General features: G+C 47.4%; 1 protein-coding gene, 1 non-coding gene and 1 pseudogene across 8 annotated transcripts; 2 read left to right on the forward strand and 1 right to left on the reverse strand.

The window, feature by feature from the left end:
* The first annotated feature begins 17,932 nt into the window (after positions 1 to 17,932).
* On the forward strand, positions 17,933 to 52,552 carry ZNF496 (zinc finger protein 496). Of its 7 annotated transcripts, none has more exons than XM_045585953.1 (10): positions 17,933 to 18,076; positions 18,290 to 18,480; positions 19,870 to 19,971; positions 20,301 to 20,727; positions 21,311 to 21,494; positions 24,682 to 24,758; positions 44,848 to 44,980; positions 45,411 to 45,518; positions 46,560 to 46,673; positions 50,991 to 52,552. In XM_045585953.1, the coding sequence occupies exons 4-10, from the start codon at positions 20,338 to 20,340 to the stop codon at positions 51,746 to 51,748; spliced, it is 1,764 nt and encodes a 587-aa protein (XP_045441909.1). In that variant the 5' UTR covers positions 17,933 to 18,076; positions 18,290 to 18,480; positions 19,870 to 19,971; positions 20,301 to 20,337; the 3' UTR covers positions 51,749 to 52,552. The 7 variants fall into 7 exon arrangements, with proteins under 7 accessions (XP_045441909.1, XP_045441912.1, XP_045441911.1 ...); XM_045585956.1 differs by having other exon boundaries at positions 20,348 to 20,727; XM_045585955.1 differs by having other exon boundaries at positions 18,290 to 18,453.
* LOC118726208 lies at positions 29,862 to 29,991 on the reverse strand. Its single transcript, XR_004990238.1, has one exon. It is a non-coding gene; the product is annotated as a small nucleolar RNA SNORA33 (small nucleolar RNA).
* LOC118726117 lies at positions 43,060 to 44,157 on the forward strand (annotated as a pseudogene).
* Positions 52,553 to 54,805: the final 2,253 nt, after the last annotated feature.

Here is a 54,805-nt window from a genome sequence, read left to right on the forward strand (position 1 = left end):
ACCTGGTTCCTAAGTCCATTTTTTATAGAAATTATTTCTTCTATCTCTATGATTTCAAAAATAAATGTTCTCTTACAAAAAAAAAAAAAGAAAAAGAAAAAAAAAAAGATACTCAGTTGGGGAGTTTAGGAAAAAGGAAGGCTTCTTTGACTTCACCCAATAATTTTAGGACCCAGGAGCCTTGGCCTTAAAGATACTTAGATGGTGGTGATAGGTGATACAGTCTGTCCCCCTGCATGTTGAGAAATACTAACTGGTAGAAAGGTGGGTTCTGAAGGCTCCTGCAGAAGGTTTGCAGAGGCTGTTGGCCATCAGCATTCTCATTACAACACACACACTTCACTCACTCACTGACTGACTGCTCTTTAAGAACTCATAGTGCAGCATGGTTACTACCTTTCACATGTTTTATAATTAAAAACCAAAGAAAGAAATGCATCTACCGTCGTATCTAGTACTTATGTATTTATGTGTATGTAAATACGCAGGCATGTATTGTGAGGACTAGGGCAGTAATGGCCATTTGCAAGCTTCCTGCCTAGATCTGATCAAATAATTGAATCGATACTTCCTCCCCTGGGAACTGACCTTTAAGCCACTTCATAATGGACATTCCACTTGCTTAGACCACATTCCACTTGCTAAGACCATTTACCTCTTCCCTCCGGACTTTCACAGAATCCAGATCTGCCCAGAAAAAGCCCTCCTAGAGTCTTTTAAAAACCTCTGACTCCCAGTCTTTGAGGGCTGGCACCATTTGGGGGCCCAGCCCCATTTAGTATCCAGGTGACCTAATAAATTTATAATCCTTTACCACTTTGGCCTTGTGTGCCCCTCTTTTGGCAACCCTAATATTTGGTGCCAAAACCCGGGAGGGTTCCACAGGGATGGGGAGCCATTGTCCCAGCTACTTAGAGAGCAGTAGGCTGCAGCAGCTCGACCTGGGCTTGCCTCCAAATCCTACTCAGGTGACTCGATTGCTGACCTCGATTAGGCCTCCTTTTGGACCCTCCCTTTTGGACCCTCCCAAACCAGCCAAGGAGGGTGTCAGATACAGAAGCTCTCCTCCTCCATTGCTGACCCTCCATCCCACACTGGCCAATCTTCACTATGTGAGTGATTTTCCACAATTTCTCTTGTCTCAAGACTTATGTCCACTCTCTCTCTCACTGGCTTGTCGAAAGTCTCTCATCTCAAAAGTCCTATCGCTAGGCCAGCAGACTCCTCAGCCGTTTGGCTGTGGGTCCTTCTGGATTGGGTTGCCCAGTCCAGAGAGTTACGCCTCATTTCTCATGGTGATTTGTTTAGCAGCAGGGATACCTTCCCTAAACAGTCACTCACCCTTCCTCTCTCGTGGGCCACGCTACACTCGCTCTGCACACTCACGGGGGGTGATCATGCACAACCACCTCATTTTCTTTCGTGACGCTGTTTGGCCACAATATAAACTAAATAATATATGTCAATGGCCTGAAAATGACACTTTCAGTTTTAACACACTGTCTGGTTTAGATAATTGCTGTCACCGCAATGGAAAATGGTCAGCGATTCCCTACAGCCAGGCCTTTTGCAACCTCCGGTTCCATCCCTCTCTCTGTCGGCCCTGCTCTATCCATTAGAATCTTCTCCTTCACACAAACATTATACTCCTAACACTTCTGATTCTGAACCTACTTTTGACGCAGCAGACCACCGACTTCCATCCCCTTATGTGCCCCTTCCCTTACCTGTAGTAGATTCCCAAAACCCAGACCCTCCTAACCAGCAACCACCTTCTTCCCCAACCCCTGGAAGCCTAAATCCCGAGAACTCCAGATCCAAAACAGCCTTCTCCCATCTGACACTCGCTCTCAGGCCACCCAAAGCCTGCCTTCCTTAACAGCGTCTTCTATTCCCACGCCCATTCCACCCCTGAGGGAGGTAACAGGAACTGAAGGCCTAGTGTGAGTCCATGTCCCATTCTCTATGTCTGAACTCTCACAGATTTAGAGACATCTCAGGACTTTTTCCACCGACTGACCACATTTACTAAGGAATTTGAGTACCTGACTCAGTCCTATGACCTGACCTGATGCATCTAAGCATCCTGTCCTACTCTCTCACTTCAGAGGAGAAGGCATGCATCTGGCTAGCAGCTCAGGACCATGCCAACCTGGATGGCACTGCTGCAGTCCCCTGAACTGACCCTGGATGGGACTATCAGGTCAGTTCTCCAGGACCCCAGCTTTGTAGCCATATGATCATCTGTCTTAATTGCCAGACTCAAAAAGGCTATCTATAAGGTGGTCAATTATGGTAAACTTAATTAAATCACTCAGGGCCCTGACACCTCTCTTTCTCTTTCATCTCACAAAGGCCTTACAGAAAGTTACAACCTTAGATTTCACCTCCCCAAAGAGAGCTCTTCCTCTGAACATCCATTTTTTATATCCCAACTAGAGGCCCAGTGACGAATTTGGGCACCAATAGGGTCCCTCAGCCTGGCTTGCAGGATCGAGCCAAAACTGGCTCTCCAACATTCCCTGAGGGGTTCTGAATTGTGAGAGAGCGCAGACCAGGCCTAGGGACCCCACTGGTGCACGATCAGGGCTGGGAAAGGATATGGGAGGTTGACCAGCCAGGAAGAGATTGTGGGATTGTTCCAGGATGTGTCAGGACTGTCTTGATCAGCCAGACCCCAGGAGAAAGCTAACTTACCAGTCGGAGGTCTGCCTCCTGATGGTCAGTGCATGCCATAGTGAGTGGTTGAGTGGCCTTAGCATATTATTAGCATATTATGCTTTGATTGGTTGAACGGACAACTGGATAACTAGACACTTAGCATATTGGGCTTTTATTGTATAGAATCAGGCCCTGACATATACCACAAACTTTGAAAAATAGGCAAAGGTCCACAAATCCCTCAAAAAGACCTCATTAACCTGGCCTTTAAGGTCTTTAATAATAGAGATGAGGTTACCCAAATCCCAAAACAAAGGTGAGATCAGGCCAAGGCTGAGCCTCGAGGAGGTCTTCCAGCTCATAGCCACCACCCTCAAGAACCCCAAACAAAGTGCCAGTCCTCCAACCAAGGGTAAGTCAGGGGGGTTACCCTCAACCATGCCCATGCTTCAAATGCAATAAGAAAGGACACTGAATCAAGTACTGCTCAAAACTGAGATCCTCACTGGGCCCTGCCCAAGGTATGGAAGGGAAAGCCACTGGAAATCAGAGTGTAGTCTGGCCCCTCCAGGTTGGACCGTGGCCAGTCTAGCAAGACCACTCTCTGGATCCATTTTCAAGCTCCCAGACCTCCTGGGACTGGCCACCAAAGACAGAAGCTGTGCAGGCCCTGACAAGGCCCCACAGACTTACATCACCAGGACAGAGTCTTGGGTAATGATTGGGGTGGCAGGTAAGCTGATCTCCTTTTTAATTGACACTGAGACTACTTATTCTGCCCTCTCCAAATTTGCTGGGACCCTTTTCCCCTCCTCAGTCTCTATTGTGGAGGATGACAAATTAGTCTCACAGCCATTAGCCACCTCACCTCTACACTGCATCTTACTAAATACCCTCATTCATTCTTTTCTAGTTCTACCTCAATGCCCAACCAGAGCTACCACACATCTCCTCATAAAACCCAATTGTCCCAAACAGCCATCCATCATCTACTTCAGTTTGAATCTCCCCACAAAGCTGTACCATTCCTTACACTGTAAATGCCTTACCTCCTCTATGACTGTCCCTTTCTCTAAACAAGAAATATGCTACTCTCCTTTCTTGGGCTTACTGGGTATTATTGCCTCTGAGTTCCTAACTTCAATCTTCTTGCAAAGCTCCTCTATGACATGACATGGTAAAGTGTCCAGTCCAGCGAAGGGGAAGCTCTGAAATTATGAGGCCACACAGTGGCCCCTGCAAAACAGCCTGGAAATCAGGGTCAGGTGCACCTGTTATGTCCCCCAGAAATACCTCCAATGCCCTGTGTGTGGATTCTTCACTTTTCTGGACCTTGGTTGCAATTCAGTTAAGAAGTTCGATACTGGATCATTTCTCACAGTGTTAACTCTGTATCAATAGAAGTAGCAAATTAAAATAAAACAAAACAAAAAACCTTTAAGAGGAATGATACCAAATAGTTGTGGGATGAATAATAACTGATCCTAAGACGTGCAGGTTTCTTTTTAAGTGACAATAAGGTCAGGGTTTCATACATGCAACTCCCTCACTGCAATCTATTGTCAGTCAGCCCTTCACACAAGTGTTTGTTTTTATAAATTAAAAATAAATAAAAAAAGAAAAAAAATTAAAATAAAGTGACACTAAGGGTACAAATAAATTGTAACCTTCCACATGAGAATAAGTAATGTCCAAAAAGAAATGGGCCCTGGCCGAGTAGCTCACTCAGTTAGAGTTATCTCGATCCCCAGACAGGGCACATACAAGATTTAACTAGTGAATTCATAAAGAAGTGGAACAACAAATCTCTCTCTCTTATCAATAAATAAACCTTGCTGGTATAACTTCGTTGGTTGGAGTATTGTCCCATACACCAAAGGTTCAATTCCCAGTTAGGACACATACCGAGGTTAGGAGTTTAATCCCCAATTGGGGTACGTGCAGTAGGAACCAACTGATGTTTCACATCAATCTCTCTCTCTCTCTCTCTCTCTCTCTCTCTCTCTCTCTCTCTCTCTCTCTCTCTCTCTCTCTCCATATATAAGTATATATTAGAAGCCTGGTGCACAGGATTCATGCACTGATGGGAGCATGGTCTGCAAGGATTGGCCTGCTGTGGGAGCGCCACTCATCACGGTCAGCTGAGTAGCTGTGGACCCACCCTCTGAACAGCTGCTCCCTGGTCCAGCATCTTCCATGGAGCAGGGCTGGCAGGGGAGGGCAGTTGGGAATAACTGGGCCTGCAGGTGAGAGCAGTTGGAGGTGATCGAGCTAGCAGGGGAACAGTTAGGCACATCAATTGGGCCAGCAGAGGAGCAGTTAGGGGCAATCAGGCTGGCAGATAGAACCAGTTAGGGGTAATCAGGCAGGCAAGCAAGTAAGTGGTTAGGAGCCAGCAGTCCCAGCTTGTGGGAGAGATGTTCGACTGCTGGTTTAGGCCCGATCCCACAGGGAACTAAACCAGAAGTCAGACATCCCCTGAGGGGTCCCAGATTGGAAAGGGTGAAGGTTGGGCTGAGGGATACCATCCCTCCTCCTCTACCCCCACTGCATGAATTTTGTGCACTGGGCCTCTAGTATATGTATAAAGAAACAAAAGGAAAGGGGAGGTTTATTCTGCCTCTCAGGAGCAGGACCATGCCTTTCCCTTCAACCTCTTCTTCTCCCCAGGCATGCTACCTTTGCCTTTCTCTCTCCTAACCTCCAAGGGCCCTACTTTTTTTCTGTAATTGTTTCCTATGCCTCTGTAACTAAGAAAACTTTCTCAGCTGGCACCATTTTGGGGCTCAGTCCATCTGGGTTTCCAGATGACATAATAAATTTATAATCGCTTACCACATTAAATAAATAAACAAACAAACAAACTTTCTCTTATAAAAAAAATAGAAATGGGAGTACAAAATAACATTTAAACCTTCTCTTCCTATAGTGTGGAATCTGTGTGGGCAAAAAAGGCATTCTTTTTGTTGGGGTCACTGAGGGAGGAACGCATGAGACCAACATGGTGAGGGATTCCAAATGTATTAGGTCATCTGGATACCAGATGGGCTGAGCTCCAAAATGGTGCCGGCACCCAGGGACAGGGAGTCAGAGATTTTAAGGGGGCTTTTTCTGGGCTAATTCTCTGGGCAGGTCTGGATCCTGGGAAGGTCCAGAGGAGAGAGATAATGGTATACCAAGTGGAATATGGCCTTAGCAATTGGAATATGGTCTAAGCAAAAGGGAATGTCCATTGTGGAGTGGCCTAAAGGTCAGTTCCCAGGGGAAGGAGTATCAATTCAGTTATTTGGTCACCTAACCCTTTTCAGGGAGCAGTGGGCATTTGCAGCCTGTCCCAGGCCAGCCTCCTGATCCTGTCTCCCAGGCCCCTAGTTGATTTTCCAGTGAACTAATAGCAGCCCCATCTTGGCTCACTTCTGTCACTGTGACTCTTATTTCTTCGGTTCATTTGCTTTTGTTTTCTTTTCTTTTATTTTTCTTTTTTGTGTTTTTTTGTTTATTTGTTTGTTTGTAACTTTTATTTCTTAGTGAGCCAAAGCAGCCCCATCTAGGCTCTATCCTGTTGCTTCTTCTATCCTAAGCCCTTCCTTGTTTCACTGTCCCCAGTTTTAATAAATGTACTCTCAAAATAAAATAAAATTTTTTTTAGCCAAAGCTGGTTTGGCTCAGTGGATAGAGTGTCAGCCTGTAGACTGAAGGGTCCCAGGTTTGATTCCGGTCAAGGGCATGTACATTGGTTGCGGGCACATCCCCAGTAGGGGATGTGCAGGAGGCAGCTGGCGGTGTTTCTCTCTCATCGATGTTTCTAGCTCTCTGTCCCTCTCCCTTCCTCTCTGTTAAATAAATAAATAAATAAATAAATAAATAAATAAATAAATAAAATATATATTTTTAAAAAAATTTTAAAGGGGGTTCTTTGGAAAGTAACCTCATACAGTGATAAGATCATAAATTCCTAACTGGACAGGTCTTAATGGGTAATCATGCCCCAGGCATATAACATTTTAGTAAAAGGCTTATCTCTACCTTAAGGCTGTGCATTCTAGGATAACACATTTTTGAAATGCCCCTTTCTACAATGGACCCACCCTCAAGAGAGCTCTTAATCTTATATTACCCTGTAACCCAGTCTCACCTAGCTTTCTCCTACCTCCATGGAATCTTCCTTACATTTTCTTGTGGATTTCAAATAAGTTAGGGTCGCCAAAGGAAGAACATTCAATGCCAAAATGGTAAGGGATTATAAATTTATTAGGTCATCTGGATGTAAGATAGGCTGAGCCCCAAAATGGATCCAGCGCCTTAGCCAGTTTTGCTCAGTGGATAGAGTGTGGACTGAAGGGTCCCTGGCTCAATTCAGGTCAAGGACACAAGCCTGGGTTGTAGGATTGATCCCCAGTAGGAGGCAGTCAATCAATGATTCTCTCTCATCATTGATGTTTCTCTCTCACTCTCTCTCTCCCTTTCTTTCCAAAATCAATAAAAAAAATTTTAAACAAACAAACAAACAAACAAAAACAAAATGGCCCTAGCACCCAAACACAGGGAATCAGAGGTTTTTAAAAGACTCCAGGTGGGCTTTTTCTGGGCGAAGAATTCTCTATGGAATGTGGTCTAAGCGACTGGAATGTCCTTGCCTAAAGGTCAGTTCCCAGGGGAAAGTGTATCGATTCAATTATTTGATCAGACCTAACTTTCCAGCCTTTTTGTTTTATGGAATAGAAAGGAAGGTCGTATTTACTTACTGCTGAGGTGGGATGTTGAGATCACAGGGGAATGGATTTGATAAGTAGTGTGCTGGACTAGGGGTCACAGCAGCATGATTTCCCCAAGAGACTGGTTGGTGCAGGCTCAAAAATGGTCCTGTTGAGTGACTTAGGAGGTAAAAGATATTCCTGAGGCTACAGCATCACTCATCTGGTTTTGCTACTTTTCTGGGCCTGGGGCTGAAATACAACTAAAGCCTAGATGTAATCTTTAGGGAGGAAAAGATTAGGGTTCTCAGTTGCTTGACCAGTTATTAGCTATGGGAAGATAAGTTACCCTGAGGGCGAGGTTCTTGTTTTCTTAGTTTTTCCCCTTGCTAGCCTCCAGAGCTTTCTGGCGAGTTTCTAAACCTGTACTTGGCCCATCATCCTTGCTCTGTGGTCAAAGAGACAATGAGGCCTGGGCCCAAAAGGAAATTATAATGGTCTGTAAGGGGTGGAATTTCCTGAGTTCAGCTTCTGATAGAAGCCACCCTGTTAAGTAATCATTTTCCATTTTAGTAAAGAAACTGTCCTTTGGGAGGCGAGAGCATGAAAAGGTGCTGAGGTAAGAGCAGTTTTTAGAGCATCAAGAGAGTTAGAATGCTGGCCGTGGGATCTAAAGGCTCAGTGAGTGGTCCCCTCATTGCATCATAGAGGGGTTTTGCAAGAAGTCTAAAGTTGGGAACCCAGAGGCGGAAGTATCCAGTGAGCCCAAAAGAGGAGCCTATTTCTTACCTAGAGGAGAGGACAGTGGTGGAGGAGATAAGGCATTTAGGCCCAAGATAATGGCTCAGTTCTTCAGGGTGAGGCAATTGGGCTTTATGAGGGAATGTGCCATAGCCCTAATCGCACACTGAGGTAGAAGGAGAAAAGAATGAATGGGAGTGTTTAATAAGATGCAGTGTAGATATGAGGTGGCTTATGGCTGTGAGATGAGTCCATCAACTCCCATAATAGAGACTGAGGAGGGGACAAGGGTCCCAGCAAGTTTGGGGAGGGCAGAATATGTGATCCCCAAGTTAATTAAAGAGTGATCAGCTTACCTGCCACCACAATCGTTACCCAAGGCTCTGTCCTGGTGATGTAAATCTGTGGGGCCTTATCGGGGCCTGGGCAACTTCTGTCTTTGATGGCCAGTCCGAGGAGGTCTGGGAGCTCCAAAGTGGATCCAGAGCGTGGTCGTGCTGGACTGGCTGAGGTTTGACTTGGAGGGGCCAGACTATAGTCCGATTTCCAGTTGCCTTCCCTTCCACACCTTGGGTAGGGCCCAGTGGGGGTCTCAGGTTTGAGCAGGACTTTTTCCAGTGTCCTTCTTTGTTTTTTGATTTGGAACTCCTCACCTCTATTATTAAAGACCTTAGCCTTGACCATTTTGGCTCAGTGGATAGAGGGTCAGCCTGCCAACAGAAGGATCCAGGGTTCGATTCCAGTCAAGGGCATGTACTTTGGTTGTGGGCACATCCCCAGTAGTGGGTGTGCAGGAGGCAGCTGATTGATGTTTCTAGCTCTCTATCCCTCTCCCTTCCTCTCTGTAAAAAAAAAAAAAAAAAAAAAAAAAAAAAAAAAAAATCAATAAAATATATTTTTAAAAAATAAAATAAAATAAAAATCGTAAAGGCCAGATTAACAGGGTCTTTTTGAGGGGTTTGTGGACCTGTCTATTTTTTTTGTAATTTGCAACATATGTCAGGAGCTGAATGGGATATAAAATGGATGTTCAGAGGAAGGGTTTCCTCTAAGGAGGTGGAGTCTAAGTTGGTAAATTTCTCCATGAGTCGGGAAAGGAAGAGAGCTGGGTTTTCATCAGGGCCAAGTGACTTAGTTAAATTTGTCATAGTTAGCCACCTATAGGCAGCCTTTTTGAGTCTGGCAATGATACAGATGACCATATGGCTACGGAGCTGACACCCTGGAGAACTAACCTGATAGTCCCATCTCGGTTCAGTTTTGGGGACTGCATCAGCACCAATCAGGCTGGTCATTGAGTCCTGTCTATGGAGGGCCTTTGCATGGTCCTGAGCTGATAGCCAGATGGACGCCTTCCCCTCTGGGTGAGAGGATGACAGGATGACTTAGATGTAGCAGGTGAGGTCACAGGACTGGGTCAGGTACTCAGATTCCCTGATAAAGGTGGTCAGATCAGTGGGAAAAGACCTGAGATGCCTCTCAATCTGTGTGAGGTTGGACATGGTAAATGAGATGTGTACCCAGACAATACCCTTAGTTTCTGCTGCCTCCCTTAGGGGAAGGATGGGAGTGGGAATAGAAGAGGCTGTTGAAGAGGGTGGTCTTTGGGTGGCCCATGAGCAATTAATAAGTGGGAAAAGGCTGTTTTGGAGCTGGAATTCTCAGGATTTGGTCTCAGGGGCTGGGGGAGAAAGCGGTTGCTGGTTACGAGGGGCTGGGTTTTGGGAATCTCCTGCAGGTGAGGGAGGGGATGCATAAGGGGGTGGAGGTCAGTGGTCTACTAGTCAAAAGTAGATTCAGAATCAGAAGTGTTACAGGTATGAGGTTTTAAGTGAAAGAGAAGGTTCTGATGTGTAGAGAAGGACGGACAGAGGGAGGGTGGAGACTGGAGGTTGCAAAAGGCCTGAATGTAGGGAATCTCTGACCATTTTTCTCTGCAGTTACAGAAATTATCTAAGTTGTTCAGTGTGTTAAAATTGAAAGTGTTGTTTCCCGGCCAGTGAGACTTATTACCTAGTTTATGTTGTGGTCAAACAGTGTTACAAAGTAAAATGAGGTGCTTGGGCTTATCTCCTGTGCGTGTGCAAAGGAAGATGGAAAGATAGAAACATCATTAATGAGAGAGAATCATTGATCACCTTCCTCCAGCATGCCCCCCACTGGGGATGGATCCCACAATCTGGGCATGTGCCCTGACTGGGAATTGAACCTTGACCCTTGGTTCATAGGTCGATGCTCAAACATTGAATTACATCTGGCTGGGCCAATCTGAGAGTTGTTTTTTTTGTTGTTGTTTTGTTTTGTTTTTACTTATATCAATAACTTTATTTATTTATTTTTTTAATCAATCTTTATTGTTCATATTATTACAAAGGTTCCTCATTTCTTCCCCCCTCCACCAGGTTCCCACCCCACCCTCCGCCCCCTTCCCCTCCCCCATTGTCCTCATCCATAGGTGCACAGTTTATGTTCAGTCTCTTTCTCCCTCCCTTTCCCCGATAGTAAATCCCTTTTCAGATAGTAAGTCAGTTACTTAGCATTTTCTCATATCAATTATACCTCCACATGCCCAAAGATACACTTCGCACAAAAGACATTTCCAAATAGGTCAACCAATCTCATCCAGGCTCCGCACAAGGCACTCACAGATCAACACCCCAGCACTATACTAACTCAACATATCCAGATCTAAGCCTTCATCACTTGATTCAGCAGACCCTCAAGTTCCCGCAAAAGTTTCCAGCCATGTCTGAGAGGTGGCCGTGGGGCAGGGGCAGGCGAGGAGAGAGCTGTTCCGGGCCTGGCTGCTCCAGGCCTGGCCTCTGTTGCTCTGGTCCATTCCACAACCAGCTGCTCCGGGTCTGGCCACTGCTGCTCCCGACCTGGTTGCTCCGGGCCTGGCCGCTCCGGGCCTGGCCACTCCCAGCCTGGCAGCTGCTGCTCCAGGCCTGGCCGCTCCCAGCTGAGAGTTTTTGATTCACAGACTTTCTGTGCATTTTGGGGAGAATTTTTACCTGACAAAGTCTTTCCACAACCTGACAGTGGCTGAGGCCTACCACAAAGCCACCTTCAGTGATTGCTGTAGTCATTAACAGTTAGAGGGTAGCCTTGTTACTCCAGGGAGCCAGCAACCTACTGTTCTCCTCCCTGGATTTTCCAAAAATGCTAACTGGACTTTGGTACCTGACTAGAGTGCTGGTACCCCTTGGCCTGATGAAAACCTTTCATCAACACTCCGTTATATTACGGGACCCATTACAGTGTTGGGGACAAGAAACGCCTTTACCTTCAAGATTATTTCAGCTGCTCTAATAATAGAAATAGACATGGGACAAATTAGCAAGAGGATTAAATCTAATATATACATGTGCATGGAGACTCCGAATGCATGAGGGATTCAGAGACAGAAAGGGAAAATGTGTGGTACATGAGACGCCGTGAGCTAGGGATGAGGGAAGATCCCTTGGGAGCTTCAGAGGGCCAGTGCAGGATGATAAGAAGAGCGGATGTTTGGTAATTAGCTGTGTTGTAGGCAGCGGGAATGGCACCAGGTGTTAAGACCATTGGGGTCAGACTGACCTGGGTTCAGCTACCTTGGTACCTGAGTTCTGACTAGGAAAGAATTCAGAGGCAAGACTCAAACTATAAGAGAACATTTATTTATAAAATCACAGAGGTAGAAAACATAATTCCTAGGGAAAAAAAATGGGCTTAGGAGACAAGTTACAGAGGTAAAGGGAGGGCCTTTGGAGCATGGCAGTGAGGAAAGTGCAAGCATGCTCCGGGAGGGAGAGTCCTCCCTCTTACGGGTTTTAAGGGTAGAGATTTTAGGGAAGGTTCCAGGGGAAGATCTCAATAGACTATTCAGAGCTTTCCAGGTGTCGCCTTTCAGGGTCTAGGTCTCCACTGATTGATTGGTTGGTGCCTTGATTGGTCAGTGCCAGGGCAGAGGGTCATTCATTATCCAATGCAGCTGGTCCTGAGGTCAGCAGTGGTGTAGCTTGTCTGGTTTTGCTGCTTTACTGGGCCTGGAGCAAAAATACAACTGATGCCTAGAGGATATCTCTAGAGAAGAAAGGTCAGGGGGTCCAAACCACATGACCGGTGATACGCTAGGAAAGGAAAGGCCACCCTGAGGGCAAGGTCCAACCTTACAATCGTCCTTTGAGAGGCACCCAGGGCTTTCCACCCTGGTGACCATCTGTACCTGGTCCATCCTTCTTACTCTGCTCATGTCTGTCTAACTGCTCACCACAGATAGTTCAAAGGAGGTTATCTCGCCTTGTCAGTGTGGCTCCGTGGTCGAGTGTCAATCTGTGAACCGGGAGGTTATGGTTCGATTCCCAATCAGGGCACATACCTGGGTTTGGGGCTTGATCCCCTGTGGGAGGTGTGGGGAAGGCATCCAATCAATGATTCTTTCTCATTATTGATGTTTCTATCTCTCCCTTCTTCTTTGACATAAATAAAAACATATTTTAAAAAAATATATATTTTTTTTAAATAGGAGGTTATCTCTGATAACTCTCATTATGGGCAAGGCCCCTAATTCAAATTCTTCTAGATAGTTACGTGGGGCAGACATTTTTCTCTTGAGCCCACAGGGATTTGGTTGCCTGTAGTTCAAAACAATCCACATACCACATAGACACATCTTGAGGTGACTGGTTCTGAATCCCCACAACAGCTTGTAACAGCATTAAAATTATTTTAATTACCCATGACACTTGATGTAAGACAGTCTTTATTCTGGGGACTATTGGGATAGGTGTAAGGACCACTGCAGTAATGCCCTGTAGTGGGGGGACTCAGATTCTTAAAAAAGTAGAAATTTGTGGCCAAGAAGCAGGGTCGGAGTAAGAGGATAGAATAGTACTCAGAAGAAACATGAAAGGCATTCTGTCTAAACTGAGCTGACCTCTGGGGATTCCTGCTGAAGGCATTACCCGAGAGAGGGTGGGGATGAGGAATCTGACCAGATATCTAGGGTGATCAGAGAGTGGGAGTTCTGGGTAAACGGACAAGATTCTTGCTAAAACTGGACAATGCAGAGATGAACAGGGATGCCCAAAACTTAAAAAAAAAAAAAAAAAAAATGCCTAGAGAAGCCTGAGTAGAGTTCGATTCAGGAGACACTTGTCAATGTAAGAACATTTAAACGTGCAGAGAACTTTTTTCTTTTCAAAGGAAACATCAAAAGTGCTTTATTCAAAGTACTGTCCATTGTAGCTACACATTCCACCCATATTACAGGTAATTTGTGAATATCGTCCCAGTAGAACTTTTCTTGTTTTGAGGCAAACCATTCAGAGGCCCGATTTTTGACTTCATATGGTTTGAAGTGGTTTGAAGTGCTGATCAGAGCATGCGTGTGCCATCCATCAGTACCTGTTATGGCGGCTGTAACTATGCCCTCGGTTCCTGTCAGGTAAAGGCCCAGCCTAAGAGGCCAACTATGATTGGGCAGGTGGGCATCCCAGGGAGGACCGAGGAGACGGGCCTGTTGGCTGTGGCCTTGGACGGGACTGTGGCTGTGGCAGTGGCAGTGGCCGTGGCTGATGCAGCTGTAATGGAAGCAGGAGAGTGAGAGCCATGCAGAACTCAGTTCCATGGAGAGGCCCTCAGCCCCGCTGTCCCAGGGACCCACGTGCAGAGAATTTTTATAAGAATTTCTTTGAGTCAAGCTTGCAACTGCCAGGAAGCAAAATAACTCCAACATTTTCAGAAAATGACAATTTTACTGTTTCTTTTTTCTTTAATTTCTTAGTTACTGATGAGAGAGAGAGAGAGAGAGAGAGAGAGAGAGAGAGAGAGAGAGAGAGAGAGAGAGGTTTGATGTTCCACTTATTTATGCATTTATTGGTTGGTTCCTGCATGTGCCCTGAAAAGGGATCGAACCCGAAACCTTGGCATATGGAGATGACATTAACCAACTGAGTTCCCACGCCAGGACTGAGAGTGGTCACTCTTCAGAAGGAGGGTGCATTGCAAAGGTGTCTTAACCCAGATAGATGCATAGAAACAATCAACAGGGCTCAAGACAAGGATGAAACTTTTACTAAAAATGGTATACAGCCCAGCCGGTGGGCAGGGTACATGCCCGGGTTGCAAGCTTGACCCCTAGGGCAGGGTGTGATTCTTTCTCATCATTGATGCTTCTATCTCTCTCTCCCTCTCCCTATCTCTCTGAAATCAATAAAAAAAAATATTTAAAAAAATGTTATATGCCTGAGGCATGACTACCCACCATGATCTGCCCAGTTAGAAATTTATGATCAAACCACCTGTGAGGTTACTTCCCATAGATCCCACCCCTGCCATCCCCCTTTTTTTTTTCTTTGTCACAATAGCAGCCCAGCCTTCTCCTAGCAGAATAGAATAGAGCATATTATCAGAGTGAATCTTGATGTGTGTGCCTTTCTCTGGGCTGCAGGCAAAAAAGCGTGAGAAATCCTTGTAGAATAAAATTTAAACCATTTAGCCTGGTGTATGAGGACCTCTGGTTTCATCTCCAACTTTGCCACACAGTTCCTCCCCCAAATAGCAAATGTTTTTAAGAGGACTCATCTTACCCTGGCTGGGTAGCTAAGTTGGTTAGAGCGTGGCCCCAATACCCCAAGGTTGTGGGTTTGATTCCCAATCAGGGCACTGTCCTTCCTCTTCAGTTTTTTTTTTGGAATAGTTTGTTAAGGGTAAATATTAATTCTTCTTAATACTTGGTATAATTTATTTGTGAAGCTATCTAGTCCAGGAGTTTTGTTAGTTGCAAAAAAATTTTTAATAACTGATTCAATGTTATTACTAGTGATTGTTTTGTTCAGATTTTCAGTTTCTTCCTAATTTAGTATTGATCTACACCATTTTATATAAAGGACTTGAGCATCCATTGGCTTTGACATCTGTAACAGGCTCTGGAACTAATTAAGTCCCCTAGGATACCAAGAATAGTTAAGTTTTTGGTGAGTCTAAGGTTACATGTAATTTTGGCTGTCAAAGTCCCTACCTTTTTTTTTTTTTTTTTTTTTTAATAAGAAAATTCATTTAGAAAGTCAAATAGCTAGAAGTGAACCATAGAAAAAAATGGGCTCAGGAAACACGGTACAAAGGCAAAAGAAGGGCCCTTGCAATTTAGGAGAAAGAGGAAGGTGAAGGTAATGTGCCTGGGGGGACAGGAAAGGCACCAGTGTGCTCCCGATAGAGCTGTGCTGCCCTGATTTCTTTAATAGAGTGAGCCAGCACCCCAGCACCATTACTGACACTGCCCCACTTTCCTCTTCCTTTGCAACACGGATCAAACTTCTGTTCACAGACGGACTCTGAGCACCTGGAAAGGCACCTAGCACTGAGAGCCTAGTAGGTGCTAAGTATGTTTGTTGAGGTGGACAGCATCATCTCTGTTTTTTGGATGAGGAAGCTAAAGCACAGAAAGGCTAAGTTGGCCTGCGATCATCCAGTGGAGTCAGGAAGGCAAGATTGAACTCTGGTGCTCTGACTCTTAGACCCTGTGCTTAGCAAAACACAAGAGAAATGCAAGTTCTGAGCTGAGATGGGTCAACAATTTGCAGGGTGGTATCTGTTCAGGGTAAGGAGCCGGGCTGGGCAGTGGGGATGGACCTGCCGCTGTGTGCTAGCCACTTTTGGGCTCTGCATTTTATGTGCTTTAGGGCTGCACTAGGCAGAAAGAGGAGCACAAATTCCCAACACTCAACAGCTGGTTCCTCAGCCAGTCACAGAACTGGGAGCTCCAGCAGAGGGTCCTGACCTCCAGAGCAGCGCCGCAGGCTGGGCTGTTTGCTACAGCACCTACATGCAGCCTTCCTCCCTGGTCCCTGGTCCCTCCCAAGGGGAACCTCTCCTCCAGGCCATGGCCGCAGTGCTGCTGCTGGTGCTCCTGAGGAGTCTTCCCACTGAGTTCGGGGAGGCTAAACTAGGGTGGCTCCCATTGGTATCTGTAGGCTCCAGGTGAGATCTCTGGGTGACCCTGCCAGTATCTGGCATTTGGGGAATACAATCACTGTTCACCAAAAAGAGCTTCAATCCTTTGCTTTGTTCATTTCCTGCTGATGTCAGAAGCCAGGCATTTGACAAATGTGGCTACCAGTAACTTCCACCAGTCAGGGCGGTAACTTGTAATTTAAAGGAAGAAACAGGAGGCTCCAGGCCATGGAATGACATGCTGGGCAAAGGTCTGGTGTCCTGGCCCACTCATCTCCTCCCCACCCATTAGCCGGCCATTTTCTTTGAGGGAACTGGTTTGTTCTGCTTGCCCTCGAAACAGGGTCTGACAGATGCCCTAGCCCCGTGGTCCGCAAACTGTGGCTCTCGAGCCACATGTGGCTCTTTGGCCCCTTGAGTGTGGCTCTTCCACAAAATACCATGGCCTGGGCAAGTCAATATTTTGAAACAGTGGCATTAGGAGAAGTTTAAGTTTAAACAATTTGGCTCTCAAAAGAAATTTCAATCATTGTACTGTTGATTTTTGGCTCTGTTGACTAATGACTTTGCCGAGCACTGCTCTAGCTAGTTTGCTCAGTGTATAGAGCATGGGCCTGCTGATTTAAGGGTCCTGGGTTCCATTCCAGGTCAAGGGTACATTCCCAGGTTGCTGGCTCCATACCCAGAGAGAACGTGCAGGAGGCAGCGGATCACTGATTCTTTCTCATCATTGATGTTTCTCTCTCTCTCTCTCTCCCTTCCTCTCTGAAATCAATAAAAATATAGGAAAGAAAAAAGGAAGGAAGGAAGGAAGGAAGGAAGGAAGGAAGGAAGGAAGGAAGGAAGGAAGGAAGGAAGGAAGGAGGGAGGGAGGGAGGGAGGGAGGGAGGAGGAAGGAAGGAAGGAAGGAAGGAAGGAAGGAAGGAAGGAAGGAAGGAAGGAAGGATAGAAGGAAGGAAGTTAAGAGTGTCTGACAGAAAGCAGAGGTGTCTGCATTCCAGTGACTCTGGTACATGGAGACTTTTCTCTGCCTTCTGTTCCGTGGGAGAGTTTAACTTTGGTGCGAGGTTCATGGGGAAGAGGTTTGAGACCCGAGGAGCTCTTTCTCTCAAACAGGGGAATCTGAAGCTTAAGGATGACTCGGGAAGGCCCCTCCTGACCCTTGCTATGCTCAGCACAGGGTAGTGTTTGGGGGATCCGAAGGCCCCGATTCCTGCTTGCCCTTCACTGCCACTTTCAAAGTCTTCTAACCTCTCTCCGCGCCTCTGGCTCCGTGTGAACCAAGAGCCCCAAGCTTCCCCACCCGCTGTGGGTGGGAGATTCCCGGGGCCTCCGCGCACCCCCAGCCCTGTCCTCCAGTGGGCAGCCTTCCTTACACTGAAACTCCGCAAATCTGTTTCACCCCCAGAAAGCGCAAACTGACGCCTGGACCTCCCCAGGCGGAGGAGGCCAAGGGGGTGGGGGAGGGGTCTGTGTCTCCCTCGACCTTCTGGCCTCGGCAGCGGCTGGCTGCAGCTGGCTGAGAACGGGCTCTGGACATCCGGGGGCGGTCACAAGGGATTCCTAAATGGAGCGGCTTCCTCTCCCCATTCCAGCCGGCAGTTTGGCCCCCATCTGCCCTTCCGGGCATCCTCTGGTCCGGGGCCCGGGAGTGGGGAGAGCAGAGAGGATAGCCCGGGAGCCTTCCCGCCCTGCGCGCCCTCGTGCCGGCCGTGTCCTGGGCCCCCGCGTGCGGCGCCGGGGCCGCGGGGAGGCCGGCCGGGCGGCGGGGCCCACGAGGCCCGGACGCGCGAGGAGAGGGGCGGGGCGGCGCGCGGGCCGGGCTGGGGGTGTCGGGTGTCACCCCTGCGCACACCTCGGCCTGGGGGGGAGAGGGGGGGCGGGGAGCGAACCACTGAGACGCCGAGACCTCCGCGGTCCTAGAGTGGAGCAGGAAGTGTCCCAGGGGAGGGAGCCGAAGGGTCCGGCCTTTCCTCTCCTCCGCGTCCGGCGGCTCCAGCGGCGGCCCAGCCTGCGCGGCCGGCTGGCGGGGACGCGGCGCGGCGGTGAGTGCGGCCGGGCCCCTCCGGCCCGCGCGGCGCCCTCCCGCCGCCTCTCCGGCCCCGGGCTCCTCGGACTCGCGGCCCCGGACCATCCCCGCGCCCCCATCCCGGCCCCGCGCCCCCGTCCCGGAGCCATCGCCGGGGCTCCGCGGGCGGGGAGACGGGGCGGTATCGCCTTTCAGGCGCCTGCATGCCTCTCTCCCGCTTCCCTCCCAGGTGGGGCCGTGCGTTCCTGGATGAGCGGGAGCCGGGCTTGGCCGCCCAGGGACGGAGTCGGGCCCAGCGGAGCGCCCGCCGCGGGGAGGACGCCGGGAGGATGAGCAGCGGCTGTGGAGCCGGGCGCCGCGGCCGGAGCGATCGGAGTTAGAGCCGGGGAGGAGGTGCGGACCCAGTGAGCGAGCGAGCGAGTGAGGAGCCGGGCTCTGCCCTGGAGGCGCGGGGGTGCGTGCGCGCCGGGAGGGAAGCGGGAGCGGGAGCAGGAGCGGGAGCGGGGAAAAGCGCTTCCCCGGCCTAGAACGCCCTCCCTCTTCTCGCCGCCGGCCCGCGCGGTCCCGCCTCCATCAGCTGCTGTAAGCCCCGCCCCGCCCGCTGCCCGGGAATCCCAGGTCGGTTCATTCAGCAGGCAGCACTCCGAGCCTCCTGCCCCAGGTGCCGGCCTGGGTGACAAAGAGGACCGCCCCGGCCTGGTTAGGGCCGGTCCCAGCGCACGCTGAGGGCTGAGGGCTGAGGGCAAGGGGGTGGGGAGGGCCTGGGTACCCCAGGTTGGGGCCGACCTGGGAAGCCAGAGGCCCTGTCGTGGCTGAGCTCAGGGACTTCGGCGTGGTGGGGCTGGTTCCAGATGCAGGAAGGGCACTGCAGGAAGGTGGCCATGGGGCAGGCTCTAAGGGGCCCAGCCGGACTTCTTGAGTCCTTGTCTGCCAGCCTGTTTTCCATTGGTTTTTCTGACTGCCATTCCGTGGCTTTGCGGTCCGTCTGGTCTTCCTGTGAAATTGGAGCGGGGCCTGCGTGCCACATGGGGCCCGTAGGACCCTCAGCTGTTGGGGGGTAAGGTTGAGCTGGGGCGCTTCATACAATCTGGGTATGGAAGTCCTCTGACTAACCAGTGGTCTCACGGCCTGAGAGAAGGGGAGGGACTTTCTCTGGGTCCCATAGTATCAGAGTAGTGGAGTTTACTCTTTTTTTTTTTTTTTTTTTTTTTTTTTTTTTAATTAGAGGAAGGGAGAGCTAGAGAGAAATATTGATGAGAGAGAAACATCTATCTGATGCCTCCTGCGCGCCCCCTGCTGGGGATCCAGCCTGAAACCAGGCTTGTTCCCTGACCCGGGAATGAGCCACCTGGTTCATTGGTAGATGCTCAACCATTGAGCCACACCTGCCAGGCGGTACTGGTATTTATAAACACACAGCATTACTTTTCTCCTGGAATCTGGGGTGTGATTATCACTTTTGTCCCATTTTTTGTTGCTTTTTAAATGCTCATCTGAGAATATGTTCTTATTGATGCATTTGAGAAAGAGAGGAAAAAAGAAAGATTGATGTGAGAAACGGATCAGTTGCCTCACCTACACACCCCGTCTGGGGATTGAACCTGCCACCCTTTGGTGTATGGGACTACGCTCCAACCTACTTCTCGACCATGTGCTTTACCCTTGTCCCCAGTAGACTCTGCGGGTCAGGGCTGGGCTGGCTGTGTGGACCCAGCAGGCCACCAGCAGGGTGGGCTTCCCCTCCTCAACATGCCTTCACGGTTCTTAACTGGAACATCTGTCTTTGTCTTTCCAACTTGTGTTGTAAAGGTCTCAAGGCAGGAACGGTGACTTTGGCTCAGAAACCCCAAGATAGCAGCCTGCCTGGCTCGGCCCTCTTGGGTTTTCTCCGGGAGGATCTGGCCACCGAAGGTACCACGGGGTCTTACTTCCTTCTCTCTCCTGAGCGTAGCCCTGCCATTGCCCTGGGATGCTCGGAATGTCTTTGTCACGGTGAAAGCCACCGCTTTTCTCCCGGACTCCCTGCCTTGTCTGTCAGGGGACCCTGCAATGATGCTGTGGGGGGTGGCCGTGCCCTCTCTCCATTTGTATAAGGACCAGTCACACTGACCCTCCTCACTTGTCCTAGGGCTTCTCCCAAGGGCTGGTCTCCGGGCCTTGTCCCTTTCCCCATCACCACCCTCCACACCTACTTACAAGAGACCAGAGTATTGAATCCAGTGATTTCTGTTTGGAAATAGGGTCGTCTTCTGCTGCTGACCCCCATCAAATCCCATCATGCCCACAGCCCTGTGTCCCCGAGTCTTGGCTCCGAAGGAAAGTGAGGAGCCCAGGAAAATGAGGAGCCCACCGGGGGAGAGCCCTGGGCCCCAGGGCGAGCCTCCCAGCCCCGAGTCGTCCCGACGCCTCTTCCGCCGGTTCCGCTACCAGGAGGCGGCGGGCCCCCGGGAGGCCCTCCAGCGCCTTTGGGACCTGTGCCGGGGTTGGCTGTGCCCCGAGCGGCACAGCAAGGAGCAGATCCTGGAGTTGCTGGTGCTGGAGCAATTCCTGGCCATTCTGCCTCGCGAGATCCAGGGCTGGGTGCGCGCCCAGGAGCCGGAGAGCGGGGAGCAGGCTGTGGCGGCTGTGGAGGCGCTGGAAAGGGAGCCGGGGAGACCCTGGCAGTGGGTGAGTGGAGCAGCTGCTCTGGGCTGGCCGGAGGTTGCGGGGAGGAGAGGGTAAGAGCCAGCAGGATAGAGAGGGGCCACTCCCTTCTGCGCACACACACCTCTTCCGTCCCCTAGCAGGGATGAGGAATTCTTTCTAGAACTCCTGCTTTGGTGAAGTATATGTGAGTGTTGGTTTCTCAGTAGAGTAGATTATGTTCCCTTAAAGTAGGGGTGTCGAACTCAATCAGAGAAGGGGCCAAAATCTAAAATCCAGCCTAAATCGCGGGCCGAATGGTTTACTGAACAGTCATAAACTGTCATTGTGATGGAAACGCAGCGGAGTGTGCGGGCCACATTGCAAGGCCTGGCGGGACGGATTTGGCCCGAGGGCCTTGTGTTTGACACATGTGCCTTAAAGGCTCTAACTAGGAAGATAAGTCCTTCCCCTTTACCGCCCTGTCCAAGGCCTGGGCTGAGCTCACTCCGGCGATCTGCTGTGGAGGTGATGGTCAGGAGGCCAAGGGAGGGAGTTTGTACAGCCTCTGGCCCTTGCTGGCTGGAGACCCTCCATGAGTTCTGAAAAGCTCTCTCTGGGATTGCAGCTCAAGCACTGTGAGGACCCCGTGGTGATTGACGATGGGGATGGCCCTCTGGACCAGGAGCAGGAGCGGCTGCCAGCAGAGGCCCAGAGCCACCTTGCAAAGAGCCAGGAAGCCCAGCCAGTGGCCCTGCCCCAGGGCCCTGGGCTCCCAAGCCGACTGCCAGGCCAGCTCAGCGGGGATCCAGGTAGGGAGTCTGGGGGTGGGGGGTGGGAGTTGGCTGGCCTTTGTACCCCACCTTGTGCCTTAGAGGTGGCTCTTGACCTCAGTAGTTCTATCTCCTGAGGAGCCATAAACAACTTTCAAGGTCAGTTCCTCCCTATAGTGATTGAATCAGGATTTCCTGAGGGTGTCTGTTCTTTTCACGGTGCCCCGTTCACTCAGAGGGGCCTCTGCCTCCCAGTGCAGACCCTGTTGGAAGGGGCTCTCTTTGAAGCTGCACCATCTTCTCTCTGTGAGGGTGCATTTCTGGGCTTTGTCTTTTGGGGGGACAGCCGGGCACTATTGGCTGTCCCAGTAGGGCTGTGTGAGGAGCCGAGTGTGACCATATCCCCTTGTCTCCCTGAACCTCTCTTTCCCAGCTAAACAGCCCCTGATCTCAGGCTTCTTATGATGCTGCAAGGAAATACAGAAATACTCTCAGAGGGAACGGGTTTGGGGCTTGAGTATCACCTAGTCATGTCTTAATATCTGTACAAAGTGTGCTGGTGGCTTCAGGCAGGTGGTTTTGGCACCAGGTACACTTGACATTGAATTCTCTCACTATAATCCAGGCCATGCTTTTAAACTCTGCAAGCCTCAGTTTCCTGGTCCATCCAAAGGAGGTGATCATTACCCTTATTGGGTTTTGTGGGATTAAAGGATTATACACCCCTTAACATTCTAAACAGGGGGCCTGAGGCAGTCATGATTTTCAGTTGAAGTACTCCTATGGGAAGTTGTGCTGTCCTGGGCTTAAGGACCTCTATGGTGTGAGGGTTATTTCAGGCAGGCTTGCTGCTGCATTGTGCTACAAATAACAGATGAAAGCAGGGAGGTTGCCAGGAGAGAGAGTGTTCTTAGAGAATATTCTGGAGATTCACGGTAGTCCTTAACATTGTAAGTTTTTCAGTTTAAAAAAAAAAGCGCATATTAAATTTCTTTAATGGTTAAGCTATATTGACTTCTTTATAAATGAAACTCTTCAGTCTCCCCTCGGTGAAAAGTCAAGATAGTTATGTTAGTTTTTTTAGGAATGTTTGAACAAGGTCCCACAGACGGGGCAGCTTAAACAACAGACATTTACTTCCAGTTCTGAGGCTGGAAGATCAAAACCAGGTGTCAGGAGGGCTGGTTCACTGGGGCCTCTCTCCTTGGTGTGTGAATGGCCATCATCTCCCTATGACCTCGTGTGTTTGTCCTTTTGTGTGTGTCTTAATCGCTCTCTTTTTTATATAAAATTTATAATTTTAACTAAAAAAATTTTTTTTTAATTGATCTTAGGGATGGGGAGAGAGAAACATTGATTGATTGCTTCCTGCATGCCCTCTACTTGGGATTGAGCCTGCAACCTGGCTCAGTGTGCCCAGTCTAGGAATCAAACCCGCCACTTTTTTTTTTTCTTCTTTCAGTATGTTTTTTATTGATTTCAGAGAGAGGGGGGGAGAGAGAAGAGTTAGAAACATCAATGAAGAGAATCATTGATTGGCCCCTGCCATGCCCCCTACTGGGGATCAAGCCCCAACCCTAGCATGTGCCCTGACGGGGAATCAAACTGTGATCTCCTGGTTCATGGATTGATGCTCAACCACTGAGCCACACCAGCCATCAAACCTGCCACTTTTTGGTGTACCAGCCAGGGTTTAATCTCTTTTTATAAGGACATCAGTCATATTGGATTAGGGCCCATCCTAAAAGTTTTATGTTAACTTAATTACCTCTTGAAAGACCCCCATCTCCAAATACAGTCCCATTTTGAGGTCATAGGGGTTGGGACTTCAACATGTGAATTTGGTGGGGACAAAATTTAGCCTACCGACAAGCTTAAGGGAAGCAACCCTTAGTCCAAATAAACAGTGCATGTGCAGGCCGCTTGGGGTATGCAGGTTGTGGGTGGCAGGAATGCCCTCAGAAGTCGCTGCCCCAGCCAAAGCTGGTGCTTCTTGGGGAAGTTCAGAGGCAAGCCAGTTACCACTGATGGGATTCTGGTCCAAAGGCTCAGCTCCTCCCTTTTCCCTGAGCAATAATAAGTGGACAAAGGAGCCATAATGAAGATCTTAAAGACCTAAAGTGATTTGTCATTGGGATGGGCCGCCAGTAAAAACCTTGTAGTTCCTGATCTTGAAAAATCTTCCCACAACGCTAGATCTTATTTAAAGGATAAAGCTTTCCACGGTGGTTTGTAAAAATGTCCGGGTACTCATGTCCCGTGGGAAAGGGAGGGGGGGGGAGCTGTCATTCATCCCCCAGAAGCTGGCAGGTGTGAGAGAGCAGCATGAACCCCGTCACAGCCACACCACCTGCTGGCGCTTTCCCCAGCACAGCGAGGAGACTGCCTCCCTCGGGGACCCCCGTGTCCCTGCTGGCCATGCTGTCCCCTGCTCTGCCTCCTGATTGGGCCCTTGTTCTAAATAGTTACACCGTTCCCTGCTGCATCCTGGTGAGAGATGCTGGCTTCTGTGCTAGCTCTGAGGCTGATTTAACATGTGACCAGGATCAGCCTTCAGAAGACCAAGAGACGATAGTGCATCTTTCCACGTCTTACTCTGTGGAAGGAGCACCTTTTGAAACATAACTTATTTTCACGTGGCTGCACCCTGGGCCTGGGGCCAGGTATGTGGGGCGCTGCTCACAAAGCCTGAGCAAGGTGTCATTGCCAGTCAGGGGGAGAAGTCTGTTGGAACACCAACCCCTGCCCCCCAGGCCTCAAAATCAGGCTAAGGGAGGTGGTCCCAGTGCTGCACTTTGCACTTTCTAGTGGGCCTAACAAGTGCTTCCTCCCCTGGGAAGGGGGAGGTGTTGTGTGTGTGGGGGGGGGGGTAACAAAACCTAACGGGGACAGTCTTCTGGAGTTTACAGTTTATAAACTTCAGGTGCAGACATTTCTGTGATCCTGGAGCCCCACAGTTATCTTCATTGCCGGCAGCTCTTACTGATGCCTTGACTCAGCGCTCTAACCTCTGTTTTCCCCATATTTCGGATCATGAAGTCGAAGCCCCTGCATCTGTGGGGAGTTACATTGCGACTCGGTGGCCCAGGCATTCCTTGTCAAAGTCCCCCTTGTTGTGTTTGAAAGCAAAGTCACAAATCTTGTAGTTTGCCCGAAGTTTTTTCTCTGCATTGTTTTGTAATCCTCCCAGGTAAGAAAAGAGGCACCCTTTTCTCATCTCTTTCAGTTCCTCAGGACCCATCCCTCCTTCAGGAAGTGAGCTCGAGGGATGGACAGCAGATGACCTCTCTCCAGCTGCCCCTGGTGAGTGACTTCTGCAGAACCTTTAAAAAACCCCACTTTGCCTCTCTGTCAGCTGCAGGGAAGCTTTGCCAGGACCCCGGCCAGCTTTCTGTCTGCCACACAGGCTGTTCAGCCCAGCCTAGAAAAAGTAAGAGGACCGATGTGCGTTTATGTGACTCCCATCCGTCCTCCTGCCCCATAGTCCGGGCTGCTCACTCTGCTGGAAGTGCCGTCACCTTTGGGAGCCTGTGTGGACAACAGACGTCCTGGAGTCCCCGTCTCTCTTCCTCTTGGCATCTTGGTGTCCCCTCCATTGAAAAGGGGGAGGGAAGATATAGATATCTTTGGTACCGTCGCGTAGTCATGTGGAGGACTGTTAGGGGGTTTCCACGGAAAGCTTCTGTCTGGGGTGTCCTCCCGGGGGGGGGGGGGGGGGGCTGTTTTTGGTCTGGCAGGTGTCTTCACTCACCCCTTTCCATCCCAGGTTCTGCCTGGGGCTGTGGTTTCTGACCACACCCCCTTAGTTTCCCTAATGAACCCTTTCCTTTGGCTGACCTGAAATTCAGTTATTACAAGAACAATGTTGATGCTGAAAGGGGTTGAACGCTGCTGTTACTGGTTCTCAGCAGATGGAAGGAAGACTCTCTGGAGGACAGTAGACAGTTTGTTCTCTGCACATCCATGTAGCAGGACTTTAAACGTGGGAGGGGGTTCGGATCAGGACGAGAGGGAATTGGCTGGGCATGTGGAGTGAGGGGGTTGTCTGTTCCCAGAACGCAGCATGTGCTGATAGCTGTGACCAGTACAACTTGCAAAGTGATGCTGTGAATATAGTATGTGTTGAGTGTCGGTTGTTCACCTTTGGATTTAACCAGGTCCCTGTAGATGCCACAGTGAGCAGAAGAGACAGATTCTGATCAATCAGTGCTCTTGATCACTCCGTGGGAGATTGTTTCTGCCCAATGCACTAAGTCACCATCCTGAAGGGCTTATTCTTTAGGGCTTTTTTTTTTTAATTGTAAAATACATACAACAAAATTTACAATTCTAACCATTTTTAATGTACAGTGGTGTTTTTAAATGTTCAGTAATCTTAAGTATATCCCAACCAATCTCCAGAATTTTTTCATCTTTCCAAACTGAAACTCCTTACCCATTCAGTAATGATTCCCCATTCCCGCATACTTCTGGCCCTGGCACCCACCATCCCACTCACTCTAGAGAGCACACATATGTGGAGCCTTTTGAGTCTGGTTTACTTCACTCGATGTAATGTCCTAAGGCTCATCCATGATGTAGCATGTGTCAGAATTTTCTCCTTCGTGAAGGCTAAATGATATTTTGTGGCGTGTACTGTATATGATCCATTGTGCTTATCCATTCATTCTTTTTAAAATAAAATATTTTTACTGATTTTTAGAGAGAAAGGAAGGGAGAGAGAGAAACATTGTTAGAGGGTGACACATTGTTAGAGGGTGACGTTGATTCACTGCCCCTTGCAGGCCCCCTACTGGGACTTGGCCTCATAACCCTGACATTTCTGACCAGGAATCTAACCAGCAAGCTTTTTGGTGTACAGGACGCTGCCCAGCCAACTGAGCCACACCGGCCAGGGCATTTCATTCTTTGATGGACACTTAGGTTGCTTCCACCTTCTGGCCACTGAATAATGTTGCTATGAATATGGGTGCATTTTTTTATTTTTAGGTGCATTTATTTATTTATTTGTCTTAGGTAATCATAGATTCACCTCAGATGTAAGAAATAACAGATACAATGCAATACAGTGTTACAAGCTGGTAGATGCAATGTCATAAGGTGCATAGTGACATCAATACACACAGAATACAGAACGTTCGCTTTCAGAAGCATCCTTCCTATTGCCTTTTCGGCCACACCCAGTGCTCTCACTCCAGCCTCTCCTTGGTCTCTGATAACCATCGGATAGTGTTGTTTAAGAACATTACTAGTAAGTAAGTGGGTTCATACAGTATGTTACATGTGGGTGTGGACTTTTTAAAAAATTTATTGGGGTAACGCTGGTTAACAAAATTATGCAGGGTTTCAGGTGCACAATTCTACAACACATCATCTGTACACTATTGTGTGTTCACCACCCAAGACAAGGCTCCATCACCATTTATCCCTCCTCAGTCACCACACTATTGTCCCTGTCCATAAGTTTTTTAGTTTTTCTCTCTTTTTTTTTTTGCCCAATCCCTCCACCTAATATTCAAACAAACACCCTCCAGAACTCCCCCTCCCCTGCTGTCAGCTGGCTCTCTGTCTGTAAGTTCTCTATTATGCTTGTTAGTTCATTTTGTTCATTAGATTCCACGTGTGAGTGAAATCATATGGTATTTGTCTTTCTCTCATTGGCATATTTAACTTACTACATAATGTTCTTCAGGTACATCTATGCTGTCGCAAAGGGTAAGATTTCCTTTTTTTTTTTACAGCCAAGAGCCAAGTAGTATTCCATTATGTAAATGTACCACAGCTCTTTTTATCCACCCATCTATTGATGAACAGTTGCAAATCTTGGCTATTGTAAATAACATTGCAATGAACATAGGGGTACAAATATTCTGTTGAATTAATGTGTTGTGTTTCTTCTTTTAAATTCCTCAAAGTAGTGGAATCACTGGGTCATAAGGCAGTTCCATTTTTAATGTTTTCCATAGGGCTGCACCAATCTGCATTCCTACCAACAGTGCTCAACCACTGAGCCACGCCAGCCAGGCTCCTTTGTCAAATATTGACCCAAAGGTGTGTTAATTTGGGGATCTCTATTATGTTCCCTTGATCTATATGTCTATTTTTGTGCCAGTACCATGCTGTTTTGATTACTATGGCCTTGTAATAGAGCTTGATATCAAGTAGTGTGATTTCTCCAGCTTCTTTTTTCCTCAAGATTGCTATTGCTATTTGGGATCTTTTGTGGTTCCCTATACATTTTTGGAATATTTGTTCTAGTACTATGAAACATACTATTGATATATTGGTAAGAATTGCATTGAATCTATACATTGCTTTTGGTAGTATGGACATTTTAATTATATGTTAATTCTTTCTATTCATGAACATGGTATGGTATATGCTTCTACTTATTTGTATCTTCAGTTTTTCTTCAGTGTCTTATAATTTTCTGAGTACAGGTCTTTTACTTCTTTGGTTAAAATTATTCCTTGGTATTTTATTTTATTTTATTTTTAAGCAGTTGTGAATGATATTGTTTTCTTAGTTTCCCTCTCTGATAATTTATTATTGCAACTGAGGAATTTGTACATGGCTCAGCAATTCTGCAATGATTTCTTACAGAGAGGAAGGGAGAGGGATAGAGAGCTAGAAACATCAATGAGAGAGAAACAATGGTCAGCTGCCCCTGCACACTCCCTATACTGGGGATGTGCCCGAAACCAAGGTACATGCCCTTGACCAGAATCGAACTTATGACGCTTCAGTCTGCAGGCTGATGCTTTACCCACTGAGCCAAACTGGTCAGGGCATGAATACATACTTTTTGGTGATGAAAAAAAAAGCAACTGATTTCTGGATATTAATTTTGTATCCTATTACTTTACTGAATTCATTGGTCAGTTCTGATAGTTTTTTGGTGGAATAGTTAGGATTCTCTTTATTCAGTATCATATCATCTGCAAATAATGTGTTTTTCTTCTTTCTTTTTTAAAAAAAAAATATATTTTATTGATTTTTCACAGAGAGGAAAAGAGAGGGAGAGAGAGCTAGAAATATCGATGAGAGAGAATCATCGATCAGCTGCCTCTTGCACACCCCCTACTGGGATGTGTCCGCAACCAAGGTACACGCCCTTGCCCGGAATCGAACCTGGGACCTTTCAGTCCGCAGGCCAACGCTCTATCCACTGAGCCAAACCCGTCCCGGCTCTTCTCTCTTTCTAATTTGGATGTCTTTTATTTCTTCTTGTCTGATTGATATGGTTAGGATTTCCAGTACCATGTTGAATAAGAGTGGTAAAAGTGGACATCCAGCCGAAACCGGTTTGGCTTAATGGATAGAGCGTCGGTCTGCAGACTGAAAGGTCCCAGGTTCGATTCCGGTGAAGGGCATGACCTTGGTTGTGGGCACATCCCCAGTGGGAGGTGTGCAAGAGGCAGCTGATCGATGTTTCTCTCTCATCGATGTTTCTAACTCTATTCCTCTCTCTTCCTCTCTGTAAAAAATCAATAAAATATATTTTTTTAAAAGGGGACATTCATATTAAGGGAAACACTTATAGTTTTTGCCATTGAGTATGATTTTGGCTGTGGGTCTGTCATATATGGCCTTTATTACATTGAGGTATATTCCCTGTATTTCCACTTTGTAGGGAGTTTTTACATAAATGGGTGCTCTATTTTATCAAATGCTTTTTCTGCATCTATTTTCTTTTCTGCATCTATTTTTAAAAAATATATTTTTATTAATTTTAGAGAGGGAGAAATAGAAATAGAAACATCAATGATGAGAGACAGACAATCATTGATCTGCTGCCTCCTGCATGCCCCCTACACTGGGGATCAAGCCAGCAACCCAGACATATGCTCCGACTGGAAATTTAACCTTGACCTCCTGGTTCATAAGTTGACACTCAATCAACTAAGCCATGCTGTCCAGGCCTTTTTCTGTGTCTATTGATATAAACATGTGGCTTTTATCCTTCATTTTGTTTATTTGGTGTATAATGTTTATTAATTTCCAGATATTATACCAATCTTGCAGGGGATGGTTTTCAATCAGCATAATTCTGTGGAGCTTCAACAAGTGTTTTGCATGTGTCAGTCATCCGTTCTGTTCTTGTGGCTGAGGAAAGACCCCACTGTATGGATGTACCACAGTTTGTTGAACCATCCACCTGCTGAAGGAGATCTGGGTGGTTTCTGGTTTAGGGCATTTTGCATAACGCTGCTGTAAACATTTGTGTACAGGTTTTGTGTGAACATCAGTCTTCATTTCTCTGGGAACACCTGCCCTGGTATGCAATTGTTGGGCTGTCTGGTACCTTTTTCCAGCGCGACTGTACCATTTTACATTTCCACTATATTCCCCACATCCTTGCCAACATTAGATGATGTCACTGTTTTTTAATTAATTAATAGATTTTTTTATTGCCATTTTCAAGGACCTTAATGACTTCAATGTCTTTAAGGCTCGTAACATGGCTTTACTATTGCCAGCTTTATCTAAATTTCTGTAGAAACACATTCAGGTAAGCAGACTCATTGGCTGGCTTTCACCATTTTTTATTTTAGCCATTCTGATAGATGCATACTGATTGCTCCTATGGACTTAAATTTGAATTCTCTAATGGCTGATGAAGTTGGACATCTTTTCATGTGCTCATCTGTAATCGATATCCTCGCCATGAAAGGTCTCTATGACTTTTGTCCTTTTTTTTTTTTTTTTTTTTTAATCTCTGTTGTTGAGTGTATTACAGATGTCTTCCCCTTTTTTCCCCATTAACTCTCTCCACCCCACACCCACCCCTCCCGGGCCTTCACCATACTGCTGTCCATGTTCTAATTGTCCATTTTGCTTTTTTTACTGTTGAGTTTTGAAAACACTTTATATAGTCTGCATACTTATCCTTTGTTGGATGTATGTTTTGTAAATATTTCTTCTCATCCCATCCATTTCACAGAGTCTTTAGCAGAGCAAAAGTTTTAAATTTGGGTTAAGTTAATCAGTTTTTTCTTTTAAGGATCATGCTTTTGGTATAAAGTCTAAGGACTCTTTGCCTAGTTTTAGATCCCAAAGATTTTCTATGTTTTTTCCGTTAGTTATCCACTTCACATTTTGGTCCAAAATACATTAACCCAATAATTACGTACCTGGGTGATCATAGATTCAATCTGTGATTACAATCTGTGGTCCATTTGCATGTAAGTGTGTAGCTCCGATTTTTGTATAAGGTGGAGAATTAGGTCACAGTTTGTTTTTGTTTTGTTGTTTCATTTTGTTTTTGCTAGTGGGTGTCCAATTGCTTCGGCCCTCTTGGCAGAAAAGTTTGTTTCCACTGAGTTGCTTTTATTCTTTTGTCAAAAATCAGTTGAGCATATTTGTGTGGGTTATTCTTGGATTCTCTGTTTTGTTGCATTGATGTATTTGTCTTTCTTTGCATTAATAGTGCACAGTTTATATGTAGACTGGCTCCTCTTATTTTATTCTTCCTTTTCAAAATTATGTATTTTCGTTTCTTTGCTTTTTTCTATGCATTTTAGAATAATCAATCTTGCCCATATCTGCAAAAAGTCCCACTGAGATTTTGATAAGAATTTTGTTAAATATGTGTGTCAATTTAGGGAGCATTGACATGTTTACTATCTGGGTCTCGTGATCTCTGAATATTATATGCCTTTCCATTCTCTTTGATTTCTTTCATCACTGGTTGGGATTCTCAGTGCACAAGTTGTATACATGTTTTGTTATACATAAGCACCTCACTTTTTAAGCAATTGCAAATGGTATTATATTTTTAATTTTGATGAAAATAGAATCATGTTTATTTTATATTCTGTGACCTTGCTGGATTCATATATCAGTTTTAAGAAGGGTTGTTTTTTTTTGTTTTTTGTTTTTTGTTTTAATGTGTATTTGCTTGTTTTTAAATAGAGACCTGGATTTTCTATGTAGACAGTCATGTTATATGCAGATAAGGACAGTTTTATTTCATTCCAGTTTTTATGCCTTTTTTTTTTTTCCTTGCCTCATTCCATTGGTAAGGATCTCTAGCACAATGCTGAATAGCAGTGGTGAGAGAGGATTTCCTTGCCTTGTTCCTACTCTTAGGGGTAAAATGTTATTTACCATTAAATATGCTGTTAGCTATAAGTTTTTGTAAATTTTCTTAAGATGAAGCACCTCAGTTTTTTTTCTGATGTTTCTTATTGTGCATGGGTGTTGGATTTAATCAAAGTCTTTTCTGTTTCAGTTGATAACGGACATGTGAATTTTCTTTAGGCTGTTAATGTGCTGACTATGTTGACTGATTTTTAATTATTGAACCAGCCTTGCATTCCCTTATTGTCATGGTATAAAATCTCTTTATCTATTGCTGAGTTTTGTTTGCTATTATTTTGTATCTGTTCAGGAGTGATATTGATCAGTGCTTATTTTATTGCCTTTGTCTAGCTTTGGTTTCAAGGTAAAACTAGCTTCATAAGCTGAATTTGGAAATGTCCACTCCTCTTATTATAAGAGACTAGAGGCCTGATGCATGAAATTCATGCACAGGGTGCGGGGTTGGGGGTGGGGGATGGGAGATCCCTCAGCTCGGCCTGCACCTCCTCTCCATTCCAGGATGCCTCAGATGATGTCCGCAGGGATCAGGCCTAAACCAGCAGTTGGACATCCCTCTCACAATTGGGGACCACTGGCTCTTAACTGCTCGCCTGCCTGCCTGCCTGATCCCTCCTAACCACTTTACCCGCCTGCCTGGTTGGCCCTAACCACCTCTGCCTTGGCCCCCACCACTGTGGCTTTGTCTAGAAGATGTCCGGTCTAATTAGCATATTACCCTTTTATTAGTATAGATTTTGCAAAATTGGTGTTAGTTTTTTAAATACTTGGTAGAATTCTCTGGTGAAATCTATGAGCTGGGAGACTTAAATGGGGTGTAGCAGAAGTGGTATTTTATTTTTATTTTTTAAAGTTTATTTTTTTTCTTGTTTTTATTGATTTGAGAGAGGGAGAGATAGAAAAGAAACATCAATGATGAGAGAGAATCATTGATTGACTGCCTCCTGCATGCCCCACACTGGGGATCAAGCCCACAACCCGAGCAAGTGCCCTGATCGCATGTATCCTGACCAGGAATCAAACTGTGACCTCCTGGTTCATAGGTTGATGTTCAGCCACTGAGCCTCACTGGCAGGGCTGGAAGTGATATTTTAATTACAGGTTCAACATCCTTAATGGGGGCTGTTCATACTGTCTACTTCATAGTAGATGAGCTGTAGTGGTTTGTGCCTTCTCAGGCTGCTCTCTACAGGAATTGAACCTTGACCTCCAGTTCATAGGTCGACGCTCAGCCACTGGTTGGGCTGAAATGAGTTTTGTTTAAATAGCAGACACAGGTAGACCTCATATTACTGTGTTTTCATCAATATCGAGGCAAGGCCTTCCACAAGCAACAACATTATTACTTACTGAGAACTCACATGATGGTTTGCTTTTTTTTAAGCAATAACTTTTTTAAAAAAAATTATGGTACGTACATTGTATTTTTAGTCATGATCAACTGCCTCCTGCACACTCCCTACTGGGGATCAAGCCCACAACCTGGACATGTGCTCTTGACTGGAATTGAACCCAGGATTCTTCAGTCCATAGGCCAACGCTCTATCCACTAAGCCAAACCAGCATTATGAACCAATCTTTGCTAGTTTCCAACTTTTCTTCTGCAGCTGCCTCATTCTCAGCCTGCATAGAAGTGAAGAGAGTTAGGGTCTTGTTCTATTATTGGGCTTGGGCTTAAGGGAATATTGTGGCTGATTGGGATTTTATCCAGACCATTAAAACTCTCCATATTAGTAATAAGGATTTCACTTTCTTACCATTTGTGTGTTTATTGGAGTATCACTTTTAATTTACCTCAAGAATTTTTTCTTTGCATTCATAACTTGGTCTGTTTGGTGCAAGAGGCCTAGAGATCAGCTTATTTTGTCTAGTTTTCCCCTTTTTTTTTTTTTTTTTTTTGGTCTGGCTTCTTTCTTTCTTGGAGGATTAGGTGTACATGGGACCATCTCACATAGCAGGACTTATTTCAGTGGGGCTCTGGTGCTAATGGAGTCTGCCCCTTTAGTGTATCAGTCATAGAGGTGGTTACGTGGTGCTTTCTACCATGTGAGCTGGCTCGGGGGCCTCCTAGGAGGTGCTGGCCGAGGTCAGCTTCTGCCCGAATTCTGCCTGGAGCCACCCAGCATGAGCTACAAAGCTATCTGCAGATGGCTGCTACTTGTGCTGGGCTTGGAGGTACTCAGAGACCAAGCTGTGATATAAGTCTAGCTGCTGCTTGTGCCAGGCATGGAGCCACTTATCAAGAGGTATGGGGCACACTGAGGCCAGATGCTATTTGAGAGATTTCACGAACGTCTGGAGCATGAGCCAAGGTAAGCCCTTAGTATGGAAAAGCCACTGGAAACAGCTTGAGTGGACCCACAAGTTGGGTGAGGTGGGGTTCCAGGGACTCTCCGGGGTAAGCCAAGTTGAGGGAGTCTCAGATATGGTGCACACTAGCCTGTGGGCTCTGTGGGGAGTGCAGTCTTATAAAAGGAACAGTGGCTTCTGCCAGTACTTCTCTTTGGAGAAACTGCCTCTCCAGTGACTGACAATTCGGTTCCTCTCTGTATGTCTCTGGTACTTTCAAGCTGCTGCCCCAGAGCTGGAGTTCAGAGGGAGCCTGTGTACGTCTGTGCATGGCCCTTTAAGAGGAACTGGTTGGGACTCCAGCAGTCCTCTGTCTCCCTCAGCCTCAATCACCGCTGGTTTTCACAGCCAGAAGTTATGATGATTTCTCTTCCTGGCACTAGAACGCTAGTGTGGGGCTGGGACCCCTTCTCCTGAGGGATGGCCTTAGTAGCTGAGATATCCCTTCCAATTTTTATCCCCCACACATAGGTGTGGGACCAACCTGTTCTGTGTTCCCACTTCTACCAGGCTTGAGGTGGCTTCTTTAAATCCTTAGTTGTAAGACTTCCATTCAGCTCAATTTCACGTGGTTTCTGAATGATGGTTGTTCTATAGTTTAGCTCTAATTTTCATATTGTTACTGGGAGGATGGGAGTCTTGACTTTCTACATGTTTTCCTTATTAAGTTTAATCATTTCCAGATTGAGATTTCACTTAGAGGCCATTGTACGGTTATTCATAAGATTAATTTCATTATTGTGTCTGAGGGAACATGGAGGCCTGGAGAGAGGGAGAGAGACAGAGATGGGAGCAGCCCCTTGATGGAGCAGTCAGAACACACAACCTTGATTGGTGATGTTCACCCTCTTATATGCCAGTAGATGCAATCCGTGATGCCCCAAGCAGATATGGGAGTAACATCAAAGGTCACTTATCACAGATTATTGTAACAAACATAGTAATAAAAACGTTTAAATTATTGCAAGAATTACCAAAATGTGACACAGAAGCACAAAGTGAGCAAATGGTGGAGATGGGTGCCTCCAGCCTCCATCCTGCACAGAATGGCGTGTCCGTGCAGCACAGTCAGCCCGGGATGCCTCTGTTGTGGTTTCAGTCCCTGCAGTTCCATTTGTTATTCTCGTGATCCTCTGTTTTCTTTGCTGAGACGATGTCTTTGCGGAGGGTTTTTATTTGTTTTTAGTATGCTTGTAATTGTTCATTGAAGCATTTTTATCAAGGCTTCTTCTTTTCTTTTCACATGGTTCTTAACAGCTCACATCTGTTGGTCCTTTTTCCCTCCTGTTTGAGATTCCTCTGTGTTCTTCAGTGTCCCTGACGGAGGCTTCTGAGCTGAGGTGGGAGCTCACTGATGGGGTGTGTGTGTGTGTGTGTGTGTGTGTGTGTGTGTGTGTGTGTGGCAGGGGCTGCCATTGGCCTGCAGGGACAGAAGTCCTGGCTCCCCATTGGTCCTCCTGAGACCCCTCTGCAGCCTGGTTTGGGGAAGTCTGGGTTTCCCCAGGTGGTTGTGCGGTGCTTGGTGGAAGTAGAGCAGTTATTGTCTATCTGACTCTACTGCGCTTTCCTGGTTCTGTGGCTGAGTGAACAGGTTTTGTTGGGTTTTATTTTTATCTGTGCCTGCTGGTATTTCTGGATTGCCAGCTCCTGCAGCTTCAAGTTTGCTATTTGAGGCATAAAGAAAACCGTGGTCCTCGATGCCATGGACCCCAGGCGTTGGCTGTCAGGGCTTGAGCTGTCCTTAGTGGAAGGAGCCGGAGAAAGTACATCTGCCCCATCTCTGAGAAGGCAGCAGGCTTTCCCCCAGCCAGTCTCCCATTGTGAAATATGGGCACGATTTAGAAAGTGAAAGTGTGGTGCATGTCCCAGTTCCCTCAGAAGAAATGTTTGCATGCACTTTCTTCTGGATTTGGGTCTTGCTGCGGTCACTCTGTAGATCATTGGGCCCTATTTTTATGCTTCTCTCCAAGTGTAAGCTTCCCCCACATGACACAAAGCTCCCTGGGTGTCCTCCTGAGGCCGTGTCTGCGTTCTGGGTGGCGCTGGAGCGCCACTGGTCATTGGCCTGTGCTGGCACGCCAGTTTGCTTCCATAGTTTGTGAACATCCTTGCCCACTGTTTTCGCAGACACCACCGAGGGTCAGAGGGAAACTGGACCCACATTTCTTTTGATAATATATGCTGCCAATTTTTTCTTGGAACTGCAGAGCCAGACACCTCCCAGTGCTGTCCCAGGGCCCAGATTCCTCTCATATTTCATCAGTGGTGGCAGTTAGCATCTTTTCCTTATTAAGGGACTGTCAGGGAGGGAAAAAACTCTTTTTCTCTACTTTCTTAGGTTCAGTGGCCGGGGCCCTGCAAACTGACAAGAGAGATTCACAGGAGAAAAAAAGACTGATTTCATGTGCCTATGGGGTGCCTGACAGAAATGAAATGAAAATCTCGAAACAGCAGTCAGAGCTTATATACCATTTTCATGGAGAAATGACAAGACAAAGGAAAAGGAATTTGAGCTTCGAGGGGCAGTAAGTGGTGGGCAGGTAAATATACGTGGACACTGTGGAAGATAAGGTTTATTTAGTGGTTTGTGATGCTGCCGTGGGCTGATAAAAACCCAGACTTCTTTCTGCTAATCCAGAGTCATTGTGCCCTTCCTGGGAGAAGGGGAAGCGGTGTCCCTGCATCAAGGGACATTCAGACTTTGTTTCTCTGTTCGCTTCAGCTCAGACAGTCTTTTGCCAAGCCTGCTCATTTTAGGGGGGGCATATTTGATCCCTTTCGAGATCAAATTATTTTCTCCAAGCCCCTGTCTTCCACTCTGAGGGACTTGTCCCAGGGGCTGGCTTTCCCCAGACTTGCCTCTTTCTACCAGCAAAGCCAATTGGGGACCCCTTCACATGCAGCTTTTCAAGTTGCACCCCAGACCAGCTGAGGCAGAATGTGCATTTTTACCTGTATTTCATTACTTTTCTTTGGAATTAATTTCAAACTTGGGGAGATTATAAGAATAGGACAGGGATTTCCAAACACCCTTTACTTTAATTTCTGTATATTCCTTCTCTCCCCTTCCTGGTCTGTCTCACCTCCTGCCTCTGCATACATATTTTCCTGAAATTTTCAGAGACTTTGTGTCTCTCTCGTCATACGGAAGCATATTTTCTAAAAGCTAGGATGGTTGCTTACCTAACCATAATACAGCAGGTTCTTGGAGTAAGTTGTATCGTTCAGTACCCTTTTTTCCCCTTTTTAAAAATACATATTTTTATTGATTTCAGAGAGGAAGGGGGGGAGGAGAGAGAGAGGAAAAGGAAAGAAAGGAGGGAAAGGAAAGAGAAGGAAGGAAGGAAGGAAGGAAGGAAGGAAGGAAGGAAGGAAGGAAGGAAGGAAGGAAGGAAAATAGATCAGTGATGAGAGAATCATTGATCGGCTGCCTCCTGCACGCCCCACAGTGGGAATCGAGCCAGAAACTCAGGGCATGTGTCCTGTCTGGGAATCAAACCTTAACCTCCTGGGTCATATAGGTTAATGCTCAACCACGGAGCCACATCAGCCATCACGTTGATGTGGAGAGAAAATCGATTTCTGGCCGGGGACAGGGTGATACATGCCGGATGGAGCTGGCCCGTTCTCCCCACACCTGCATGGTTTCTCTCTGGGACTCCCTTCCTTGTCCCGAAGATGTGCATGAGGGCAATTGGTGCGTCTGCCTCCTTGTAGCTGAGTGTGAGTGGGTGTAAATACCTGCAATGGAAGAACTAGAAGGCCATCCTGTCCAGGGTCCGGGGGTCCTGCCAAGGGCCAAGCTGCCAGAGAGGCTCCACCTGGCCACCAGGACCCTGAATCAGCGTGTGGGGAAGTCATGTTCTTAATTATCCTTATCAATCTTTCTTAACTGTCTGTATAGCTCACATTTATTTCCGTGTTTGATATGAGAAGTATTTTGGGTCTTCATTTAGAAATTTGGTGGTTTGGTTTTTTTTGTGACCAGAAATATGCCACCGGAACTTGGTCTAGTCTATGCCAATGCCCCTGATCAAACTGGTTTCCTTATACATCGTTCAAAGTCACAGTTTCCAGGAGCCTATCGTCAGCGTTAAGTAGGGACTTACTGTGTGTGTCACGTTCTGGAAATTTAACATCTAAATAACATATAGCAGGGTTGTGCTTCTCATTTCCTTATCCTGGCTCCAGTGTTTCCTCCTTGGGGTGTCCATGTTTGTCATGGCATCAGGAATCCTGGAGAGTGAAGACTGGACCTCAGTACGGTTTAATTCCTGCTAAGATTCAAGTCACATGTTTTGGTGGGAATGCTGGGCTGTCATGTCCTTTCAGGGTTCCTGACAGCGCTGAGCGCCAGGGCAGGGTTCCTAGGTAATTTTTAATATGATATTTATAAAACTTGAGTATAATCTATAGATTTCTTCTGTCTCTCTATAGCTTTATTATTATTTTTTAAATTCTTTATTGTTGAAAGTATTACATGTGCTCCCTTTCCCTCTCCCCTCGCTCCTATTGGCCACTTCTAACCTACCCTTGCCCTCTCCCCAGGCCTTCCCCACCTTATTGTCTATGTCCATGGGTTATGCATATATACATTCAGGTTCTTTGGTTGATCTCGTTCCCTCCATCCCTCCTCCCTCCTCCCCCAACATCCCTCTGAGATTCCTCATTCTGTCTCATGATTCTACTTATCTGGATCTATTTTGTTCATCATTTTATTTGTTAATTAGATTCCACATATGGGTGTGATCATGTGATACTTAACTTTCTCTGACTGGCTTATTTCACTTAGCATAATACTCTCCAGTCCTTCTATGCTATTTCAAAGGGTAAGAGATCCTTCTTTTTTTTTTTTTTTAATTAAATTTAATTTTTTAAAATACATTTTTTATTGTTGATATTATTACAAATATCTCCCATTCTGTCCTCCTTCTCCCCTCTCCTCCCAGGCTCTACCCATCCTTCCAAGTCTTCACCACCCTATGGCCCCTGTCCATGGGCTAAGCATGAAAGTATATATGCATAGCTCCCAGAGATCATTCTTTTTACAGCTGCATAGTATTCCATGGTATAAACGTACCTCAGCTTTTTATCCACTCATCTACTGATGGGCATTCGGGCTGTTTCCAGATCTTAGCTATTGTACATTGTGCTGCTGTGCACATAGGGGCACATACATCCTTTCTGATTGGTGTTTTGTGTTTCTTAGGATATATTCCTAGAAGTGGGATCACTGGGTCAAATAGCAGTTCCACATTTAATTTTTTGAGGACACTCCATACTGTTTTCCATAATGGCTGCACCAGTCTGCATCCCCACCAGCAGTGTACTAGGGTTCCTTTTCTCCACATCCTCGCCAGCACTTGTTTGTTGATTTGTTGATGATGGCCTTCCTGACAGGTGTGAGATGATACCTCATTGTCATTTTAATTTGCACCTCTCTGGTGGTCAATGACTTTGAGCATTTTTTCATACATCTCTTGGCCTTCTGTATGTCTGCTTTAGTGAAGTATCTGTTTAGGTCCTTTGCCCATTTTTTAAATTGGATTGTCTTTTTTATTAAGTTGCAGGAGTTCCTTATATGTTTTCAATATTAACCTTTTATCAAATGTATCATTGCCAAGCATTTTCTCCCATACACTGGGCTCCCTTTTCGTTTTGTTGATAGTTTCTTTTGCTGTGCAGAAGCTTGTTATGTTGATATAGTTCCATTTGCTTATTTTCTCCTTAGTTACCTTTGCCCTAAAAGATGTATCCTGTAACCATATTCCTACAAGGAATGTCTGAGATTTTGCTACCTTTGATTTCTTCTAGAATTTTTATGGTTTCACAGTTTACATTTAAGTGTTTTATTCATTTTGAATTTATTCTTGTGTATGGTGTAAGTTGGTGGTCTAGTTTCATTTTTTTGCATTTATCTGTCCAATTTTCCCAATACATTTATAGAAGAAACTGTCTTGACTCCATTGTATGCTCTTGCCTCCTTTGTCAAATATTAATGGAGCATAGTGTCTTGGGTTGGTTTCTGGAGTACTGTTCTGTTCCATTGATCTATATGCCTGCTTTTATGGCTGTACTTGGCTGTGATGATTATGCTGGCTTTGTAATATAATTTCCTATCTGATATTGTGATTCTTCCAATTGTTCTTGTTTCTTAAGATTGCTGTGGCTCTTTGGGGCCTATTTTGGTTCCATATAAATTTTTGGAGTATTTGTTGTAGATCTGTTAAATATGCTGTTGATATTATAATAGGAATTGCATTGAATCTGTAGATTGCCTTTGGTAGTATGGTCATTTTAATTATGTTACTTCTATCAATCCATGAACATGATATATTTTTCAACTTGTTTATGTCTTCCTCTATCTATTTTTTCAATGTCCTGTGGTTTTCCAAGTACAAATCTTTCACTTAAGTTTATCTGTAAGAATGTAATGTTTTGTTTTTGTTTGTTTGTGTTTTTTTTTTTTTTTTTTTCTGCAGTGGTAAATGTGATTGCTTGTTTAGTTTCTCTTTCTGAGAACTCATTTTTGGTGTATTAAAAAGCCATCAATTTGGGGGTATTTATTTTGTGTCCTGGTACATTGCTAAATTCATTTATTAAATCTAGTGGGGGGGTTTTTGCAGTCTATGGTTTTCTATGTATAATATCATGTCATCTGCAAATAATTCCTCCTTTCCAACTTGGTTGCCTTTTATTTCTTCTTGTTTGATCACTGTGGCTAGGACTTTCAGTACTACCCTATCTAATAAAAGAGTAATATGCAAATCGACCATCACTCCAACACATGAAATGGCTGCCCCCATGTGGACACAAGATGGTTACCACAAGATGGCCAGCAGGGGAGGGCAGTTGGAAGGGACCAGGCCTGCAAGGGAGTACAGTTGGGGGCGATCAAGCCTACAGGGGAGGGCAGTTAGGAGTGACCAGGCCAGCAGAGGAGGGAAGTTGGGGGTGACCGGGCCTGCAGGAAATGGCATTTCTGGGGGACCCAGGCCTGCAGGGGAGGGCAGTTAGGGTTGACCAGGCCTGCAGGGGAGGGCAGTTAGGGGGTATTAGGCTGGCAGGGGAGCAGTTAGGCATCAATCAGGCTGGCAGGGGAGTGGTTAGGGGGCAATCAGGAAGGCAGGCAGGTGAACAGTTGGGAGCCAGCAGTCCTGGATTATGAGAGGGGTGTCTGACTGGCCGTTTAGGCCTGATTCTACCGGGCAGTCGGACATCCCTCGAGGGGTCCCAGATTGGAAAGGGTGCAAGCTGGGCTGAGGGACACCTCCCTCCCCCTCCCCCTCACCCTCTCGTGCACAAATTTCCTGCACCAGGCCTCTAGTGATGAATAAGAGTGGTGAAAGAAAATCCCTGTCTTGTCCCTGTCTTTAGGGGAAATGGTTTTAGGTTTTGCCTATTGAGTATGATATTTGCTATAAGTTTGTCATATATATCTTTTATTGTGTTGAGATATGATTCCTCTATTCCCACATTGCTGAGATATTTTTTATCAAAAGTAGGTGTTGGATTATTTTTCTGCATCTGTTGATATGATCATGTGATTTTTGTCTTTCAGTTTGTTTATGTGATGTATCAGGTTTTTGATTTGTGAATATTGTAGCAGGCTTGCATTCCCATTTGGTCATCTTGTATGACTTTTTTAATATATTGCTGGATCTGATTTGCTAATATTTTGTTGAGGATTTTAGCATCTATGTTCATGAGGGATATTGGCCTGTACTTCTTTTTCTTTGTAGTGTCTTTATTTGGCTTTGGAATTAGGATGATGCTGGCCTCATAAAAAGAGTTTGGAAGTGTTCCTTCCTCTTGGATTTTTGGAATAGTTTGGGAGGATAGGTGTTAGTTCTTCTTTGACCGTTTGGTAAAACTGCCCTGTGAAGCCACCTGGACCAGGGATTTTCTTTGCTAGGAGCTTTTTGTTCACTGCTTCTATTTCTTCAGTTGTTATTGGCCTATTCAGGTTTTCTGATTCTTCCTGATTCAGTTTTGAGAGATTATATTTTTCAAGGAATTTATCTCTTACATCCACATTGTCTGGCTTGTATGCATGTAGTTTTCCATAGTATATTCTTACAATCCTTTGTATTTCTGTGATGTTAGTTGTTACTTCACTGTTTTTCCTTTCCGATTTTATTTATTTGGGTTCTCTCTCTTTGTTTCTTTCCTGGAACCAATGAAAATGGACACACAATAACACAACATCTCTATGATATAGCAAAAGCAGTCCCGAGAGGGAAGTTCATAGAACCACAGGCCTACCTCAAAAAACAAGAAAAATTAATAATAAACTATTTAACCCTACAACTTAAAGAATTTAGAAAGAGAACAAATAAAGCCCAGAGTAAGTAGAAGGAAGGAAATAATAAAGATTAGAACAGAAATAAATGACAGAGAGACTAAGAAACAATACAAAAAATCAATGGAAGCAAGAGCAGAACCTTTGGAAGGATAAACAATATTGATGAACCGGTAGCCAGATCATCAAGAAAAAAACCTGATTCTCTCTTATCATTGATGTTTCTACCTCTCTCCCTCTTCCTTCCTCTCTGAAATCAATATAAATATATTTTAAGCTCTCCACCCAGCGTTGCTGCAGCCTCTGCTGCTTTCGTTTGGCCTCGGGGGGGAAAAAAGAGAAAACATTCAAAACAAAACCTTATGCCAAAACCGGTTTGGCTCAGTGGATAGAGCGTCAGTCTGCGGACTGAAAGGTCCCGGGTTCAATTCCGGTCAAGGGCATGTACCTTGGTTGCGGGCACATCCACAGTAGGGGTGTGCAAGAGGCAGCTGATCGATGTCTCTCTCATCGATGTTTCTAACTCTCTATCCCTCTCTGTAAAAAATCAATAAAATATATTTTTAAAACACTCAAAAACGCTTTAAAATCTGGGGGCGGGGGGTGGGGGGTGGGGGGTGGTGTGTGGAGAGAAGAAAAATCGAATCCTCCTGGAACCTACGGGAAAGTCACTTGTGCACACTTCTGGCCTGCCAGCCGCCTCCATGGCACCCAGGCGTGGGTGGTGAGCCGGGCTGTCCCTGCGCCCGCGCCTCGCGGCAGCCCCGCACCGTCCTCCCCGAGCACCATGTGTCCGGCTGCCCGTGGCGGCCCGCGTGAAGGCGGCTGTGCACGCGGCCCCCCAGACTTACATGCTGACAAATACTTTGCATCCCTCTTCCCCAGCTGTAATCTTAAACTGCCAGCAGCCCGAGGCCTGTATTTGAAGAGAAACATGTATCCCAGAGGCCGTGTGGGTATTCTTTGGCTGGCTCTTTAAGAATTTTTGTAATTTGGAGGAAAGTCCCTATTTTAATACATTTATTTGGAAATTTGGAGCTGAAAATGACAAGCTCGTGGGGAAGGCCATATTGTTTTTGAGAGCCTTTGTCTGCAGCCCTGCAGTCTCTCGAATGAGCCGCCCAGGACTCCTGGGTCCCTCCTGCCCTGCCACCCGTGAGCAGGTTGCACGCCGACTGGGGAAGAACCCCTTTTGTCTTGAATGGTGCTTATAAGAAGTCCTGGCAGGGCTTGGGGCCACAGGGACTGGGGAGATGACCGCTGCCGCCAGCAGCTACCCCGGGGCCTCCCTGTGTGTGGGTGACTTGCACTGGGATGTGCTGCATGAGAAGTTCAGCCTGCGGGGCCTGGGCTTCCATCCGGGTCTGCACGACGGAACCACCTCCGCTCACTGAGTTATGCTGGTGCTGAGCGGGCCCGGGATCCTGTGAACTTGTCGTGATTGAGGGAAAGCCAGTTTGCATCATGGAATCTCAAAGGGATCCCTTTTTGAGAAAAGCTGGTGCGGAAAATGTCTCCATTAAGAACCTGGAAAAAAATCTATAGATAACAAGGCACATTATGATACTTTTTCTACTTTTGGGAACATCCTGACCTGCAAGGTGGTGTGTGACAAGAATGGCTCTGAGGGTGATGCTTTCATTCACTTCATGACCCAAGAGGCTGCAGACAAAGCCACCGAGAAGATGAACAGCACGCTCCTCAATGACAACAAAGTGTCTGTGGGCAGATTCAAGTCTCAAAAAGAGTGGGAAGCCAAACTTGGGGGCAAAGCAAAGGAGTTCACTAAGATGTATATCAAAAACTTTGGGGAAGAGGTAGATGGGTGATGAGAGACTGAAGAAGCTATTCAGCCAATTTGGAAAGACCCTAGGTGTCACGGTGATGAGAGATCCCAATGGGAAATCCAAAGGCTTTGGCTTTGTGAGTTTAAAAAAACAAACACACAATGAGGATAGCGCTAGTTGGTTTGGCTCAATGGATAGAGTATTGGTCTACGTAGGGTCCTGGTTTGATTCGGTAAAAGGCACATGCTCAGGTTGCAGGCTTGAACCCCAGTGGGAGGCACACAGGAGGCAGCTGACCAATGATTCTTTTTCATCATTAATGCTTCTCTCCCCCTTCCTCTCTGAAGTAAATAAGAATAAATTTTAGAATGCACGCATATGAGGATACGGCTGTGGAAGAGATGAATGGAGAAGAAATCAGTGGGAAAGTCATTTTTGTAGGCTGTGCACAGGAAAAAGTGGAATGGCAGGCCAAGTTAAAGCAGAAATTTGAATACAAGAGAATTAACTAGTCGATATCGGGGTGAATCTCTGCAGTGAGAACTTGGGATGACAGCTCTAGAAATGGCGTGGTGTTTGCTGGACAGAACCTAGTGGTGTCTCGGTCTTCATTAGCTGCCTGGGACTGTGTGCCCTGCCCACAACCTTGGCCACCAGAGTCCCCATGGTTTGCGTTCGGCGAAACTAGATAGGAAGGAGGTGGATCCCAGGTGAGAGCTAGGGCAGCCTCTGCTCTCTCCCTTCCGTGCACACATGGGACAGGGTGTGTCCTCAGCCCCACCTCACTCCCTTCTTTGCAGCGACCCTCCCTAGCTTGTCCTTGGACTGAGGCGTCCCTGTTCTGTGGTTTCAGAAACGGGTTTTTCCTTTGGAGGACGTGATCTTCTGTTTCTCGCAAGAGGACTGGTCCCTTCTAGACCCTGCCCAGACTGGCTTCTACGGGGAGTTCATCATTGGAGAGGACTGTGGGGTTTCACTGCCTCCAGGTAAGACGTCCTTCCACCCTCTCCTGAGACCGGGGAGCTGGGGGCCCACATCTGAATTTGCCGACCACCCTCCATCCCTAACGTGAGGTCACCTGCACACAGCGACTCTTAGTAGAGGCATCCTCCCCTGCCGCCATCACATGTAAACCAGGCCTACTGGCTGTTCTGCATTCGTAACCAAACATAACAGCTTCCCGTGCACCCACTTTCCTTCGATCATTCTGATCCTATGGCTTCTGAAGCTCAGGGTTTCTACCTCGTGGGCCTGACAGCTGCCCCAAGCCCACAGCTCCCCCACTAGTGTGCCCTTCCCCGCCCTCTGCTTGCTCAAGCCTCTCTGTAGCCCTGAATGGCCCTGTCACTGCCATGGGTTGGCCTGTGTCCCTCCAGGTCACTGAGGAATGTGTGTCTCCCCCTTTTCTGTGAACAGATGACCCAGCAGCCCAGCAGGACCTCTCTCAGGGTGAGGAGAACGAGCCGTGTGTTCCCGAGCTGCAGGACGTCCAGGGCAAGGGTGCTGCCCAGGTCTCCTACTTGGGTGAGTCATGGTTCCACCACTGGGGGGACAGAGTAGGGTGGTAGGTGGTGCTGACCAGAGGTGGGCCGCTCCCTGCCAGCCCTCTGCAACCCCAGGCTCTTGTCTCAGTAGAGCATGTTTTGCCTCCTCCATGACTTCTCCCAGAAAGAATGAAGGTTTATTTTTTTTTGCAGGTGTGGGGTCACACTCATCAGCCAGGGACTAGGATAGGGTGTGGGGTAACACTCATCAGCCAGGGACTAGGACAGGGTGTGGGGTAACACTCATCAGCCAGGGACTAGGACACAGTGGGTACGTCCTTCTCTGCTATAAACAGCGCCTGGGCTGTGCTGACAGGCCAGCAGCGCCCCCACAGGTGAGGCCATCCTCCAGAAGTCAGGTGGAGAAGGAGCACCAGTGCAGGACCTCCAGGTGTCTCCTTCTCTAGTCCTTTCACCACAGGCTAATAGTGGGGAAACTAAGGCACGGGTGCTGGGCCTTGGCCTACAACAGCACAGCATTGGCGGCAGCATTTCCCACTCCCCCATCTGGGCTTGGTGTAAGTTGTTAACCACTTGCCATGACGCCTGAGACACTGCTCCTTCAGGACTAAAGGCTTTGTATGGTTTCAACAGCAGCCCCCACTCCTTCCTCTTCAGAGCTGGCACAATGCAGTCACGTGTGGGTCTCCATTCCCACCTGGACGAGCACGCAGGGCCTCACGGGGACCAGCTCCCTGTGCTGGCAGCCCCGCAGGCTCTGCAGACTGTTTATGCAGGGTCTGCGAGGGGCCCGGGGCCTGTGGGAATCCCACCACAGAAGTGGAATGACCATAGGGTGGCGGCCACTTCTTCACAGGCAAGTGGACAGGCCGATTCAGGACTCGTGCTAACTCCATATAGCTTCACAGTCTTTTTGCCTACAAATTCATCTGCTCCACAAACATTGACTGAGTGGCTGCCCGAGAAGGGAGTTCAGTGCTGCCCTTGGTTCATGGATGCCTCCCCAGGTAGTGCCACAGCTGCATGACAAAACCACCTTTCCATTTTCTTCTCTGGAAAGACGCTCCAAGTGTCCAGCCATTCCAGGCCGAAGAAAGAGGAAAACATGATGAGCTACAGGGACCAGAGTTCCAGGCCTGCGAGCAGACGACACTTGCTCAGAGCACCTGCCCAGGTAAAGAGTCTGGGGTGTATGATACATATGTGAGCATATGTGTGCACGTGGTATGTGTACATGTGGTATCTGCTGTGGTATGTGCATGTTTTGTGTGTATGGTGTCTGGTGTGTTGAAGTGGGAATGTGTATGGTGTGTGCATGCACGTTTGCTGGTGCGGTAGGGTCAGGGATTGAACTCTCGAGGTCCTTGCTGACCAGCCACTCCTGTGAGTTGTCAGCTTACTGTGCTGGGTTCCATTTTGCTGGGGTCTCCCAGCTGAGCTCCCGCCCAAGACCCTCCCCTCCTGGTCTCACCCTGGCAGGTTGAAGCAGGTACTCCACAGCGCTACTGGCCATTAGGGGTGTGTTTCTTCCCTGAGCACAGAAGCCAGAGTCCTGGGCAAAGCCTTGGACCTAAAGAGCAGGAGTGTGGCATGCCTGCAAAAGAGACTCTGGGGTGTCCTCCACCTGCCTCCACATGTTGGTAAAAGTCACCACCTCCAGAGGCAAAGACTGAAATGTGGCTGTCATTTTTTAAAAATATGTTTTTATTCATCTTTAGAGAAAGAGGAATCTTTTAAGTAAGAGGGATAGACAATAGGCTGCCTCCTGCACACCTCATACTGGGGATCAAACCCACAATCCAGGCATGTGCCCTGACCAGGAATCGAACCTGTGACCTCTTGGTTCATGGGCTGATGTTCACTGAGCCACACCAGCTGGGCATTGTGGCCATCTTTAATGTCCTTGGGGTTAAGTTATTGTTCTAGACACCGTACCTGAGTCTCTGGTCCTTTTTTGTTTTCTTTTGTTCTTTTTTAAAATTCCAGTTGACATACAATATTATATTAGTCTCTGGTTCATAGTACTTACACCCACTGTGTGATGGAGACTTTCCACAGCTGTGGGGACTGATTAACGTACAGTCTTTTACCCGAGATATCTTTTGGAGCAAGAGTTGTCTGGCAAAGAATTACATGCACCATGTGTTCCTAGCAGCACTATTTACAATAGCTAAGATCTGGAAACAGCCCAAGTGCCCATCAGTAGATGAGTGGATAACAAAAGGTGTGGTGCATTTATACCATGGAATGCTATGCAGCTGTAAAAAAGAAGAATCTTTTACCCTTTGAGACAGCATGGAGGAACCTGGAGAGTATCATGCTAAGTGAAATAAGCTACCCAGAGAAAGACATACATAATACTTCCAACAATAAAGAATTTAAAAAATAAAAAAGAATTCTCCAGATGATTCTGGGGTGAAGCCAAGATTCAGGGAGGGGAAAAAAGAGTTGTCTGGCATTGTGGTAATTCCACCTAGCTCTGTGCAGGGCTCCCTGCTATTTCTGTTTACTCGTCATGTGTAGACAAAGAGGTTTTACGTTTACAGCAGATCCAGAAGGAGAAACTTTGAGCTCCCTTACCCCTGGTTTTCTCAGGTGCATGCAACAGGCTGAGAGTGGCCATGCGTAGCTGAGGATGGCCCCTCCCCCAGATGAGGGTGGCCATTTCAGTGGGGCTAGATGAATGCTTGTTGCCACATGTGCACTTCTGGCCTTCTCTGGCCTCTGCCTGCCCATAGCAGCCTCATGATATACAGAATGGGTGCCTACATATGTATTAAATCATGTGTAATCCTCAACCATAACCCCAAAAGACAACTTGATTCTCTATTTTACAGAAAAAAATTTAAAGGAGAAAGAGAAAGTTGCCTAACATGTCAGGGGAATTGAGCTCAATCAGTGGATTGGTGATACTGAAGTCTGTGGCCATGCTGTGTGGCCTGGGGACGGATGATGGATGGTTCCCTGTGAGCTGGAGGGACTGAGGAGAGACGCAGGGAGGCTAGGAAGCCAGATTTGAAAAACAAAAGACTAAGGCATTATAAAGAATACTAGAGCCGAAACCGGTTTGGCTCAGTGGATAGAGCATCGGCCTGCGCACTGAAAGGTCCCGGGTTCGATTCCGGTCAAATGCAATTGGGGGTGACCAGGCCTGCAGGGGAGGGCAGTTAGGGTTGAACCTTGGTTGCTGGCACATCCCCAGTAGGGGGTGTGCAGGAGGCAGCTGATCGATGATTCTCTCTCATCGATGTTCCTAGCTCTCTGTCCCTCTCTCTTCCTCTCTGTAAAAAATCAATAAAATATATATTTAAAAAAAAAATACTAGGGGCCTGGTGCACGAAATTCGTGCATGGGGTTGGGGGTGTCTCTCAGCCCAGCCTGCACACTCTCCAATCTGGGACCCCCTCGAGGAATGTCTGACTGCCCTCTCACAGTCCAGGACTGCTGGATCCCAGCTGCTTACTTGCCTGCCTTCCTGATTGCCCCTAACCACTTCTGCCAGCCTGATCACCTCCTAACCACTCCGCTGCCAGCCTGTTTGCCCCTAACTGCCCTTCCCTGCAGGCCTAGTCAACCCTAACTGCCCTCCCCTGCAGGCCTGGTCACCCCCAATTGCTCTCCCCTGCAGGCCTAGGTCCCTCCCAACTGCCCTTCCCTGCAGGCCTGGTCACTCCCAACTTCCCTTTGCTAGCTTGGTCACCCCTAACTGTCCTCCCCTGCAGGCCTGGTCCCCCTCAACTGCCCTCCTTGCTGGGCTGATCGCCCACAACTGCCTTCCCTTGCAGGCCTGGTCCCTCCCAAATGCCCTCCCCTGCTGGCCATCTTGTGGTGGCCATCTTTGTGTCCACATGGGGGTAGCCATCTTGTGTGTTGGAGTGATGGCCAATCTGCATATTACTCTTTTATTAGATAGAATAGAGGCCTGGTACATGGGTGGGGGCCAGCTGGTTTGTCCTGAAGGGTGTCCTGGATCAGGGTGGGGGTTCCCTTGGGGCATGGAGTGGCCTGATCAAGGGGCCTGTGGTGGTTTGCAGGCCGACCACATCCCCTGGCAACCCAATCGGAGGCCTGGGCCTGCCAGGGTGTGCAGAAAGCTTGGCTTCCTCTATCGCCAGGGGAAACCCTAGCCGCCTCCTCTTTCCAGTTCCTCTTAGGCTGCCGCCATTTCTGTTTGGATTTATGTATCTTCTATCATTGAAACTTTGTAGCCTTGAGTGGAGGCCTAGGCCAGCAAGTGCAGGCGAAAAGCTTGGCTTCTTCCATTGCCGGGGAAACCCAAGCTACCCTCCTGCTTTCTGTGGCCGTAGCCATCTTGGTTGGGTTTATTTGCATATTTGTTCTTGAGTGGCTGGTGGGTGTAGCAGAGTGATGGTTAATTTGCATATTAGTCTTTTATTAAATAGGATATTCTTATGATGTTAGGATGGGGAAGCTTTCTTGTAAGATATAAAACCAAAAAGAGATTAATAAATGCGTTGTATTTTAAAACTGAAAAACAAATGTGCTGAAACAATATACATAAAATTAAAAAAAATTTTTTTTTAAAAAAAAAAGGAAAGGAAAGGAAAACAGGAGGGATTATGTGCAAATAAGAGGCAACAGATTCAGACCCATAACTTTGACTTCATAGAAAAGGCAAGCTATGATGGCTTGGCAATGTGGAGTCAAGCCCAGACCTGGGGCCTGACAGCCCACCTTCAGACCCTCAGGCTGACACCCATGACCTATCACGGTGGACCCTGGGTCAGCGACTTCTGCTCAGGAGCCCCAGGGGCAGAATGAAAACATAGGAGTACCTCCCCCCCCCCACACACCCACCCCCCCCCCCCCACACACACACCTCTTTCTATAGTCATCACTCCCTGATTTCACTGTTTCTCTGGTGTTTAGGGCACACTGCTAAATCCCATCTCATCTAGTAACAACTCCTAACATTGTGTAATTGGCCCACAGGAGCACTGTGGCCCACAGGCTCCCTTTTAGAAATTGCATTTATTTTTTGTCACTTTAGCTGATTTGAGGGGTTGTCATCCTGTATGCACTGTATTAGTCTCCTAAGGAGGCTCAAACAACAGAAATTGGTTTTCTCAAAATGCTAGAAGTCTGAGGTCTAGTATCAGGAGCGGCTTCTCCTGCAGCAAGTCCTCTTGGCCAGTAGCTGGCTGTCTTCTCCCTGAGCTTCCACATGCCTGTGTCCTAATATCTTCTTGGAAGGATGCCTGTCGGCTTACAAGCCACTCCAGTGATCTCGTTTTAACTTAACTCTTGAAAGGCCTTAATTCCAAAGATAGTCACATCCTGAGGTATTTGGAGTTATGACTTAAGCATAATAGGAATTTTTAGGGGATGCACTTCTGCCCTTAGCACTCCGCCCTCTGGTCCCCTAAGTTCATGTCCTCACATTCAAAATGCATTCACTCTTCCCCCATAACCCCCAACGTCGTACCTGTTCCGTCATCCACTCCTAAGTGGCCACATTGCTTTCCTGCAGCCGGAGGTGACCCGCTGCCCCCTAAGAGCAGCCTGGATGAGGAGGTGACCATCGAGATTGTCCTGTCCAGCTCTGGGGATGAGGACTCCCAGCTGGGCCCCTACTGCACAGAGGAGACACGGAGCCCCCTGGGGAAGCAAAACGGCACCCCCGTGCCCCAGCAGAATGGCCTCTCGGCGGGGGGCGAGGTGCACCCCTCCGGGAAGTCCTACGTGTGCCCCAACTGCGGCAAGGTCTTCCGCTGGAGAGTCAACTTCATCCGGCACCTGCGCAGCCGCAGGGAGCGGGAGAAGCTGCACGAGTGCTCGGTGTGCGGGGAGCTGTTCAGTGACAGCGAGGACCTGGACGGGCACCTGGAGGCCCACGAGGCCCAGAAACCCTTCCGCTGCGGCGCCTGCGGGAAGAGCTTCCGCCTCAACTCGCACCTGCTCTGCCACACGCGGGTCCACACCGAACCGACCGAGCCCCAGCCCGCGATCGGGAGCGAGCAGGGGGCGGCGGAGTCCCCCGGCGGGGAGCCCGATGCCCCGCCGGCCGAGGGCCGGGCCCAGGTGAGCATCCGGTGCTGTGACTGCGGGAAGCTGTTCCAGCGGCCGGACCACCTGGCCAGGCACCGCAGCATCGTGCACTCCAAGGACCGGGCGCGGCCCTTCCGGTGCCGCTACTGCGTCAAAAGCTTCCTGCACAACTCCGACCTCCTGCGCCACCAGCGCCTGCACATGAAGCGCCGCTCCAAGCAGGCCCTCAACTCCTACTGACCGCTCCCGGGCAGACCTCACCTTCCCCCCCTTCGCTCTCAGGTAGAAACGAGATAGTGATCAACGGAGCATTTCTTTGGTCTCTGCTGTGCCAAAAAGCAGGGAGGGAGGTGCATAAGCAGCGTGGACCCGCCCGGCCTTTCTGGGTCAGAAGAGAGCCCCGTCCAGTGCTTCCCAGGCGGCCTGAGGGACCGGACTGCCCCAATGCAGTGACCATTTGGGGTCTGTCCCTTGCCACCAACTCACTACACTGCCATGCTGCCTTGTCTGGACCCCTGCCCCTGTCTGGAGGTCCCAGGGTAACTGTACTTCCCAGCTGAGAGCAAGAAGCTGTGGGCGCGGTAATGGCTAGAAAAAGGCAGGGAGTGCATGTGGGCAGCAAGGCCAGGCACACCAATCCCGCAGTGTCACCAGCTGACCCAGAGAGCACCGCTGTTCTGGGCAGCCCGCGGAGGGAACTGTGCCATCCTTTTATTTACCATGGCAGCTGCTTATTAGAGTTCACTGAGGGCCATACCCACATTTTAAATTGTTGCACACTCTGCTCAAATGTCATTCCTTGGTACCTAAAGGCCCCGGTAGATGGTTGTGGGGTAGAAGAGGTTGTCATCCTTCGAAAGGCACTTAAGTTCCCCTGCCTGCCCCAGTGTGTCCGGGAGTGTGGAGCTCAGCCAGCCCCAGGGGGGGTTCTGTTGTCTGGATGAGGGGCAGTGGAAACGACCTCCTGTGAGCTTGGGCTCTCCATACCTAGTAACTGAGTCTGCTGTTCATATTCATTTGCTAGGGCTGCCTTAACAAAACACCGAAAACAGGGTGACTTAGAGCAACAGAAACCTATTGCCTCAGTTTTGGAGGCTGGAAGTCCAATGTCACGGGGTCAGTGTGCTAGTTTCCTAGAAGGGAAGCTCTGTTCCACACCTCTCCCCCAGCTTCTGGTGGTGCTGGCGGTTGATGATGTTCCTTATAGAAATATTACCCCGTCTCTGCCTTCACCTTCATGTGGTGTCCCTGTGTACTGCCTGTCTCCAAATTTCCCCTTTTTATACAGACACCATATTGGATCAGGGCCCCCATGCCTATTCTGGTATGTTCCTATCTTAATTAGTAACATCCACAATGACCATATTTCTAGGAAAGGCCTCATTCTGATGTATTGGGGTTAGGACGTAAATATGAATCTGGGGTGATGGGGAGACCATTCAATCCACAACAGCAGATAGTCTTGCAATTATCTGGTCATCCCTGATTAACAGATGAGTCAACAGAAGCTGCAGTTGGTTTGCTGTCCATCCACTGGAAGCAGCATAGCTTTGAAAGTGCGTGGCCTGGAGTTCTGGATTGGGAGTGACCGTTGGCTGTGCAATCTCAAGCAGCGAAAACCATGGTGTTATTGTTCCTGGAAGACTGGTAACATCAGCCAGGCTCAATGTGGGGAGAGCACAGATGGACATTTTGTGTTATTTGTATGTCCATCAGCAGGCAGCCAGGTCCCTTGTCACTTCTGTTGCCACACGAGATGCCATCAAATCCAATGGTTTTATAATTCTGATTATTGTGCCTGTGTAGACACCCCTGCATCCCGAGGAGCAGTAAATGCAATAAATAAAAACTGTCAGGTCATACCCTGAACAAAAAATAAATATTGGGGCTCTCCATTTCTAAATAATTGGCCTCTTATTGATCTGCCAGGAAAAGGGGGAAAGTGAATCTTTAAGGCTATTGAGGAGGAAATTCCAAATAGAGGCCAGGATATACATTTGCCCTACCCTCATGTACTCTCGCTCAAGGGCTTGTCAGCTGGAAAGTGGTTCCCGATCTGCTTCAGACATTTGTGAAATGGAGGAACATTGCCCCACTCACTGTTGTGTCTTACCTGTAAAACTAGATCCTAAATTAAGAAAAACATCAATGGGCTGTAACTGTTTCTTGAGACCCCACCAAATACTGTGGAGAAACCCCCACTCACTGACCCCCTATACCTAGTACCTACCTAATTGGAAGGTCAGTCACTCAGGATTCAGAAGCCCTCCAGGGTGATGGAGTTCAAATCCCAGTTCAAACCATTTCAAGAGGCCCGTGGGGTTACTTGCTCCTCCAGACACCGGAGAACTGACCACTGGCTCCCTCCCTGGGGGATGGGCAGGCAGTGCGCTACATCTCCACCTTACCATGGAAGTACAGGCCCCACATCCGAGAAGCATCTGCCCTCCCTGTTCCTTGGGTCTCTGGACATTGTTTCCACAAACTCCTAGGTGCATAAAAATTAACTTGCTGAATTAATTAATATTCACATTACACTTTCCATTTAGTAGTTTAAAAAGTAATGTGCACTACAGTTGAAATAGTCGATTGACCTGACAAAGTGAGCTTGAGGAATAAGGATGCTGAAAGTAGTCCTCTGGGTGTCAGACTCCACCTTGTGGCACATTTAGGCCTCAAATAGATGGCCTGCTCACCTGATCTGGCCCCTGTCCAAAGGACAGAGGAAGTCACTATACCAGGGGTATTTTGTACTCTTGGTGTCACTACAGCTGGTTAACCTGACCTCACCATTGTCCTATATCCTCTCCCTAGCTGAGTGATGGTACCAGTGGTAAGAAGGTATGAGTCCACGCCTACCTTGGAGATTGGTCTATGTCACTTTTCTCCAAAGATGGTTTTCCCTTTTCTGCCAAAAGCAGAGTTCAGAGTGTAACGTAGGGGATTTGATGATAACTTATGTTGCCACATCTTGTGAAAATATGGAGGGGCTGTGACAATTGCCTGGGAAATGTTGCAGGCCAGAAAAGGCACATCTGAAGAGTCAGGGTAAGTCTACTCCGTCCAAATTAAGCTGGGGTCCCTTTGAAAGTGTTTCCCAGAAAAAAGTTGAGAAAGAGTATAAACTTGCAGAAATTTTACCAGCACTTTCCATTTTCAGCAAAATTGACCCACCCAGTTGGGGGAGGGCGTGGTGCTGAGGATAGGTAAACCATATTTATCTTGGTCTCCCTTTTGGTTATTCCCATTTTTCTAAAATGGTTTGGCTAGTATTAGGATGACACTCTGTGGCCATGA

Source organism: Pipistrellus kuhlii, unplaced genomic scaffold (assembly GCF_014108245.1).
Source record: "Pipistrellus kuhlii isolate mPipKuh1 unplaced genomic scaffold, mPipKuh1.p scaffold_m20_p_21, whole genome shotgun sequence".
Lineage (NCBI taxonomy): Eukaryota > Metazoa > Chordata > Mammalia > Chiroptera > Vespertilionidae > Pipistrellus > Pipistrellus kuhlii.

Bases quoted from the DNA above. Each gene is read 5' to 3' on its own strand.
- ZNF496 (XM_045585953.1), top strand. From the start codon at position 20,338: ATGCCCACAGCCCTGTGTCCCCGAGTCTTGGCTCCGAAGGAAAGTGAG. The intron at 21,495-24,681 runs GTAGGGAGTCTG...CATCTCTTTCAG, and splicing joins CCAGCTCAGCGGGGATCCAG to TTCCTCAGGACCCATCCCTC. The intron at 24,759-44,847 runs GTGAGTGACTTC...CTGTGGTTTCAG, and splicing joins CCTCTCTCCAGCTGCCCCTG to AAACGGGTTTTTCCTTTGGA.